Source organism: Aquarana catesbeiana, linkage group LG02 (assembly GCF_042186555.1).
Source record: "Aquarana catesbeiana isolate 2022-GZ linkage group LG02, ASM4218655v1, whole genome shotgun sequence".
Lineage (NCBI taxonomy): Eukaryota > Metazoa > Chordata > Amphibia > Anura > Ranidae > Aquarana > Aquarana catesbeiana.
The window spans coordinates 539,181,665-539,253,753 of NC_133325.1; positions in this window are offsets into that span (position 1 = coordinate 539,181,665).

Consider the following 72,089-nt stretch of genomic DNA (forward strand, 5'->3'; position numbering starts at 1 on the left):
TGATGAGTCCATGGAATATTTTATATTTTGACACAAGTTGCGGGAAAGTGACAATTTTTTTTTTTTTTTTTTTTTTTTTGCACAAAGTTGTCACAAAATGATATATTGCTCAAACATGCCATGGGCATATGTGGAATTACACCCCAAAATACATTCTGCTGCTTCTCCTGAGTACGGGGATACCACATGTGTGGGACTTTTTGGGAGCCTATCCGCGTACGGAGCCCCGAAAACCAAGCACCGCCTTCAGGATTTCTAAGGGCATACATTTTTGATTTCACTCCTCACTACCTATCACAGTTTTGAAGGCCATAAAATGCCAAGATGGCACAAAACCCCCCCAAATGACCCCATTTTGGAAAGTAGACACCCCAAGCTATTTGCTGAGAGGCATGTTGAGTCCATGGAATATTTTATTTTTTGACACAAGTTGCAGGAAAGTGACAATTTTTTTTTTTTTTGCACAAAGTTGTCACTAAATGATATATTGCTCACACAGGCCATGGGCATATGTGGAATTGCACCCCAAAATACATTCTGCTGATTCTCCTGAGTACGGGGATACCACATGTGTGGGACTTTTTGGGAGCCTAGCCGCGTACGGGGCCCCGAAAACCCAGCACCGCCTTCAGGATTTCTAAGGGCGTAAAGTTGTGATTTCACTCCTCACTACCTATCACATTTTTGAAGGCCATAAAATGCCCAGATGGCACAAAACCCCCCCAAATGACCCCATTTTGGAAAGTAGACACCCCAAGCTATTTGCTGAGAGGCATGTTGAGTCCATGGAATATTTTATATTTTGACACAAGTTGCGGGAAAGTGACAATTTTTTTTTTTTTTTTTTTTTTTTTTGCACAAAGTTGTCACAAAATGATATATTGCTCAAACATGCCATGGGCATATGTGGAATTACACCCCAAAATACATTCTGCTGCTTCTCCTGAGTACGGGGATACCACATGTGTGGGACTTTTTGGGATCCTAGCCGCGTACGGAGCCCCGAAAACCAAGCACCGCCTTCAGGATTTCTAAGGGCATAAATTTTTGATTTCACTCCTCACTACCTATCACAGTTTTGAAGGCCATAAAATGCCAAGATGGCACAAAACCCCCCCAAATGACCCCATTTTGGAAAGTAGACACCCCAAGCTATTTGCTGAGAGGCATGGTGAGTATTTTGCAGCTCTCATTTGTTTTTGAAAATGAAGAAAGACAAGAAAAACATATTTTTTTTTTTCTTTTTTCAAATTTCAAAAGTTTGTGACAAAAAGTGAGGTCTGCAAAATACTCACTATACCTCTCAGCAAATAGCTTTGGGTGTCTATTTTCCAAAATGGGGTCATTTGGGGGGGGTTTGTGCCATCTGGGCATTCCATGGCCTCCGAAACTGTGATAGGCAGTGAAGAGTGAAATCAAAAATTTACGCCCTTAGAAAGCCTGAAGGCGGTGATTGGTTTTCGGGGTCCCGTACGCCGCTAGGCTCCCAAAAAGTCTCACACATGTGGTATCCCCATACTCAGGAGAAGCAACAGAATGCATTTTGGGGTGTAATTTCACATATTCCCATGGCATGTTTGAGCAATATATCATTTAGTGACAACTTTGTACAAAAAAAAAAAAAAAAATTGTCTTTTTCCCGCAACTTGTGTCACAATATAAAATATTCCATGGACTCGACATGCAAATAGCTTGGGGTGTCTACTTTCCAAAATGGGGTCATTTGGGGGGGGTTTGAACTGTCCTGGCATTTTATGCACAACATTTAGAAGCTTATGTCACACATCACCCACTCTTCTAACCACTTGAAGACAAAGCCCTTTCTGACACTTTTTGTTTACATGAAAAAATTATTTTTTTTTGCAAGAAAATTACTTTGAACCCCCAAACATTATATATTTTTTTAAAGCAAATGCCCTACAGATTAAAATGGTGGGTGTTTCATTTTTTTTTTTCACACAGTATTTGCGCAGCGATTTTTCAAACGCATTTTTTGGGGAAAAAACACACTTTTTAAAATTTTAATGCACTAAAACACACTATATTGCCCAAATGTTTGATGAAATAAAAAAGATGATCTTAGGCCGAGTACATGGATACCAAACATGACATGCTTTAAAATTGCGCACAAACGTGCAGTGGCGACAAACTAAATACATTTTTAAAAGCCTTTAAAAGCCTTTACAGGTTACCACTTTAGATTTACAGAGGAGGTCTACTGCTAAAATTACTGCCCTCGATCTGACCTTCGCGGTGATACCTCACATGCATGGGGCAATTGCTGTTTAAATTTGACGCCAGACCGACGCTTGCGTTCGCCTTTGCGTGGGAGCAGGGGGGGACAGGGGTGCTTTTTTTTTTTTTTTTTTTTCTTTATTAATTTTTTAATTTTTTTTCTTATTTTTAAACTGTTCCTTTCATTTTTATTTTTTTTTTAATCATTTTTATTGTTATCTCAGGGAATGTAAATATCCCCTATGATAGCAATAGGTAGTGACAGGTACTCTTTTTTGAAAAAATTGGGGTCTATTAGACCCTAGATCTCTCCTCTGCCCTCAAAGCATCTGACCACACCAATATCGGTGTGATAAAATGCTTTCCCAATTTCCCAATGGCGCTGTTTACATCCGGCGAAATCTAAGTCATGAAATGCTCGTAGCTTCCGGTTTCTTAGGCCATAGAGATGATTGGAGCCATTCTGGTCTCTGATCAGCTCTATGGTCAGCTGGCCGAATCACCGGCTGCATTCTCAGGTTCCCTGTTGGGCCAGGAGAGCCAGAGAAAAACATGGAAGACGGTGGGGGGGGGGGATCCCTCCCACTGCTTGTAAAAGCAGTCTAGAGGCTAATTAGCCGCTAGGATTGCTTTTACATGAAAGCCGACCGCTGGCTGAAAAGAATGATACCAAGATGATACCTAAACCTGCAGGCATCATTCTGGTATAACCACTCAAAGTCCAGCAACATACCAGTACGTTGCTGGTCCTTGTATTGTAAACTTTTTTTTCATGCAGCCTGTGGGCTGAACGAAAAAAAGATATTGATCAGTGGGTATGCCCACCATTAGAATACCTCCCTTCATCCGCCCACTTCTAATGATGGGCATACATGCACCATTTATATATGCCGAAGCATGGGGGCATCCTCCCGCAAAAGGCAGGAGCAAATTGCTCCTCCACCCACTGCTGCCCCCACGCTTCGGCATATATGCTGAAGTATGTAACTGTGGTGGTGAAATCACCTCCGACAGCGCTGGAGTCACGGCTTTATATATCGTGGGAGCAAACGCTGTTGCTGTCAAGATAAATAAATCCGCGCTGCAACTGAATGGCGTACCTGCTAAGCAAATGATGGTTAACAAAAAAACAAAGTAACATTACAGTATAACAGTAATACTTACCATACCTGCAAAGCAAATACAAAAAAAACCATAGTAAAAAATAAAACATTTAACGCAACCTGTGCCTACCTAAAATATATATATGCCGAAGCATGGGGGCATCCTCCCACAAAAGGCAGGAGCAAATTGCTCCTCCACCCACTGCTGCCCCCACGCTTCGGCATATATGCTGAAGTATGTAACTGTGGTGGTGAAATCACCTCCGACAGCGCTGGAGTCACGGCTTTATATATCGTGGGAGCAAACGCTGTTGCTGTCAAGATAAATAAATCCGCGCTGCAACTGAATGGCGTACCTGCTAAGCAAATGATGGTTAACAAAAAAACAAAGTAACATTACAGTATAACAGTAATACTTATTATACCTGCAAAGCAAATACAAAAAAAAACCATAGTAAAAAATAAAACATTTAACGCAACCTGTGCCTACCTAAAATATATATATGCCGAAGCATGGGGGCATCCTCCCGCAAAAGGCAGGAGCAAATTGCTCCTCCACCCACTGCTGCCCCCACGCTTCGGCATATATGCTGAAGTATGTAACTGTGGTGGTGAAATCACCTCCGACAGCGCTGGAGTCACGGCTTTATATATCGTGGGAGCAAACGCTGTTGCTGTCAAGATAAATAAATCCGCTCTGCAGCTGAATGGCGTACCTGAAAACAAAAAAGTGGTTAACAATAAAAAAACAAAGTATAAAAAACATTGCAGTATAGAATGCAGAACAATAGAGAGAGAATAGAGAGAGAGAACAATAAAACGACAACTATTTTTGGTTTTTTTTATTTTATATTTTTTTTTGTATTTTTATTTTTTTATTTTTTTTTTTTTTAACACTTTTTTTAGTAACTTTAACTTTTAACTGTAACTGTACCAGGTTTGGGTCTCTCAAAATGCGATGGCATCTTGGGAGACCCTGTGTTAGTGTGCCTAGTCTGTGCCGTGCTGAACCCTACGCTAATACTCCACTAGTGTATGGTAGCGTTCAAAACATTCACCAATGCATAGACCAGGATTGTCAGGACAGGAGGGACAATAATACCGGGTGTCACGCCTAAATCCGCGCTTGCTGCAGACACGACATCTTTTTTGGGGGGCTCGTTGGGTAGGGGTACTCTGGAGGACATAAGGAAAATGCCTCCCATGCAGCCGGCTTACTGCATCTGGTTGGGGAAGGTGAGGTGGAGCACCGTCTGGATACAGAAGGGCTCTGACGATCTCTTCCTGGAATTTAAGGAAGGATCCAGTCCGTCCTGAAGCTCTGTATAGCACATGAGCATTCAGCAAAGCCAATTGAAATAAATAAACAGACACTTTTTTGTACCAGCGTCTGGCCTTACGGGCAATTAGGTACGGCGCCAACAACTGGTCGTTGAGGTCCACCCCTCCCATATTAAGGTTGTATTCGTGGACACAGAGGGGTTTCTCCACAACACCAGTCGCCGTAGTAATTTGGGTCGTCGTGTCTGCATGAAGGGAGGTAAGAACGAAAACATTCTTATTGTCCCTCCACTTCATAGCGAGCAAATTATTATACTTCAAGCAGGCTCTCTCCCCCAGCCTAAGACGGGACTCTACAAGCCGCTGGGGAAAGCCCCGGCGATTAGGTCGCACGGTGCCACATGCTCCAATCTGATGATCAAACAAGTGACTAAAAAGTGGCACGCTCGTATAATAATTGTCCACGTACAAGTGGTACCCCTTTCCGAATAAGGGTGACACCAAGTCCCACACTATCTTGCCAGCGCTTCCTATGTAGTCAGGGCAGTTGATCGGCTCTACGTGACTATCTTTGCCCTCGTAAACCATAAATCTACATGTATAGCCTGTGGCCCTGTCACAGAGCTTATACATCTTGACCCCGTATCTGGCACGCTTGCTGGGAAGGTACTGTTTGAAGGACAAGCGGCCAGAAAACTTAATCAGGGACTCATCAACGCAGACAACTTGATGGGGGGTAAACAAGTCTGCAAAACGTTGGTTGAAGTGGTTTACGAGGGGCCGAATTTTGTAGAGCCGATCGTATGCAGGGTCTCCACGAGGACGACAGAGTTCATTGTCGTTGAAGTGCATGAACCGCAAAATCTGCTCGTATCGTGCCCTGGCCATGGAGGCAGAGAACACGGGCATATGGTGAATTGGGTCAGTGGACCAATATGACCGCAACTCACTCTTTTTGGTTATGCCCATGAGGAGGGAAAGGCCCAGAAAGATCTTAAATTCGGAGACCGTAATTGGTCTCCAATCTCTGGCAAGGGAGGACTGGGGAATAGTGGCGATGTGTTGACCAGCGTACAAATTGCTTTGGTCCACAATAGATCTATAGAGATCTTCGGTGAAAAACAGCGAATAAAAATCCAGTGGCGTAAAGTCAACTGTTTCCACCTGAATTCCGGGTTGGCCAGTGAAAGGGGGAAGTACGGGTGCTGCAGAAGTGGTGGGTTCCCAATTCGGATTGGCGAATGCAGCAGGAAGGGCACTATGGGCACGACGGGCCTGTGTTCGTCTTCTTGGTGGCAGCGGGACGCTACTTGTGCTTGCCACCTCGCCAGCTTGAACTGCACTTATGGGACTCGCCACGTCACCACGTGATACTGCAGTGCTGGATGTACGACCAGGGTGTACTAGGCCGCTGGTGCTTGCCAGTTCACCAGAAGGAGTAGCGGCACTAGTACCTCTCTGCTCCATACGAGAGCCCTGCGGTTCTTGCACTTCAAGGACAGAAGAAGTTCGGGGTCTGGTACGCCTGACCCTAGCAGGGACCACAACTCCGTCGTCAGAGCTATCTGTCATGGAGCCGCTGTCCTCTACAGGTTCGTATTCTGAGCCTGAACTTGACAGATGAGTGACTTCCTCTTCACTATCTGTCATACTCAGAATCCTGTAGGCCTCTTCACTAGTGTACCTTCGATTTGCCATTTTGGCCTCTAAATTTAGGGGTACACTAGTGAGACTCACAGGCAAAAAAGCTCCTGACTGTTTAGCGACTGATTCAAAACGCTACCAAAAAACTGTTAGCGATCGCAGGGATCAGGCCTGACTCTGCGAACGCTGCAGTTATGTGTGCTTAGTGTTTTGTAAGTGACAGTTATCGATCGATACTGCACTTGGGTGGGCTGGGCTGGGCTGGGCCGAGGAGCAAAACGCAGGTGCTAGCAGGTATCTGGGCTGATCCCGCTAACACTGCATTTCAGGGAACCCTAAACTGCTGGGGAGTATAGATCTGATCGGATCAGATATCGATCCGTTCAGATACTATAGCACTAAGGGAGGTGTATGCTGCGTGCGTGGGTTTTAGCGGTACTGGCGCTAACCTGACGCTGCCTGGGGCGACGCAGACCTTATCAGATCCTAAAAACTTAACTTATATCACCGCCGGGCAATTAGGGGGTTAAACCTTTATAAGGTAATAAACGGCGGGTGCCCTAAAACTATAATAAACTATAATAAACTGTAATAAACTACAAAAAACAAACTAGCTAACCAGCGTCACCCGTAACACTTATACGGTGATCGCTGGTGAAAGGGTTAACTAGGGGGCAATCAAGGGGTTAAAACCTTTAGCAGGTAGTATATGGGGGTCCCTGTCGCTATAAAACACTGACAGCGAACCTATATACTTACCTCCCTAACTAGCGTCACCTGTGTCACTAATACAGCGATCAGAAAAACGATCGCTTAGCGACACTGGCGACGGGGGGTAATCAAGGGGTTAACTTTTATTAGGGGGGGGTTAGGGGGGTACCCTGGACCTAAAGGGGGGTACCCTAGACCTAAAGGGGGCTAACCTAACTGCCCTAACACTTGTAACTGACACAAACTGACACCAATGCAAAAAAAAAAAAAACTGCTATTGGTGACAGAGTGACAGGGGGTACAGGGGGGTGATCGGGGGGTGATCGGGGGGTGACAGGGGGGTGAAATGTGTGCCTGCGTGTTCTACTGTAAGTGTAGTGTTGGTGCACTTACTTGGATGTCTTCTCTCCTCTGCGTCGGATCAAAAAGACCGACTCGAGGAGAGATGACATCACTTCCTTTCCCTCTGTTTACATTACAGAGGGAAAGGAAGCGTTTCCATTCGCTGGGAGCGATCGGGAGGGGGTGGCCAACAATGGATGGCCTCCCCCTCACCTCTCATCGCCCGCGAACGAGAGCCGACCGCCTATGGCACCGGGGGGGGGTCCGATCGGACCCCCCACCCGCGGGAGGCAGATCACGTACAGGTACGTGATTCTGCCTGCCCGTGCCATTCTGCCGCCGTATATATGCGTTAGGCGGTCGGCAAGTGGTTAAACTCGCTTACTCCTCATTGATGGGTCTCTTGAGGAATTTTTCCTCCTTTTTATTATATGGATTGAACAAGTTTGGCAGCATCTATCTTTTTCTATTCTTCAAGAACAAACTCTTTTAGAGCCTGGATGCTGGATGGAGAGTGATGCTTAACTTGTCACTTTTGAATTCCTCATAGGGGAAGAAGTGATAGAAGGACACTGCCACCACCATGTTTCTCTGTAGGCATCATGCATTTTTCTTTGTACTCCTCACCTTTGCAATGCCATACAGTTTTGAAGCCATCAGTTCCAAAAACATTTATCTTGGTCTCATCACTCCAGTGTACAGAGTCCCAGTAGTCTTCTTCTTTTTCAGCATGGGCCCTGGCAAATACTAGGTGGGCTTTTTTGTGCATGGGCTTTAGGAGAGGCTTCCTTCATGGACAACACTCATGCATACCATTCTTCTGCAGTGTGCGCCATATTGTGTCATAGAAAACAATCACCCCAGTTTGGCTTTCTACTTCTTTGGCTAACTGCAATGAACTTGCATGGCAACTTTCTTCAACCCTTCTTATTAGAACATGCTCCTTTTGAGGTGTTAATTTCTGTGGACAGGCTCCATCACCACCCTTACCAGCTCGAACCATTAATACAAGGCAGGATGGATCCATGCTTTCAGTTGTTTATGCCAAATTCTGATCCTACCATCTGAATGTTGTAGCTGAAATTGAGACTCGTCAGACCAGGCAACATTTTTCCAATCTTCTATTGTCCAATTTTGGTGAGCCTGTGCGAATTGTAGCCTCAGTTTCCTGTTATTAGCTGACAGGAGTTGCGCCCGGTGTGTTCTTCTGCTGCTGTAGCCCATCTGCTTCAAGGTTCGCTGTGTTGAGCTTTCAGAGATGGTATTCTGCATACCATGATTGTAATGAGTGGTTATTTAAGTTACTGTTGCCTTTCTATCATCTCAAACCAAACCAGTCTGCCCATTCTCCTCTGATATCAACAAGAGATTTTTGTGCACACAACTGCCGCTCACTGGATATTTTTTTTTTCTGGACCATTCTCTGTAAACCCTAGAGATGGATGTGCATGAAAATCCCAGTAGATCAGCAGTTTTTTAAATACTCAGACCAGCCTGTCTGACACCAAGAACCATGCCACGTTCAAAGTCACCTAAATCCCCTTTCTTCCCCATTGTGATGCTTGGTTGGAGCTTCAGCAAGTCTTTGTCACAAGATCTAGATGCCTAAATGCATTGAGTTGCTGCCATGTGATTGACTGATTAGCAATTTGTGTTAGCAAGCAAATGAACAGGTGTACCTAATAAAGTTGCCGGTTAGTGTGTATAATGTATATATTTTTCCTGGACCTCCTCATGTCAGCCTACCATGGGTCAGCTCTGCCCTCTCTGACCCCTCTCGGACAACCTCCTTTTCTAACCTATAAAGAGCGGTTGTCTGCCTTAGCTTGTGTTCATTTTTCGTCCTAGCCCCAGACACCTCTACAAAATTTAAAAAAAAGAGAACTTTTTTTTTCTTTTTAGATCCTGCCTAAGTTCAGCCTCTCCTGAGTTAGAAGACCCCTCCCCCTGTTTGGGCTATAAACCTCCTGTGGTGGTAGGTTCCCTTGGTGCAGGGACAGGCTGCATTCTGGACACCATGCGATCATGGTTACAGTATAAAATACAAGTAAATATATAAATGCAGCGCTGATAGGGGATATGTGACATGAAAAACAACATAACACGTCACTAAGAGATAAAGCGAAACTGGTGACGGCTTTAAAATCAAACACAGGCAGGTATGTACAAATCAAAAAAAGACTCAAATATATGTGAGAAATCAATCTACAATATTTGTAAAGGAAAAAACAAAAATTGTGTCCATAATGAAAAAATATTCCTCAATAAGTGCAGAGAAATTCCATGGGGAAAAATGTGTATAAGTGATGCCTTTTCAACCAATGGGTACAGCAGAACAGACTTCTTCGTGTGGCATTAATCGACATATAGCTGAAATGATGAAAAAAATGGGTATGCTTACCACAAAGGGTGGACACACTCACCATATGGCGGTGTGTCAATCAGGCATTTGGATCAATCAATCCTTTGGGTGCTTGGTAGAAGGTAGTGATGGTGTAGAAGTGCACTTCAATGGCTTCATCCAGAGCAGAGTAATGGATGGATGATAATGGTTAGGGCAGTGATGGCGAACCTTGGCACCCCAGATGTTTTGGAACTACATTTCCCATGATCCTCATGCACTCTGCAGTGTAGATGAGCATCATGGGAAATGTAGTTCCAAAACATCTGGGGTGCCAAGGTTCGCCATCACTGGGTTAGGGTCTCCAACAGGCAGATGTACTTGCGCTCACATGAAGTGGTCAGCTGGATGGAATATGCAAGCTCCAAGGTGCAGCATATCAGATCATAAAAAAGAGAAAAAAAGGCCTCCACATAATGCATAAATCCAATGGAATTTTTTTTTTATTAAAAAATGCCAGGAAAATAAAAGTACAATCACCTGGCCAGGTGAGTACAAAGAGTGATCACATAAAATATATGTATCTAAATTGCGTGGTGTCAAAAAGCACAAAGGCTCAGCCACCCCACATGTTTCTGACAATAGTCCTTCAACTGGGGCAAACAGTCTAGTGTTTGGCACCATGCTATATAAGAACCCTTAAATTTACAAGAAACGCCGGTCAGCTGTGTGCGCTGACACTGGGCAGACACAACGGCCAATCATGGGTCGTCAGTATGCTCACACTCCTCGTCATTAGATCATAGGACTCTATAGACCAATGACCGCTCTAAACACTCACAGACTGCGGTCACGTGTTAGCACTGCCATAGATGACATCATCGCACACCGGTGTTTGCGCTCCAAGTCTCATTTTCATTACAGGTATCAGCCTGTATGCTTGTAAGACAGGGGGTGAGATAACCCTACTCACTCCTCAAATGTAAACCTCATTGCGCACCGGAAAGAAGCGCTCATAGCGTGATAGCAGCTCATGTCTACAAAAGTACATTTTACAGGGTCGACTTGGCAGTAGTGAATGGAGTAATGAGAGGAAGTATGTTTATAGCCATAGAACGGAGTGTGGACATAAAGAACATCCAGCACAGATATCTATATAAAGTATAAAGAATTCATATGTATCCAATCAAAAGGACAAGAATAATTATAGCAATGAAAGAATGGATGCTAAAAGGATAATTTATATAGTGCATATAATATAGAGTCCTAGTGCATTCTTCTTACTGCAAATGGAAGGAGACTGAGGGACAGACCAATGGAACTCATATCAGGATTTATTAATAAACCCATTTATGTCCCATTCAATATTTAACCCATGGGGGGAGTAGCACTTGAGCTGGTATATCCAGAAGATCTCAAGTTTGGATACCCCTCTGGTACGTGGTCCCCCCCTCCAATGTGGGATAAATTTGTCAATAATTTGGAACTTAGTGCCACTCGGGTTTTTATCATGAAATTGTAAATAGTTTCGAGGGGACGCTGTGATTGGTACGACCTAATTTAATGAAAGTAATATGTTCATTTACTCTGACTGCAAATGATCTTATAGTGCGAATGATCTTATATAATAAGCAATAGCTTATTACACGGACATGTAATAAGATAGACTATGTATCGGATGGTACATGTAGTAAAGTATTTCATATGGTAGACAGTAGAGGTGACTGTAGACTGGAACAACTCGGATTTCTTCCGTCCACAGAGGTTATGTGTACACACATTACATTTTTTGCAGGGATAGTAACCCTTAGATTCGGGAAAGAAAGTTGGTTTTATTGGAGCATCAATCACATTGTGAGAAATCTGACTACGTAAAGATGGAGCTCCCCTAAAGATAACTGCTTTGGAGGGGAGTACAGGGCCAAGTATTGGGTCATTTCTCAAAACATTCCAATGGCGATTAAGGATACTCTTAACCTGTTTATGTTCAACTGAAAACTGGGTAACCAGAGACCATTTAAACCTGTTATCAGGGGTTGGTTTAGGTCGTTCTGCAGTAAGTGTGCGTCGGGAGACCCTCATTATCTCCTCATTGATAATTGATGACTGATAACCTTTTTCCACAAAGCGTTGTTTAAGAAACTGAGCCTGTCTCACAAAATCCAAAGAATCTGTACAGTTTCTTCGAATCCACAGCAACTGGCTATGGGGTATGGAGTCAAGCCATGGACCATAATGGCAACTATCAGTGGGAATATATCCATTTCTGTCCATCGGTTTAAAAAATGTGGTAGTAACGAGGCGACGGTCAACTATGAAAATCTCCAAATCTAGAAAATGGATGGAGACGGAACTAACCTCATAGGTAAGGGCCATCCCCATCTCATTATTGTTTAAAGTGGCCATAAAGTCATCAGCGGGGTGGATTACAAGATCCTTTTGCTCACATAGAGATTTCAGACCAATTGCAACATTAGGGTGATCATAAACGCGTTTTTTGGGTAACAATTTCAAATCTTTTAACACCAAATCACAAAAAACTTTAATGGATGGTGCTGTGACATTAGGGGGATTAAAAAGAGAGGGATTTGCTAGACCAGCATGCAATACCTCTGCATTACACTCTGTGTTATTCGGTTTAGTCATAGTCTTAGGTACGGATGGGTTGACAATAAAGTGCCTTTGTATGTTCAGTCTTCTTTTATATTTCTGAACATTGATAAAAGTCTCAAATTTGTTCAATTTCTTGGAGGGGGCAAACTTGAGACCCTTATCCAGCACATAAAGCTCAGCATCAGAAAATGTCCTCTGGCTTAAGTTAAAAATCCCACTAGCCTTTACTGTCTTTTTCCTGGCCCGCCTCCCCCCCTCGGGTACCTCGCTTGCGTCTGCTCTTCGTTTTGAACCAGTGGGTTCCCAGGGAAAATCCTCATGTTGAGGAGGGTCAGGATAGGTGTGGTTATACGTGTATGGAGATCTGTCAAATTGGTTATATTCTCTTTCCACCTTCTCTCAAAGGTGAGAATCTGTTATATGTACGGATTGGGGTATGGATGATGTTGTTCTTGATAGTTATTTCCATAATGGTTGTGTTGGGGAGATCTGGTATGTATATGTGGTTCTTGATATCTCTGACTATAATTTCTCCCATGGGAAGATCCCCTACCTCTATTCATCCCACCTCTTCCTCTGTTGGAGTGATGGTAACTACCTCTAGAGGAATTTTTGGGAGTGTGATTCTTCCCATTCTGTCCTGTCTGACCTTTTTGAGTGGGGGGATGTTCAATCTTCCTCACTATCGGTAAATACCGACAGTGAACCAACAGTTCCTCCGGCACATGCCATACAAATGTATGGCATGTGCTGGAGGAACCATTGGTTCCGTCACATTTCTTATATTAGAAGGAAGGGATGTGTCCATTCTTGCTCAGTCTATAGTCTCTGCAGTGGTCCCATTCTCTTTTTTCTGCCAATTGAACACGAGATTGTTTCTGTAGTCATTGACATCACGTGTATACTTTTTCTGTTTTTTAATGCAGTGTTCCCTCTCCTCTTTCTCCAAATGGCTTTTTAGATTAGCTGAGAGGGAAATATACTCAGATGAGGATTTATGAGGAAGAAGTTGCTCTCTTAACTTATTAATCTACTTGTCTATCTTCGATAATCTGTCTCTTTTTTTATCGACAAGGAAACCTAGGAAACTGATACCAGCCTCGTTAAAATAGTGGAACCATGCTTCGATTTCTACCTCATCCTGTTAGGGATGAATGTCCCACCATAGGCCTCTGGGGACCATACGTTCCTTGGAATATTGTTCCAGGAATGTAATGTCCCATAATAGATGAATCTCTGAACCCATGAGATTTTTGAGTCGCATGAAAAAACCACCTACTTCTGTATTAGTGTTCAAAGTAACAAACACCCCTTCAGTAATAAGGGAACGGGACATATTATGGGAGATTGCGTTCCTGGAACAATATTCCAAGGAACGCATGGTCCCCAGAGGCACTGCATTTATATATTTACTTGTATTTTGCTACACAGTTCACTATACTGTTGATGCTGGCTGCTATAACATTGCTTTTTGTTCTTCTTCATTTTTAGTAGCGCAACTCTTTCTTTTGTTTTTTTGTTTGCACTGTTTTAGTCACAATTGTTGCTGCCACTATCTTCACCCATATCACAATATGGATGTTTTTGAATACCGCACTATCCGTTCCTTTATTACTGAAAGGGTGTTTGTTACTTTGAACACTAATACAGAAGTAGGTGTTTTTTTTGTGCAACTCAAAAATCTCATGGTCTCAGAGATTCATCTATTATGGAACAATATTCCAAGAAACGCATGGTCCCTAGAGGCCTAAGGTGGGACATTCATCCCCAACAGGATGAGGTAGAAATCGAAGCATGGTTCCGCTATTTTAACAAGGCTGGTATCAGTTTCCTAGGTTTCCTTGTCGATAAAAAGAGAGACAGATTATCGAAGATAGACAAGGAGATTAAGGAGTTAAAAGAGCAACTTCTTCCTCATAAATCCTCATAAATCCTCACCTGAGTATATTTTCCTCTCAGCTAATCTAAAAAGCCATTTGGAGAAAGAGGAGAGGGAACAACGCATGAAAAAACAGAAAAAGTATACACATGATGTCAATGACTACAGGAACAATCTTGTGTTCAATGGACACATCCCTTCCTTCTAATATAAGAAATGTGACGGAACCAATGGTTCCTCCGGGACATGCCATACAAATACCGACAGTGAGGAAGATTGAACATCCCCCCACTCAAAAAGGTCAGAAAGGACAGAATGGGAAGAATCACACTCCCAACCATTCCTCTGGAGGCAGTTACCATCACTCCAACAGAGGAAGAGGTGGGATGAATAGAGGTAGGGGATCTTCCCATGGGAGAAATGATAGTCAGAGATATCAAGAACCACATATACATATCAGATCTCCCCAACACAACCATTATGGAAATAACTATCAAGAACAACATCATCCATATCGGACCCCAATCCGTACATATATCAGATTCTCACCTTTGAAAGAAGAGTCTTATAGGAACCAGTCTAATACCCATACATGGAAAGAGAATATAACCAATTTGACATTTGGACATTTTCTGATGCTGAGCTTTATGTGCTGTTTAATGAGGAATTTTATATCCTCGTCGATCGAGCATTGAACAATAATATTATTTCCAACCAAATGTGGAAATTTATCTGCACTACATTTCCAGTTATTCCCACATTTTATTCCCTCCCCAAGATTCACAAGAATCCGAAGAGTCCCCCAGGCAGACCCATTGTGTCGGGCAATGGATCCATTACTGAAAACTTGTCAAAAGTAGTAGACAAACATTTTAGACCATTAGTGTCTTCCTTACCGTCCTATATAAGAGACACGATCCACCTACTCCAAATTATTAATGGAATTCGAGTATCTGACCACACTATTCTGGTCTCTATTGATGTTGAAACATTGTATAGCTCCATACCGCACAATAAGGGACTAGCGTGCATCCAAAAAATTCTATCACAAACCACCCCCTCTGAAAAACCATTTAATGAGTTTATACTACAGGCATTGGACTATATACTTCAACATAATGTCTTTAGTTTTCACGGACAATACTTCCTCCAGGTGCAGGGCATAGCCATGGGCACTTGTTCTGCCCCTGGCTACGCCAATCTGTACCTGGGGGAATGGGAGAAGACCTTATTCAATGATGGGGGTCTCTCGATGTACCTGCGCCATATCACTATGTGGCGCAGGTACATCGATGACATCCTCATCTTGTGGGAGGGACCAATTGACTTCACAATTTTTTAACCACATTAAATTGTAACGAATTCAATTTAAACTTTACAATGACCCATGACTACACATCTATAACCTTTTTGGACGTTGAGATATTTCAGGATACAGATAACGTTTTAGCTTGTAAACTCCACCGCAAACCCACCTCGGGGAATACTATTCTACACTCGGATAGTTTCCATCTGAGACCATTAATCAACTCTATTCCATTCAGCCAATTCCTCAGGATAAAACGTAACTGTTCTAATAATGACGACTTCTTGCGAGAAGCTAGAGCTCTAAAAAATCGTCTCTTGGATAGAGGCTATAGCCACAGATGTTTAAAACGAGCCTTTAACAAGGCTAACAGCCGGGATAGACAGGACTTGTTACAATCACAGAACAGACCTATTCGCAACACCAATCCTTATACCAGGATAATTACTACGTTCTCAAACGAACATACAGAAATAAGGCATATTCTTGCTAAATATTGGCATGTCTTGACTAATGACCCAGTAGTGGGTCCCTTTGTTTCCCCCAACCCCCTAGTTACTTTTAGACGCAACACCTCTGTTGGTGATCCTTTAGTTAAGAGCGAATTCAAAGGACTGACCCGTGGTGACCCCTGTAACACCCTTGGCACCTTTCCATGCGGCTCATGTGGCTACTGTAGGTATATCAATACAAATAAAAATCCACGCCTTCCTAATGGGTGAATCTTTTCCCCGAAACATTACGCCAACTGTCAGACCACACTCGTGGTGTATTTAATACAGTGCGAGTGTGGCTGCTATTATGTTGGCAAAATCATCCAGAAACTGTGTAAGCGCCTATACCGACACATAGCGGCCATGAAAACAAAGGATCCAGTTTTTCCATGGGGTTGCCACATAGCGTTAGTTCATAATGAACGCTTTCCAAAGATCTCAGTCTTGGTATTGGACCGCCTCCACCAAACTCCTAGAGGTGGAGACTTAAATAAATTGCTTCTTCAACGAGAAATGAGGTGGATTTCAAACTTGAATGCCACCTCACCTCCAGGCCTAAACAAAATATTAAGCTTTAAACCATTTCTACAAGGTTTTACGTCAGGGGGCTATGAAGGGGACCTATAACCATCTACATAGATTCTATCAATATACTGCCTAGCAATAAACTGCCTTATAGATACAATTACAGACATATTTCTCACATGTAATTCATAATGTATGATGTTGCAATTTGACCTCCCTTTAAAAATGTATGTTGTATAAACTGACAATATTATACTTATGCATTATTATGATTACCACATGAGACATATATTGTGTAAAGATGTCAACATTACTATTTTTACCTTCATAAATATGGTATACCATATGTATTATTTGTATGTGTTGCTATACACTCTAACTATTCAATTATGTGTGTCTCATGTATTCATGCATGACATATGCATAGTTGGACCTTGTTTGACATCTAGTTTTCCCCCTTTCCAACTTGCAGTATTATTTGCATGTAATGCTATACATTTTAGTTATTCAATTATGTATGTCTTATGTATGTCTCATATGTACTATTTACATGTATTTAATTACTTAATTATGTATCGCTCATGTATTCATATATGGCATATTCATGGTCGGACTTTACTTGATACGTTGGTGTCCCCCCTTCTCCAGCCTGCAGTATCAGATCGCCCACACATATGGAAAACCGTTTAATTACGGTATTTTGTTCCATCAGGGATTGATCGCCCTAGGGTGAGTCTATTCACATTAATTACTGGCACTATGTCCCCCAGCACGGGTAGGCCCCACATCTTCTGATAGTGGGGCCTTATTTAGGGCTCTTGGCAGTCCATTTGATCCGCCATTCGCACATGCGCGATACGGCTGCTCTCTGGACCGGCCTACAGTAAGCCCTCTTCTCTCTTGTCGGCGGCGCTGCTTCGTCTGACGTCATCGCGCCTTATGACGCGGTGGCGCTAGATGCTGCTGCGCCTAGGGAACAGTTCTCGGCGCACAGTATCTCCTCTGCTGACACTGATCAGCTGGGGAGCTAGTGACGCCAAACCTTATCCGCCCCCCAGTGCATTACATAACATGGTCAGCACTATACATTCCCCGCCCAGTGCAGGCGGGGCTACCCTCACTCAGCTGACATTTAAACCTCCAGGTGCAGACACACTGTTGTGCTGCACACCTAGACTGCACATCTAGGAGGAGGCTGATTTTTCTGACAAACTGAAAAATTCAAAGTAAGTACTAGGTTTTACCATACTAAGATGGCGAATATTTCCATGCAGTTTCACATTCTTATTATATGCCATGCTAACAGATTTATATATATTGGGGTCAAAATCATTGATCCACTTCTGCAAACACAACTTTTTAATTGTATTGGGTGTATCACAGAGTAAACCTGATATATGATAGCCTATTTCTTCTAGGCCAGTCCATTTGTTACTTTCCCATACCCTCCTGTTGATTACACCAATTTACATGATATAAACATGCATTTACATATGTGTGTTTGTATCACACCTGTATGATTAAATTTCAGCATGACAGAAGGGCTTAGGTGGATGCAATTATACTCACTGCACATTGGCTATTTTACCTCTTACTTTTTGATGTATTCTGTTCATCATTTTACTTTTTGATACTCATATCATATTATTAGGGATGAGCCGAACACCCCCCGTTCGGTTCGCACCAGAACATGCGAACAGGAAAAAAGTTCGTTCGAACACGCAAACACCGTTAAAGTCTATGGGACACGAACATAAATAATCAAAAGTGCTAATTTTAAAGGCTTATATGCAAGTTATTGTCATAAAAAGTGTTTGGGGACCTGGGTCCTGCCCCAGGGGACATGGATCAATGCAAAAAAAGTTTTAAAAACGGCCGTTTTTTCAGGAGCAGTGATTTTAATAATGCTTAAAGTCAAACAATAAAAGTGTAATATCCCTTTAAATTTCGTAGCTTGGTGGTGTCTATAGTATGCCTGTAAAGGGGCGCATGTTTCCCATGTTTAGAACAGTCTGACAGCAAAATGACATTTGAAAGGAAAAAAGCCATTTAAAACTACTCGCGGCTATTGCATTGCCGGTCCGACAATACACATAGAAGTTCATTGATAAAAACGGCATGGGAATTCCCCACAGGGGAACCCCGAACCAAAATAAAAAAAAAAAAATGACGTAGGGGTCCCCCTAAATTCCATACCAGGGCCTTCAGGTCTGGTATGGATTTTAAGGGGAACCCCGCGCCAAAAAAAAAACGGCGTGGGGTCCCCCCAAAAATCCATACCAGACCCTTATCCGAGCACACAACCTGGCAGGCCGCAGGAAAAGAGGGGGGGGATGAGAGAGCGCCCCCCCTCCTGAACCGTACCAGGTCACATGCCCTCAACATTGGGAGGGTGCTTTGGGGTAGCCCCCAAAACACCTTGTCCCCATGTTGATGAGGACAAGGGCCTCATCCCCACAACCCTGGCCGGTGGTTGTGGGGGTCTGCGGGCGGGGGGCTTATCGGAATCTGGAAGCCCCCTTTAACAAGGTGACCCCCAGATCCCGCCCCCCCTGTGTGAAATGGAAAGGGGGTTCAAAAGTACCCCTACCATTTCACTAAAAAACTGTCAAAAATGTTAAAAATGACAACAGACAGTTTTTGACAATTCCTTTATTTAACCACTTAACAACCGGCCCATAGCCGAATGACGGCTGCAGGGCGGTTGCTTAACTTAATTCCCCTCTTGCGCGCCCCCTGGGGCGCGCACCCGAACACATCCGTGACCGGACTCGGCGCATCACGGATCCCAGTAAATGGCCGCTGATCGCGGCCGTTTACCATGTGATCGATCCGTCAAATGACAAAATGATCACATGTAAACAAACCGGCGTCATCTGATGACGCCGGTTCCTCTCCTCCCCTCCTGTGTACCGATCGGTACACTGTGAATGGAGAGGGGGATGGATGGATGGCTGCAGCGCTGTGGGCTGGATGTGTAGTGCCCACAGCGCTGCACAGTAACATCCAGCCATCCATTCATCCATGCTCAGCCATCCCTCACTACTCTGCAATGCCCTGCTATGCCCCGCAATACTCTGCTATGCCCCGCAATACTCTGCAATGCCCCGCAATACTCTGCAATACCCCCACAATACTGTGAAATACTGTGCAATACCCGCAATACTGTGCAATACCCCGCAATACTCTGCAATACCCCGCAGTACTCTGCAATACCCCACAATACTCTGCAATACCCTGCAGTACTCTGCAATACCCCGCAATACTCTGCAATACCCCGCAGTACACTGCAATACCCCGCAATACTCTGCAATACCCCGCAGTACTCTGCAATACCCCGCAATACTCTGCAATACCCCGCAGTACACTGCAATACCCCGCAATACTCTGCAGTACCCCGCAGTACTCTGCAGTACCCCGCAATACTGTGCAATACCCCGCAGTACTCTGCAATACCCCGCAGTACTCTGCAATACCCCGCAATACTCTGCAATACCCCGCAGTACTCTGCAATACCCCGCAATACTCTGCCACACCCAGCTATACTCTGCAATACTCGGTGATACCCAGCCATACCCAGTCATACTTGGCGATACCCTGCCATACTCAGCCATACCCAGTCATGCTCAGCCATACTCTGCAATACCCCGCCATACCCTGCAATACCCTGCAATACCCAGCCATACCCAGCCGTACCCAGCCATGCTCAGCCATACTCGGCCGTACTCAGCTGTACTCGGCCTCTGTTTGTGGCCAGGCTGTGGAAGTCTAACACATGTGGTATCGCCGTACTCAGGAGGAGTAGGAGAATCTATTTTGAGGTGTCATTTTTGGTATGTACATGCTATGTGTTAGAAATATTGTATAAATGGACAACTTTGCATAAAAAAAAATGCATTTTAACCACTTCCCGCCCGCCGGCTGTCATACGACGTCCTTGACTTTGTGCGGGGATATCTGAATGATGGGTGCAGCTACAGGCATCATTCAGATATCAGCTTTTTCAGCCGGCGATTCCCTACACCATAAGAATGATCATAGTGGCTGTTCCACTGCTTGATCATTCTTACGGGAGGCGAGAGGGGATGTCCCCCCCTCCCGCCGCCCTCCGGTGCTTCTACCGACTCACTGCTACAATCGAAGCCAGGATCTTTTTTTTTTTTAATTTCAGGCTTCCCAGCCTAGAGGTGAGATGTGGGGTCTTATTGACCCCATATCTCACTGTAAAGAGGACCTGTCATGCCATATTCCTATTACAAGGGATGTTTACATTCCTTGTAATAGGAATAAAAGTGGTCAAAAACATTTTTTTTTGGAAAAAAGCATCAAACTAAAATAAAGTAAAATGAACAATAAAAAAAAACATTTTTTAAAGCGCCCCTGTCCCTGTGTGCTCGCATGCAGAAGCGAACGCATACGTAAGTCCCGCCCACATATGAAAACGGTGTTCAAACCACACATGTGAGGTATCCCTGCGATCGGTAGAGTGAGAGCAATAATTTTGGCCCTAGACCTCCTCTGTAACTCAAAACATGTAACCAGTAAAAAATGTTAAAGCATCGCCTATGGGGATTTTTGAGTAGCGAAGTTTGGCGCCATTCCACAAGCGCGTGCAATTTTGAAAGGTGACATGTTGGATATCTATTTACTCTGCGTAACTTCATCTTTCACATTATGTAAAAACATTGGGCTAACTTTACTGTTTTGGTTTTTTTAAAGCACAAAACAGTTTTTTTTCCAAAAAAAGGCGTTAAAAAAATTGCTGCGCAAATACCATGCGAGATAAAAAGTTGCAATGACCACCATTGTATTCTCTAGGGTCTTTTCTAAAAAAAATATATAATGTTTTGGGGTTCTATGTAATTTTCTAGCTAATAAATGATGATTTTTACATGTAGGAGAGAAATGTCAGAATTGGCCTGGGTGCTCCAGAATGCCTAAAGGTGCTCCGTGCATGTTGGGCCTCTGTATGTGGCCACGCTGTGTAAAAGTCTCACATATGTGGTATCGCCATACTCGGGAGTAATAGCAGAATGTGTTTTGGGGTGTAATTTGTGGTATGCATATGCGGTGTGTGAGAAATAACCTGCTAATATGACAATTTTGTGAAAAAAAAAAAGTAAAAAAAAAAACTTGATTTTGCAAAGAATTGTGGAAAAAAATGACAACTTCAAAAAACTCACCATGCATCTTTCTAAATACCTTGGAATGTCTTCTTTCCAAAAGGGGTCATTTGGGGGGTATTTGTTCTTTTCTGCCATGTTAGGGTCTCAAGAAATGAGATAGGCCGTCAGTACTTCAGGTGTGATCAATTTTCAGATATTGGCACCATAGCTTTTGGACTCTATAACTTTCACAAAGACCAAATAATATCCACCGATTTGGGTTATTTTTACCAAAGATATGTAGCGGTATAAATTTTGGCCAAAATATATGAAGAAAAATTACTAATTTGCAAAATTTTATAACAGAAATGAAGAAAAATGCATTTTTCTACAGATTTTTCGGTCTTTTTTCTTTTATAGCGCAAAACATAAAGAACCCAGCGGTGATTAAATACCACCAAAAGAAAGCTCTATTTGTGTGAAAAAAAGGACAAAAATTTCATATAGATACAGTGTTGTATGACTGAGCAATTGTCATTCAAAATGTGAGAGCACCAAAAGCTGAAAATTGGTCTGGTTATTAAGGGGGTTTAAGTGCCCAGTGGTCAAGTGGTTAAATGCTTCTTCTTTCTTCTATCTTCCTTCATCTTCTTCTTCTTCTTCTTCTGGTTCTTCTGGCTCTTCTGGTTCTTCCTCCGGCGTTCTCGTCCAGCATCTCCTCCGCGGCGTCTTCTATCTTCTTCTCCTCGGGTTGCTCCGCACCCATGGCATGGAGGGAGGCTCCTGCTCTTCTCTTCATCTTCTTCTCTTCTTCATCTTCCTTTCTTCTTCTCTTCTTCTCTTCTTCTCTTCTTCATTTTCTTCTCCGGGCCGCTCCGCACCCATGCTGGCATGGAGGGAGGCTCCCGCTGTGTAACGACGTCTCCTTGTCTGACGGTTCTTAAATAACGGGGGGCGGGGCCAGAGGATGAGGATGAAGAGAAGAGCGGGAGCTTCCCCCCATGTCATGGGTGCGGAGCGGCCCGAAGAGAAGAAGATAGAAGACGCCGCGGAGGAGATGCTGGACGAGAACGCCGGAGGAAGAACCAGAAGAACCAGAAGAACCAGAAGATGAAGGAAGAAAGAAGAAAGAAGAAGCATTTAAATAAAGGAATTGTCAAAAACTGTCTCTTGTCATTTTTAACATTTTTGACAGTTTTTTAGTGAAATGGTAGGGGTACTTGTACCCCCTTACCATTTCACACAGGGGGGGGCCGGGATCTGGGGGTCCCCTTGTTAAAGGGGGCTTCCAGATTCCGATAAGCCCCCCGTCTGCAGACCCCCACAACCACCGGCCAGGGTTGTGGGGATGAGGCCCTTGTCCTCATCAACATGGGGATAAGGTGTTTTGGGGGGCTACCCCAAAGCACCCTCCCAATGTTGAGGGCATGTGGCCTGGTACGGTTCAGGAGGGGGGGCGCTCTCTCATCCCCCCTCTTTTCCTGCGGCCTGCCAGGTTGCATGCTCGGATAAGGGTCTAGTATGGATTTTTGGGGGGACCCCACGCCATTTAAAAAAAATTTTTGGCGCGGGGTTCCCCTTAGACTTGAAGGGTCTGGTATGGAATTTAGGGGGACCCCCACGTCATTTTTTTTTAAATTTTGGCCGGGGTTCCCCTTAATATCCATACCAGACCTGAAGGGCCTGGTATGTAATTTAGGGGGACTCCCACGTCATTTTTTTTTTAAATTTTGGTTCGAGGTTCCCCTGTGGGGAATTCTCATGCCGTTTTTATCAATGAACTTCTATGTGTATTGTCGGACCGGCAATGCAATAGCCGCGAGTAGTTTTAAATGGCTTTTTTCCTTTCAAATGTCATTTTGCTGTCAGACTGTTCTAAACACGGGAAACATGCGCCCCTTTACAGGCATACTATAGACACCCCCCAGCTACGAAATTTAAAGGGATATTACACTTTTATTGTTTGACTTTAAGTATTATTAAAATCACTGCTCCTGAAAAAACGGGCGTTTTTTTAAACTTTTTTTGCATTGATCCATGTCCCCTGGGGCAGGACCCAGGTCCCCAAACACTTTTTATGACAATAACTTGCATTTAAGCCTTTAAAATTAGCACTTTTGATTTCTCCCATAGACTTTTAAAGGGTGTTCCTCAGCATTCGAAATTTGCCGTGAACACCCCAAATTGTTCGCTGTTCGGCGAACAGCCAATGTTCGAGTCGAACATGTGTTCGACTCGAACTCGAAGCTCATCCCTACATATTATATATTTATATTTAGGGACGTACATTCCCCTCTTCCTTTTTTGCTGTTCCTTGTGGACGCTGGTGATTTGTCGTGTTTGACGCATCTGCAGGGCTTTAAGATCTCCCATTTATACATACTACAGGGATTCCATACAACCCTCAATTTTTGGCTTCCAATATATAAGCCTACATATGGCTTTGCATATTCAAACTTGGTGTGTAACTGATGCTGTAATGACCGAGACTTGGAACATCATCTGATTAGCTATCAAGTTATAGTCCAGCCGGGATATGCATATAGTTCTGTGAACGAGTAAGTCCTCTCTCTTCCCTTTGATTATTTTTTGCCTTCCCAAGCTCCCATTTTCTACCATTTATACTTACAATATATGTCCATTGTATACATGTACTAATGATTGGTATGTTTTATCTATGCACCCCCCCAGATCATACAATAATCCTCACAGGAAACCCCTGAAGAAGGAATTGCATTTTTAATCCGAAACATGTTGGGTTCCTATGTACCATGTATATGTATGTTTCTTTAACCCAGAACATTCATTTATATGGTCTAGGTATTTTGTAGGAACTGTCCATTGTTTTAAAGATCCTAGTTTTGTATATTTCAAATAAAGTATATATTTTTTATTACTCTTGGGCACCTGTCATACCAATCATATTACCCATTACTCCCCCCCCCCCCTTTTTTCTTTTATTTACTCTTACTTCCCCCCTCACCTGTACAATCCCAGGGTCTCTCTTCTTTATCTCTTTAAATATGTGCTGGATAAGGGTCTCAAGTTTGCCCCCTCCAAGAAATTGAACAAATTTGAAACTTTTATCGATGTTCAGAACTATAAAAGAAGACTGAACATACAAAGGCACTTTATTGCCAACCCATCCGTACCTAAGACTACGACTAAACCGAATAACACAGAGTGTAATGCGGAGGTATTGCATTCTGGTCTAGCAAATCCCTCTCTTTTTAATCCCCCTAATGTCACAGCACCATCCATTAAAGTTTTTTGTGATTTGGTGTTAAAAGATTTGGAATTGTTACCCAAAAAACGCATTTATGATCACCCTAATGTTGCAATTGGTCTGAAATCCCTATGTGAGCAAAAGGATCTTGTAATCCGCCCCGCCGATAAAGGTGGGGGTTTGGTGATTCTTGATAAAAAAGATTATCATACAGAAGTGTGTCAGATTCTCAGTGATACCTCAGTCTACCTCGAGATCCCACCAAGGAATTTAAGAAAAATCTAGTTGATTTAATAGAAAAGGGTTTCCGCCAGGGAATTTTAGACAAAAAAGAAAGGGACTATCTGGTACCAGTAGACCCTCGTACTCCAGTTATGTATTACTTCCCTAAGATACATAAGAACACCACTAAACCACCAGGTAGACCCATCATAAGTGGGATAGATTCAATAACATCTCGAATCGGCCATTACATTGATTTTTACCTTCAACATCTAGTAGGCATGGTTCCATCATATCTCAAGGATACGGGTGATACAATTCGCCATTTGGAGCGCATTGAGTATCATGATGACCTCCTTCTTGTAACAGCAGATGTTACAGCATTGTACACTTGTATCCCACATGGACTGGGGTTAGCAGCTGTAGAACATTATTTATCTACTAGTAAACACATTCTATTGATCCAACAATGCTACATTATGGAGCTTCTCTGTTTTGCCACACAGACCAACTATTTCTGGTATAACAACCAATTTTTTTTACAGAAGAATGGGCGTAGCAATGGGGGCTAAATTTGCCCCCAGCCTCACCAATCTCTTTATGGCCCTATGGGAGGAGGATGTCGTCTATCCATTGCAGCGACCAGAGTTGTCCTTATGGGCTAAGTACATTGATGACATCCTCCTCCTGTGGAGAGGAGATGAAGAATCCCTGCATGACTTTATGGCCACTTTAAACGATAATGAGATGGGGATTACCCTTACCTATGAGGTTAGTTCTGTCTCCATCCATTTTCTAGATTTGGAGATTTCCATAGTTGACCGTCATCTCATGACTACCACATTTTTTAAACCGACGGACAGTAATGGATATATTCCCACTGGTAGTTGCCATTATGGTCCATGGCTTGACTCCATACCCCATAGCCAGTTGCTGCGAATTCGAAGAAACTGTACAGATTCTTTGGATTTTGTGAGACAGGCTCAGTTTCTTAAACAACGCTTTGTGGAAAAAGGTTATCAGTTATCGATGAGGAGATAATGAGGGTCTCCCTTATAGACCGACGCACACTTACTTCAGAATGACCTAAACCAACCCCTGATAACAGGTTTGAATGGTCTCTGGTTACCCAGTTTTCAGTTCAACATAAACAGGTCAAGAGTATCCTTAATTGCCATTGGAATGTTTTGAGAAATGACCCAATACTTGGCCCTGTACTCCCGTCCAAAGCAGGTATTATCTTTAGGGGAGCTCCATCTTTACATAGTCAGATTTCTCACAATGTGATTGATGCTCCAATAAAACCAACTTTCTTTCCCGAATCTAAGGGTTACTATGCCTGCGAAAAATGTAATGTGTGTACACATAACCTCTGTGGACGGAAGAAATCTGAGTCGTTCCAGTCTACAGTCACCTCTACTGTCTACCATATGAAATACTTTACTACATGTACCTCCCGATACATAGTCTATCTTATTACATGTCCGTGTAATAAGCAATATGTGGGACGCACTATAAGATAATTCGCAGTCAGAGTAAATGAACATATTACTTCCATTAAATTAGGTCGTACCAATCACAGCGTCCCCTGGCACTATTTACAATTTTATGATAAAAGCCAGAGTGGTACTAAGTTCCAAATTATTGACAAATTTATCCCACATTGGAGGGGGGGACCACGTACCAGAGGGGTATCCAAACTTGAGACCTTCTGGATATACCAGCTCAAGTGCTACTCCCCCCATGGGTAAATATTGAATGGGACATAAATGGGTTTATTAATAAATCCTGATATGATTTCCATTGGTCTGTCCCTCAGTCTCTTTCTATTTGCAGTATTTAATTGTTTTTTTTTGTGTACATGGCACTCATATTCTTACACTTCCACTCATCCATTTCATGCGTGTCATTTACCCATAGTTTTATGAAAGAATGCACTAGGACTGTATATTTTATGCACTATATAAATTATCCTTTTAGCATCCATTCTTTCATTGCTATAATTATTCTTGTCCTTTTGATTGGATATATATGAATTCTTGTATTTTGCACATATTTCTTAGTTTATATAGATGGATGAATTTTTGCATTTATTTTTATATATTTTGTATATATTTTTAAACTTTATATAGATATCTGTGCCGGATATTCTTAATGTCCACACTCTGCTCTATGGCTATAAACAAACTTCCTCTCATTATTCCATCCACTACTGCTAAGTCGACCCTGTAAATGTACTTCCGTAGACATGAGCTGCTATCACGCTATGAGCGCTTCTTTCCGGTGCGCGATCAGGTTTACATTTGAGGAGTGGGTGGGGTTATCTCACCCCCTGTCTTACAAGCATACAGGCTGATACCTGTAATGAAAATGAGGCTTGGAGTGCAAACACTGGTGCGCAATAATGTCATCTATGGCAGTGCTAACACGTGACCGCAGTCTGTGGGTGTTTAGAGCGGTCATTGGTCTATAGAGACATATGATCTAATGACGAGGAGTGTGAGCATACTGACGACCCATTATTGGCCGTTGTGTCTGCCCAGTGTCAGCGCACACAGCTGACCGGCGTTTCTTGTAATTCTAAGGGTTCTTATATAGCGTGTTGCCAAAAGCTAAGCTGTTTGCCCCAGTTGAAGGACTATTGTCCAAAACATGTCGGGTTGCTGAGTCTTTGTGCTTTTTGACACCCCGCGATTTAGATACATATATTTTATGTGATCAGTCTTTGCACTCACCTGGCCAGGTGATTGTACTTTTATTTTCCTGGCATTTTTTTATAAAAAAAATTTTTCCATTGGATTTATGTGGAGGCCTTTTTTTCTCTTTTTTTATGATCTGATATGCTGCATCTTGGAGTTTGTATATTCCATCCAGCTGACCACTTCATGTGAGCACAAGTACATCTGCCTGTTGGAGACCCTAACCATTATCATCCATCCATTACTGCTCTGGATGAAGCTATTGAAGTGCATTTCTACACCACCACTACTCCTAATAACTTCAGATACCATATTTCTTTGATCTCAGTTTTATTAGAACAAGCCAGGTGAAACTACAAAATACCAGAAATAGACCTCAATAAGTATAATATTGCATGCAATACAGCATACAATACAGCATACATTGCATAACGATATACAGTAAAAGATGAGATAATAAAAAACGTACTTTTTAAGTTCTCTAAGGGGTGATGACGATAGATTGAGAAAGACATGTCTTGCTTCCTGCAATGTGTTGAAAAGAATGGTGTCTGGTTCACTTCCTGTTAAGATTCTACCCAGAATTCCCTGCTTGCTGACAACTTCCTTAATTACAAATACATTAAAACAAATAAACAGAACTGCAGCAATACCAAAAAGGAATGCTAGATGGAGCCTGCACACCACATATGATTGTCTTAAGTAAATTACACATTTTGCACGTAAATTTAACAACACAGGTACAAATAAGGTACAAATAATCAGCAAGACATCTGGTGGACAGAACACTCTCCACCTGACATCAAGTGATGTCACTAACAGATTCCTCCGTAGAGAGCAACAGAATAAGTTCAGTCACTGGTCTCAAGAATACTTTAACCTCATTCTGTTGAAAGATCTTGACCTCGACCACGGACACGATTATCCTTGCTTGGCAGTACTTTGGTGATCAAACCTAAAGGGCACATATTCCTTAGTGCCTGGCAATCTTTCATGAGCACAACATCACCAGGTTTAAGATTAGGATTTTCAGTGTGCCACTTTCTCCTTACTTGCAGAGTAGATATATATTGTACCCTCCACCGGTTCCAGAAGGTATTGGCAAGGGTTTGTACTTGTCTCCATTGACGTTTGTAAAGGTCCTTCTCACAAAACTCTCTAGCTGCAGCACCGGCAAGACTAGTCTTTTTTGCGTGAGTAACATGGCAGGTGTGAGGACCACTGGATCTTCAGAGTCACTTGAAATGAATGTCAAAGGTCTGGCGTTAATGATAGCTGTAACCTCTGCCATAAATGTCACTAAACATTCATGAGTAAGCCTTGCAATTCCTACTTGTAGGAAGATAGAGTCAAGAATTCTGCGGGCTATGCCTATTATCCTCTCCCAAACACCTCCCATGTGAGAAAAGTGAGGTGGGTTGAAGATCCACGTGCAGTCTTGTTCACTCAAGTGTCTTTCTACTCTGAGAACGTCCAAATTAGAAGGAATTTGAAGTTCTTTTACTGCTCCTACAAAGTTAGACCCTCTGTCAGAGCGAATGAGTTTCACTGGGCCTCTGATTGCAATGAAACGTCTAAGGGCATTAATGAAACTTGAAGTGTCCATTTACTCAATTACTTTGATCTGGACAGCTCGGATGGACATGCAGACAAATATGACTGCCCAGCATTTACTGTTTGAGTGCCCCATTTTTGTGTACCGGGTGGTGACAGACCAGGGACCAAAAACATCAAGTCCAACATTAGTGAAAGTCGGATCCATGCTAAGTCTGTCAGATGATAGCTCTAACTAGTGACCTCCAGGTGGAGAACCTGCTGAAATGGTGGGTTTTAAACTGGTTAAGAGACGTTGTTGTGACTGCAGTAGAAACCTGAGGGTGAATTTCCTGATCCTTGTCTGCATCTATTAGATAAAAAGTGGTGAGGTCTTCAGTGTTACAATCGGTACTGCTTAGAAAGGTGGGACCTTTGAACCACAAAGTACTTTTGAGGCGGCTGGCCGCTACAGACCTGGTAGCTAGGTCTGCAGGATTATAGTCTGTAGACACAAAATGCCATTGCTCTGGGCGGGTGGATCTCCTTATCCTCAACACTCTGTTATTGACATAGACGTAGAAACGCCTAGTTTCATTATGGATGTAACCCAGAACTACTTTACTCAGCCTTTTGAATTTCTAGGTTTGTCTCTGTTGTAATTAGTTCAGCTAGCTCTGTAGCCAATACTGCAGTACAAAGTTCCAGCCTGGGTATGGTGTGTTCAGGAAGTGGTGCAAGTTTTGCTTTCCCCATTACAAACCCTATGTGGCATTGTCCTTTTAGTGTCTATGGTTTTCAGGTAAGCTACAGCAGCAATTGCTTTAACAGAAGCTTTCGAAAACACACAAAGTCTTTGCATCTGAATGTCAGCAGATGACAGAGGAGCATATGGTCGTGGAATTTTAAGGTTGGATAGAGCTGTTAGTGACTCCTTCCACTCTAGCCATAGGTTCTTCTTGTCGGTGGGGAGAGGGTGGTCTCAATCTACTAACTCACGGGTTAAGTCTCTCAGTAGTGCTTTACCCTGGATGGTGACAGGTGCTGCAAAGCCTAAGGGATCATACAGGCTGTTTATGGTAGACAGGACACCTCTACAGGTAAAGGGGTTTTCTTCTGTGTTTACTTGGAAAGTAAACGTATCAGATCTTAAGGCCCAAAGCAAACCAAGACTGCATTGCATGGGAAGTAAGTCTGTACCTAGATGTAAGTCCTTTAACTCATTAGAATGATCTTGGACAGGAAAGGCCTCTAAAACTTCTCTACTGTTGGAAGCAATCTTGTGGAGTCTTAAGTTGGAACATGCAAGCATTGCCTGAGTTCTTTTGAGGAGACTGATTGCGGCTTCATTCGTGGGTAGTGATTTCAAGCAATCGTCTACATAGAAATCCTTATCCACAAACTGTCTGACATCTGACCCATACTCTGACTCTCCCACTCTAGCAGAATGTCTGAGGCCATATATACAGTAGCAACTGCAGGGGAAGGACTGTTGCCAAATATGTGCACCCTCATGCAGTATTTTGTGATGTCTCCAGAGGGGTTGTTGTCCCTGAACCAGAGAAACCTCAGAAAGTTATGTTACTCTTCTTTAACAAAAAAGCAATCAAACATTTGCTGTATGTCTGCCATGAATGCAACTGAATCCTTGCGAAAGTGAAGAAGTACTCCTTATGCCGCGTACACACGGTCGGACTTTTCGGCTACAAAAGTCCGTCAGCCTGTCCGACAGACTTTTGACGGACTTTTGGCGGACTTGAGGCGGACTTTCTAACGAACGGACTTAACTACATATGATCACACAAAAGTTTGACGGATTCGTACATGATGACGTACGACCGGACTAAAATAAGGAAGTTGATAGCCAGTAGCCAATAGCTGCCCTAGTGTGGGTTTTTGTCCGTCGGGCTAGCATACAGACAAGCGGATTTCTGGGTCCGGAGAAGTTACGACATAAAGATTTGAAGCATCCGTCAGATTTGCGACTTGAAAAGTCCGCTGAAGGTCCAGTGAAGCCCACACACGATCGGATTGTCCGCCGGCTTTGGTCCGTCAGCGTCCGTTGGACCAGTCCGGTCGAAAAGTCCGACCGTGTGTACGCGGCATAATAGTCTGTTGTTCAGGTCAGGCCCAGAGAGAAGGACATCATTTAGAGAGACACCCTCATGTTTGGCGCTGGAATCGAACACCACTCTAATCTGCCCTGGCTTCTTAGGGTGATAAACCCCAAATATAGGTAAATACCAACATTCCTCTGAGTCTTTGAGGTTTGGGGCTATCTCAGCATGACCATTCTGGAATATTTTCTCCATGAAGGAAAAGAAATGTTCTTTCATCTCTGGTTTCCTTTGAAGATTGTGTCTTAGGGAAGTGAGATGTTTATATGCTAGTTCTCTATTGTTAGGCAAACGTCGTCTTTGTGGTCTAAAGGGAAGAGATGCAACCCAGCTATTAGTCCCGTCTTTCTCCATACTCTTTTCCATAACTTCTAAGAAGAGCCTATCCTCAATGGACATTGCTACCTGGTTATCTTGCTTTGTTCTCCTGAACACTGTGCTTCCTAAGTTGCTTTGGTCTTCGTCATAGGTATTGCTGTCACAGAGGGGACTTAGGAAAGGAAGAGGTACAGGGTTGTTGTGTGGTAGCTCCTTTATGAGGATGTGATTTTGACAGGGTTGGAAAAGAGAAGGACAACCATTCTCGAGGGTACTAGTGAGCAGGTTATTAACAGATGCAGGTTTGTGTGCACCTCCCAGGCAAACATCACCTATAATGACCCACCCGAGATCCAGTTTTTGGGCATATGGGGCATTTTTAGGACCATTGATCAGTTTTCTTACTTTGTGGACTTGCAAGATATCCCTCCCTAGGAGTAGAATTATCTGAGCCTGATCATCTAGTTCTGGTATGAGATGTGCTATGTGACTCAAGTGAGTCTGGTGAGCTGCTGCGTCTGGTGTGGGAATCTCTGATTTGTTGTCTGGCATCTGGTTGCACTCTATTGTGGTCAGTAAGGGTAGGCATGTCTTACCATCCATAGATTCAATTTGTAGGCTGTCAGCTCTTCTCCCCGCCGTTTCCACTGTACCTGCACAAGTCCTAAGGGAATAAGAACTGCTGGGGCCTTTAAGGTTTAGAATGTCAAAAAACATAGATCTAGCTAGTGATTTGTTACTCTGATTATCCAAGATGACGTAGAGCTTGACTGCTTTGTCCCTGTGTCCTTTTGGGTAAACTCTCACAAGACAGATTTTAGAGCAGGATCTGCCACCTGTACTTCCTTTGCAGACTTCAGTGCACTGTGAAGTGATTGCTATGGCGTCTGTACTAGAGTCTTTGGTCTCCTTACCTTGTTCCTTGTCCTTATGAACAGTTGGGAAAGTTCTTGGAGTAGGCCTTGGGCGTAGAGCTGTGTTGTGCTCTGTGCTGTTACATTCTGTACATTTGACACTGACCTTACAGTCCTTGGTGAAATGTGTGGACAAAGAGTAGCACTTGTAACAGATGTTGTTCTCTTTGAGGAAAGCTTTGCGATCTTGGATGGTCTTTGTCCTGAAGGCTCTGCATTCCAGAAGAAGATGTGGCATCTTATGTAGAGGGCAGAACTTAGTAGGGTCGCTGTCTTGATCCTCTGGCTGAGACTCTGCAAATCTGTGGGAAGAAATGTTAGTTTTGTGCACTGCTACTGGAGCTCTGAGTTGTTTAGGGCCCGAAGAAGTGGTATAAGACACTGGAAAAATGAAGCTGGGGTCATCTTTCATTCCTGCTTGTCTGTCTACAAAGTCCACAAACTCACTAAAGGGTGGAAAAGGCACATTGGGGGTCATTTACTAAGATGAATGCACTGCGCTTGTTCAGACCTTAATTGGTACGCTGGATAGATCCTTAATCCAGCGTGTGAACCAGCGCACACACAGGAGTACCTGCACGTGAGAATGTTTCCAGCACGATAGGATCGCACTGGTTCTCGGCGAGGTACATCTCGTGCTCGCTGCAATAGGAAAAATACATCTTCCTATTAAAGCAGCACGAGAAAAACCAGCATGGGTTCCCCTTTCAGCTGCATGCCAGGCCCTTCGGTCTGGTATGGATATTAAGGGGAACCCCCTACGCCGAAAAAACAGCGTGGGGAGTCCCCCCCAAATCCATACCAGATCCTTATCCGAGCACGCAGCCCAGCCAGTCAGGAAAGGGGGTGGGGACAAGCGAGCACCCCCCCTCCTTAACCGTGCCAGGCCGCATGCCCTCAACATGGGAGATGGGTGGGAGGGCACCCCCCTTCCCCAAAGCACCTTGTCCCAATGTTGATGAGGACAAGGGCCTCTTCCTGACAACCCTGGCCGTTGGTTGTCGGGGTCTGCGGGCGGGGGGCTTATTGGAATCCGGGAGCCCCCTTTAATAAGGGGGCCCACAGATCCTGGCCCCCCACCCTATGTGAATGAGTATGGGGTACATGGTACCCCTACCCATTCATCTAGGGAAAAAGTGTCAATAAAAAAAAAAACACTGCACAGGTTTTTAAAGTAATTTATTAGACAGCTACGGGGGGAGGGGGGTCTTCTACTGGCTTCGGGGGTCTTCTTCCGACTTCGGGGGTCTCTCCGGTTCTTCTCCACTGTCTCCGGCCTTTTCTCCGATTGTTCGACCTGTTATCCGCACTCTCCAGGTCTTCTGCCGGGCTCCTCCGCTAAAAGAAATAAAAAAAATGCAAATCGATGTAAAAACACGGTACTTGTGTTTTGGATGCAGGTCCATTGAAATCTATTACAAACAAAACGCTGCATTTTGCGGGAAAAAAGTCCCCAACCCTTTCCAAAAACACAGAGGCACAAAAATGCATTGATGTGAACATGTTCCATAGGAACCCATGTTAAAAAGTTCCCATGCATTTCTGCAAAATGCATCAAAAATGCATTAGTGTGAATAGAGCCTAAGGCCCTTTTCACACTGGGGCGGGGGGGTGTCTGCGGTAAAGCGTCACTATTTTTAGCGCCGTTTTACTGTCGTTTTAGCGGCATTATTCGGCTGCTAGCAGGGCGGTTTTAACCCACCACGGGGCGGTGTTAAACCCCTCTTCTAGCGGCCGAAAAGGGGTTAAATCCACACGCAAAACACCGCTGGATCGGCATTTTTCCGGCGGTATCACAGAGCTGCCCCATTGATTTTAATGGGAAGGAGCAGTGAGTTCACCGCTCCAAAGAAGCTGCTGGCAGGACTTTTTGTGATTCCCTGCCAGCGCACCGCTCCAGTGTGAAAGCCCTCACTGGAGTGAATGGAGCTGCTTCTTTAGGGCGTTTTTCAGGTGCTATTTTTAGTGCCATAGCGCCTAAAAATGCCCCAGTGTGAAAGGGGCCTTAAAGTCCTGCTAGCAGCATGTTTGGAGCGGTGTATAAACCGCTCCTGATGCGGTGGTGTTTTGCCGGCGGATTTAACTCCTTTTTGGCTGCTAGCGGGGGTTAAAACTGCTAGCGGCCGAATACCGCCGGTAAAGCAGCGCAAAAAATAGCGCAGTTTTAACGCTGCCGCCTGCACCGCCCCAGTGTGAAAGGGGCCTAAGGCTCCCCTCACACGGACGGACCTTTCAGGTCCGCCTCGAACCTGAACTGACACTCCATAGACCGCTATGGAGGGTTGGATGTCAGTGGTGACATGTCCGCTGACATCCGACCCACTCCAATCCTAAAAAGTGTAACGGAGGAAAAAACCTATTTTTCCATCCATCTGCGGATCGGATCGGGTGACGACGGACTCTACGGTCCATCATCATCCGATCCCCCATAGAGGAGAGCGGCACTCTGACAGGTCTGTCCCTGCACAGTGTGCAGAGACAGACCTGTCATCTGCCTGCCCAGCGCTGATCGACGGAGCGATCCCCCGCTGGGCAGAGCGGACTCCATACACGGGGTACAAAGTCCCATTGTGTGTATGAGGCTTAAACACCAGAAATTCAAGTTTTCATATCTTTAATGGTCACCATACACTGGCCAATCAGTTAGATCTTCCATAAATTAGATTCAGTGCAAGAGCCTGTTTGATTTTCTACAATTAGAAGTAATTCTTACAGTGCATCTTCCTATTACCGCTTTAGCCTAATGCTCTCTTTCCACTATTTCAACCCCAAAGTTGCGTGATTTACAATGTGCTTTTTCGGCTTGTTTTCCACTTTTGCAACTTGTCATTCCACTAGGGACTGAAAAGTTGCATCACAAGTTCTACCCCATGATTTACAATGAGTACCGTTCATATGTGTGCGACTTCAAAGTAGTCCCTGCACTACTTTGTTCCCACTTTGATGCGACTTGAGGTCCATAGACCTAAAAAATACACAGGCATTGCTTCAAGTTTTGGCAAAAAGTTGCGGGAAACTCGTGGCAAAAAACACACAACTTTGGGCTTTCAATAGTGGAAACCGAGCCTTAATGCCGTATCATGCGACTAATTCAAAACATCTGAGAAAAAGTCGCACTGAAGTTGGAACAAAGTAGTGCAAGAATTTTTTTTGGAGTTGCACCAATTAGAACAGGGGAACATTGAAATACATGTGTTTTGACTTGTCCTGCGACTTTACATGTGTCACGTCGCACAACAACTCGCAGTAGTGGAAAGAGAGCCTAAGGCCACTTGGGACTGAAAAGTTGCATCACAAGTTGTACCCCATGATTTACAATGAGTACCGTTCATATGTGTGCGACTTGCTTACGCACATGCCGTATACACAACGGGCACACATCTTTATTGCAGAAATCCATATTTGGCATGGAAATTAACCACTTGCTTACTGGGCACTTAAACCCCCCTGCTGTCCTGACCAATTTTCAGCACTGATCCATTTTGAATGACAATTGCGCGGTCATACTTAGCCAAATTTTTTTTTTTTTTTTTTAAGTTCCCACAAATAGAGCATTCTTTTGGTGGTATTTGATCACCTGTGTTTTTTTTTTCTTTTGTTCAAACAAAAGAAAAGACAGACTTTTAAAAATAATTTTGTATATTTTTGTATATTTTGATATTAAATTTTGCAAACAGGTAATTTTTCTCCTTCATTGATGTACGCTGATGAGGCGGCACTGATTGGTTACACTGATAGGCAGAAATGCTTGGGACCACTGGTGGGCATTGATAGGTGGCACTGGAAGGTGGTACTGGCGGGCACAGATGAGGCAGAATTGCCTCTTCGGGACCAATGTCCCTTGCACCTAAGCCGGTGATCAGCTTTTATTTTTATTCTCATGCTGTCAGCGTGAGTAGAAAAAATAAACAGATCGGCCCTTACTTCGATCTGTGATCACCTGAGTCTCAGTGACTCAGTGCGCGTGTAGCAGGGATCATACGGGGAGCCCGTCCTATTACAGCCTCCCAGAAATTCAGGCCCACGCTGTGGCCGTCGTTTGGCTATAGCACAGACACAAAGTGGTTAATAGAAAAACAGACGCAGATTTCTAGGACTGGCCAAAAATAATGTTTAGAGTCAAAGGCAACTGATGACTTTCTATTAAAGGTCTAAATGGGCCATTAACATGCATCACAATTGAACTTAGGAATGTGTCTTTGCAAAGTTAAACTCATTAAAATCCTTTCTTATTTTTGCTTGGGGATAGACTGCAGAGAGATTATAATTTTTGGGGATGTCTACACCCCTGATAGGGTGAAGACACCTCCCAAATTTTGCCAATTTCGCATTCAGAATTATTCAGTTCCTGTCACATAGCCAAACAGGAAGTGAGGGTAAAACCCTACCAATGTATGTCCTTGGGGACACAGGTCAATCTAAATAGTTTCCCCATTCGGGAAATTGCACTCTAGCATTTTGCCATGTACATCCCAAATTATTATATATCTTGGGGTTTATTTACTAAAAGGTAAATCCACTTTGCACTACAAGTGCACTTAGAAGTGCAGTTGCTGGAGTCCGAGGGGGACATGCAAGGAAAAGAAAAAAACAGCAATGCTACCCCTCTGATTTTCATCAACTACACTTGTATTGCAGAAAGGATTTGCCTTTAATAAACCCCAAAATACCTAATAATTTGGGGTGTACACAACAAAATGCTAGAGTGCAATTTGCATAATGGGGGCACTAGTTAGATTGACCTGTGTGTCCCCAAGGAAAAATATTAGGATTTTACTCTCACTTCCTGTTTGGCTATGTGACAGGAAGTGAAGCCAATTTTAAGAAAAGGGACACAAAGCCCAACCTTTAAAAAAAAAAAAAAATTAAAAAAAGTAAATAAAAATCTTGATTTCTCTCAAATGTCCACAATTAGAATAGGATTGTCTTTAGCTTGATTTTAGTTCAGTGCTCTAAATCAGTGCTTCTCAACCCTGTCCTCAAATATCCCCCAACAGGCCACGTTTGCAGGTTTTCCTTCATCTTGCACAGGTGCTTTTATTATTATTATTATTATAATACAGGATTTATATAGCGCCGACAGTTTACGCAGCGCTTTACAACATTAGGGCAGACAATACAAGTACAATACAATTCAATACAGGAGGAATCACATAGTTACATAGTTACATAGTTAGTCAGGTTGAAAAAAGACACAAGTCCATCCAGTTCAACCATAAAAAAAAAAACAAACAAAAAAAAAAAAATCGTACAATCCAATATACCCAATACTATACCCACAGTTGATCCAGAGGAAGGCAAAAAACCCCAGCAGAGCACGCTCCAATTTGCTACAGCAGGGGAAAAAATTCCTTCCTGATCCCCCAAGAGGCAATTGGATGTTCCCTGGATCAACTTTACCTATAGATGTTAGTACCCAGTTATATTATGTACATTTAGGAAAGTATCCAGGCCTTTCTTAAAGCAATCGACTGAGCTGGCCAGAATCACCTCTGGAGGGAGTCTATTCCACATTTTCACAGCTCTTACTGTGAAGAAACCTTTCCTTATTTGGAGATGAAATCTCTTTTCCTCCAGTCGTAAAGAGTGCCCCCTTGTCCTCTGTGTTGACCGTAAAGTGAATAACTCAACACCAAGTTCACTATATGGACCCCTTATATATTTGAACATGTTGATCATATCCCCCCTTATTCTCCTCTTCTCAAGAGTGAATAAATTCAGTTCCTCTAATCTTTCCTCATAGCTGAGCTCCCCCATGCCTCTTATCAGTTTGGTTGCCCTTCTCTGCACTTTCTCCAGTTCCCCGATATCCTTTTTGAGAACTGGTGCCCAAAACTGAACTGCATATTCCAGATGGGGTCTTACTAATGATTTGAACAGAGGCAAAATGATATCTCTCTCTCTGGAGTCCATACCTCTCTTAATACAAGAAAGGACTTTGCTCGCTTTGGAAACCGCAGCTTGGCATTGCATGCTATTATTGAGCTTATGATCTACCAAAACCCCCAGATCCTTCTCCACTACAGATTCCCCCAGTTGTACTCCCCCTAGCATGTATGATGCATGCATATTCTTAGCCCCCATGTGCATAACTTTACATTTCTCAACATTAAACCTCATCTGCCACATAGACGCCCAATTAGACAGAGCATTGAGGTCAGCTTGTAAATTGGAGACATCCTGTAAGGACGTTACTCCACTGCATAGCTTGGTGTCATCTGCAAAGACAGAAATGTTACTTTTGATCCCAGGCCCAATATCATTTATAAAGATATTAAAGAGTAAGGGTCCCAGCACTGAACCTTGGGGTACACCACTGATAACCTTAGACCATTCAGAGTAAGAATCATTAACCACTACTCTCTGAATTCTGTCTTTTAGCCAGTTTTCTATCCATTTACAAACTGATATTTCCAGGCCTGTAGACTTTACCTTACATATGAGCCGTGTGTGCGGAACTGTATCGAACGCTTTTGCAAAATCCAAGTATACCACGTCCACAGCCACCCCTCTGTCCAAGGTTTTACTTACCTCTTCATAAAAAGAAATCAGGTTTGTCTGACAACTTCTGTCTTTCATGAACCCATGCTGTCTGTTGCTTAAAATGTTTTTTTCCAGCAAGAACTCGTCTATTTGGTCTTTTATTAAATGCTCCAGTATCTTCCTGACTATAGAAGTTAAACTAACAGGTCTATAGTTACTTGGTAAAGACTTCGATCCCTTTTTAAATATAGGCACCACGTTTGCCCTGCGCCAATCCAGTGGTACTATTCCCCTCATTAATGAGTCCCTAAAAATTAGATACAATGGCTTTGAAATTACAGAGCTCAATTCTTTTAGGATCCATGGGTGAATGCCATCAGGTCCAGGTGCTTTATCCACCTTTATTCTGTCTAAATATTTCTGGACCATATCCCTTTTGAGCCATTGTGGATCATTGGGGGCTGTGTCAATACCACCCCCATTATGGACATGAGCTTCCCCATGCTCTTTTGTATACACAGAGCTGAAGAAAGTATTTAATAAATTAGCCTTCTCCTTGTCCCCAGTCACCCACTCTAGATTATTTTGTAAAGGGCCTACATGCTCAGACCTGACCTTTTTACTATTAATATATTTGAAGAATTTTTTGGGGTTTGTCCTACTATTTTTTGCGATCTGTCGTTCATTTTGAATTTTTGCACCCTTGATTTCCTTTTTACATATTCTGTTAAATTCTTTGTAGCATTGCTACAATAGCTGTGGGGGATGAGCTAATGGAGAAAATAGTGCAGTTGTTAGATGGGGGCAGGATAGGCTTCTCTGAAGAGGAAAGTTTTCAGGGATCGCCTAAAGGTGGATACATTTGGAGACAGTCTGACAGATTGGGGTAGCGAATTCCAGAGGATGGGCGAGGCTCGGGAGAAGTCCTGGAGGCGTATATGGGAGGAGGTGATGAGGGAGCTAGAGAGCAGAAGGTCTTTGGAGGAACGGAGATGGTGATTAGGTTGGTATTTTGAGACTAGGCTAGTGATGTAGCTGGGGGCAGAGTTGTGGATGGCTTTGTAACTTATTGTTAGTATTTTGAATTTATTTTTGTTGGGTGAGTGGTAGCCAGTGGAGGGATTGGCAGAGAGGGGTAGCAGACACTGAGCGGTTTGTAAGGTGGATGAGTCTGGCAGCAGCATTCATGATGGACTGAAGGGGGGATAGTCTATTTAAAGGTAAGCCAATGAGGAGGGAGTTGCAGTAGTCGAGGCAAGAGATAACCAGGGAGTGAATCAGGAGCTTTGTGGTTTCATTGGTTAGAAAGGGACGTAGTTTAGAGATGTTGCAGAGGTTGAGGCGGCAAGCTTTGGAAAGTGATTGGATGTGGGGCTGAAAGGAGAGTTCAGGATAACACCTAGCACCCTGACATGTGGGGACGTGTAGATGGTTTTGCCATTGCTCTTGACAGAGAAGTCAGGGGAAGAGGCACGCGGGGGAAGAAATATTATAAGCTCGGTTTTGGACAAGTTGAGTTTGAGGAAGTGGTGTGACATCCATACAGATATGGCGGTTAGTAAGTTAGTGATGCGTGAGGAGACTGACGGAGTGAGTTGAGGGGTGGAGAGATAGATTTGTGTGTCGTCAGCATAGAAATGATATTGAAAGCATGAGAGGCTATCAGCTGACCCAGGGAAGAGGTGTAGACTGAAAATAAAAGAGGTCCAAGAACAGAACCTTGGGGGACCCCAACAGAGAAGGGAAGAGGAGTGGAGGAAGTAGAATTGTAAGTGACACTGAATGTGCATTGGGATAGCTAGGATGAGAGCCACTGCTTTAAATCAAAGTCTATGGCTTTGTATTTTGGACAGCTATTTTAGATAAGATAACATTTCCTAAACATGTCCTGTCAGGGGGGTACTTGAGGACTGAGGCTGAAAACCACTGCTCAAAAAGAAAATTGAATACTTACCACTCTGAAGTGTTACTTTCCTGGTCACTATCCATGGACGCATATGCACAATCCATGCAAGTGCTACCATGAATGCACCAGGAAAGTAACTTAAAAAAAAAAATGAAAATAGGGATTTTTCCCAAGACATGCCAATCAGCCTAGTTAAGCTGCAGCTGGGAAATCCATTGCATGAAAAGAACACACATAAAACATACAGAATTTGAAACAATTTTATTGGCAAAAAAAAAAAAAAACACACACACACACACACACCAGTACTTGGAAAAGAAGCAAGGAAAGCAAAATACACACATGTATGTTAATTTGAGACACTAACAGAATAGGTTTGAGGTTTGACCCTTTTGCAGTGTAAATTAACAGGAGTTAAAAGGAGTGCACCCACAAATGGACATTTATTAAGGATTAAAACAACATTAGGCACAACATCTTGAGGAGAATTTTAAAAATCAGGCAACGCAGACAGTTAAATCAAAGTGAACAATGTAAAAACAACAAAAATTGCCAACATAAAAAAAGATTTCATGCCAAAAACAAAAAAAGCAAACCAAAGTAACAAATAAATTGCATAAAAACACATCTGTTTTGCAACAACATAACACACAAAATACAAATAGAAAATACATGTGTTAGAAACTCAATAAGGACACCCAAATGTACTCTCTTGCCAGCCCCACACACAATCTTGTCTCTTTTCAGGGCAAAGTAAAGATTGCTATCTGCAAGCTTTATATAACATAGGTTTGTGTGCTAATGAGGCAATTGCAAACACATGGACAGTCCATTAAACACACAAAATGCAAGTTCACCCAATGTAGAGAGAACTTCAAAGTGAGTATACCTGTTAAGGATATCCTTAAATTACTAACCCAAAAAACACACTCTGAGCATGCCCAGAAACATCCAAGTGCTGTTCACACACAAAAAGCACCACCAAATAAACCCAAAGTTCCTGAGCATGCCCAGAACAACCCACATGCAGCTAGGACAAAATAAGCCACCCCACTGTCCAAAATTAAGCACATCATCCAGCATGCACCAAAATTACAGATGGGACAAAACAACTAAAGAGCCTAACGTGCAAAAGTTATACAACAAATACCATTGCAGTCTAAGGGAACCGACTTGGCAATTTTACTAGTCCCCACTTGGCTGCCTTATCTTCTAGTTATTCGCCTTAAAATGAGTATGGCGCCCAGGTCCCACCCTAAGGGACATATATAAATGTCACCAATTGGACAACCCCAAAAACAAAACAAGGAGAAATGCCTTTAAATATGCCAAATTGCTTAAGGGCCAGTTCACACCAATGCAGTCCAGTGCATATTTTATGCATCAAAAATGCATGGAAATTTGGTTATATGGTGTGCAATGGCATAGTTCACACCAGTGCTTGCCGTTCCAGTGCGTTCCAGTTCCAGAAAAAAAAGTAGAACATGCTGCATTTTTTTCTGCACTGGACTGTACTGGAAAGCTATAAAACGCATCAAAAACGCACTGGAATGCACTTGTCCTTATTTAAGGTTAAGAAAAAAGAGGGGGGAAAAAAGCACTGGACTGCATCAAAAACGCACCAAAAACGCACTGGAACGCATCAAAAACGTGCATGCAGAAAAGCACCTGGAACGCGTCCTGACTGCCTTTCTATGGTGTGAACTGGCCCTAAGGGCCAGATCACACCATAGAAAGGCAGTCCGGATGCGTTCCAGGTGCTTTTCTGCATGAACGTTTTTTTATGCGTTCCAGTGCGTTTTTGGTGCATTTTTGATGAAGTCCAGTGCCTTCCCCCCCTCTTTTTTCTTAGCCTTAAATAAGGACAAGTGTGTTGCAGTGCATTTTTGGTGCATTTTACAGCGTTCCAGTACAGTCCAGTGCATAAAAAATGCAGCATGTTCTACTTTTTTTTGGGGGAACTGGAAACGCACTGGAACTGCAAGCACTGGTGTGAACTATGCCATTGAAAACCATATAACCTACTTTCCGTGCGTTTTTGATGCAGAAAAAAAACGCACTGGACTGCATGTGGTGTGAACTGGCCCTTAAGAAATAAAACTTATTTAAAACTACTCGCGGCTATAATGAAATGTCGGTCCGGCAATTAGGGATGAGCCGAACACCCCCCCTGTTCGGTTCGCACCAGAACTTGCGAATAGGCAAAAAATGTGTTCGAACATGCGAACACCGTTAAAGTCTATGGGACACGAACATGAATAATCAGAAGTGCTAATTTTAAAGGCTTATATGCAAATTATTGTCATAAAAAGTGTTTGGGGACCCGGGTCCTCCCCCAGGGGACATGGATCAATGCAAAAAAAGTTTTAAAAATGGCCGTTTTTTCGGGAGCAGTGATTTTAATAATGCTTAAAGTGAAACAATAAAAGTGTAATATTCCTTTAAATTACCTGGGGGGTATCTATAGTATGCCTGTAAATGGGCACGTTTCCCGTGTTTAGAACAGTCTGACAGCAAAATGACATTTCAAAGGAAAAAAAGCCATTTAAAACTACTTGCGGCTATTAATGAATTGCCGGTCCGACAATACACATAAAAGTTCATTGATAAAAATGGCATGGGAACCCCGAACCAAGATTTTAAAAAAAAATGACGTGGGGGTTCCCCCTAAATTCCATACCAGGCCCTTCAGGTATGGTATGGATATTAAGGGGAACCCCGGCCAAAAAAAAAAAAAAAAAAAAAAGGCGTAGGGTCCCCCTCAAAATCTATACCAGACCCTCCAGATCTGGCATGGATTTTAAGAGGAACCCTGTGCCAAATTTTTTTTTAAAATGGCGTGGGGTCCCCCCAAAAATCCATACCAGACCCTTATCCGAGCACGCAACCTGGCAGGCCGCAGGAAAAGAGGGGGGGCTGAGAGAGCGCCCCCCCTCCTGAACCTTACCAGGCCACATGCCCTCAACATTGGGAGAGTGCTTTGGGGTAGCTCCCCAAAACACATTGTCCCCATGTTGATGGGGACAAGGGCCTCATCCCCACAACCCTTGGCCGGTGGTTGTGGGGGACTGTGGGCGGGGGGCTTATCGGAATCTGGAAGCCCCCTTTAACAAGGGGACCCCCAGATCCCGGCCCTCCCCCCTGTGTGAAATGGTAAGGGGGTACAAAAGTACCCCTACCATTTCACAAAAAAAACTGTCAAAAATGTTAAAAATGACAAGAGACAGTTTTTGACAATTCCTTTATTTAAATGCTTCTTCTTTCTTCTATCATCTTTCTTCTATCTTCTTTCTTCTTTCTTCTATCTTCTATCTTCCTTCGGTTTCTTCCTCCATCTTCTTCTTCTTTTGGTTCTTCCTCCGGTGTTCTTGTCTGGCATCTTCCTCCGCGGCGTCGGTGTCTTCTTTCCTTCTTTCCTTCTTCTCCGGGCCGCTCCGCATCCATGATGGCATGGAGGGAGGCTCCCGCTGTGTGACGCTTCTCCTCTTGTGACGGTTCTTAAATAACAGCGGGCGGAGCCACCCGGTGACCCCGCCCCCTCTGATGCACGGGGACTTGACAGGGACTTCCCTGTGGCATTCCCCGTGATGTCAGAAGGGGGCGGGGTTACGTAACGGGTGATTATTTAAGAACCATCAGAAGAGGAGAAGCGTCACACAGCGGGAGCCTCCCTCCATGCCATCATGGATGCAGGGCGGCCCAAAAAGAAGATGAAGACAAGAAGATGAAGAGAAGAAGATGAAGATAAAAAGATGAAGAGAGAAGCATCACACAGCGGGAGCCTCCCTCCATGCCATCATGGATGCGGAGCGGCCCGAGGAGAAGAAGGGAAGAAGACACCGACGCCACGGAGGAAGATGCTGGACGAGAACACCGGAGGAAGAACCAGAAGAAGAAGAAGATGGAGGAAGAAACCGAAAGATGATAGAGGATAGAAGAAAGAAGATAGAAGAAAGAAGAAGCATTTAAATAAAGGAATTGTCAAAAACTGTCTCTTGTCATTTTTAACACTTTTTTTGTGAAATGGTAGGGGTACCCCCTTACCATTTCACACAGGGGGGAGGGCCGGGATCTGGGGGTCCCCTTGTTAAAGGGGGCTTCCAGATTACGAAATTCCGATAAGCCCCCCACCCGCAGTCCCCTACACCCCCACAAAAGGGTTGTGGGGATGAGGTCCTTGTCCTCATCAACATGGGGCCAAGGTGCTTTGGGGGGACCCCAAAGCACCCTCCCAATGTTGAGGGCATGTGGCCTGGTACGGTTCAGGAGGGGGGGTGCTCTCTCTTCCCCCCCTCTTTTCCTGCGGCCTGCCAGGTTGCGTGCTCGGATAAGGGTCTGGCATGGATTTTTAGGGGGACCCCACGCCATTTTTAAAAAAAAAATTTTGGCACGGGGTTCCCCTTAAAATCCATACCAGACCTGAAGGGCCTGGTATGGATTTTTCGGGGGACCCCACGCCATTTTTTTTTTTTTTTTGGCGCGGGGTTCCCCTTAATATCCATACCAGACCTGAACGTCCTGGTATTGTATTTCGGGGGAACCCCACGCATTTTTTTTCTGAATTTTGTTTGTTTTCTTAATGCTGTTTTTATCAATGAACTCTTATGTGTATTGCCGGACCGACATCTCATTAGAGTCGCAGTAAGTGAACCAGCGTTTAAAAAAAAAAAAAAAAGTCTAGAGGTGCGCCCGTTCAACCTATGCAAATGCTTTTACATTGCCTGACATTTACTAATATTTTGCCGGCACACTGAACTAAAGTATTTGAACAAGCGCAAATGCCATTTGAGCATGCGCAGTGTATAAATTCCCCTCCCGCAGTTTTAATGTATTTCCCGGTGCTGCCGGCTTGTTCAGAAAAAGTCACTTTCTCATTCTATTTTGGCCATATTTGTGACTTGGCCAGTTAGTACTACACTTCCCCACATCACCCCACATCACCCCCATATTATTAGCACTTCCAGCTTAAATTTGAAGTTAAAGATGTCGTACACCAGGTCTATAGTGGCGTACAGATCACCTCTTCCCGTGCGCCGGGAAGAGAATAGTAAATGGGGGATCGTGCTGTGTTACCGGCGCAAATGCTTTGTAAATCCGAAAATGTAATTTGCGCATCAGCGTGCACCGCAAGTCATGGCGCAAATGCTTCCCCCCTTGTGTTTTTATTTGTAGTTACAGCCATGAGTAATCCATCTTTCGTGTAACTCATAAGGAAGTTTTTGTGCTAAGGAGTCAATGGTGTCAATGCAGAGTCAATGGTGAGCCATAACATCTATCCAGTCTGTTCCAGATGTTTGCAAGGCCTATCTCAGGGTGGTTATGTTAATATCTCTGATCCTTTTGGCATGTTCAACAGAATCATTGCCAAGCCACTTTACGAGGAGGTCTATCTGGTCCCTGCAGGATAGCTCTAGACCTTGAATGGCACTCTGGAAAGAGGATCACCACGCCCTGTAGTGTTGGGGGAGATCCCTGAATTTGACAAGTCCTTGGGTAACTAACTGTCTTTTGGCCAGGAAGTTGGCAAAGTCTACAGTAGCCTGATGGGCATTGGGGTAGGCTGCTGATGTATTGTAGTGCGGTGTAAAGGCATACCTGGTAAAAGTCTCTTCTTTAAGCGCGCTGGGTTCAAACTTGCATAAGGTTGGCAGTTCATACCTGCTCGTTGCATACACCTTTGGAGTGAAGACTGGTGTTTTATGCTTGTATGAAGGCTGGGTACCTTGTGGAGTAGAAGGTTTGGTAGGGACTGGAAAGTCTGGAACTCTGTCAGATCTTTCTTGCTTGTAGCACTGGGATCCAAGGTCGTCTTGTTGCTGCTTTATTTGATGTGACTCACTGACGTCATGTTTAATTTCTTGTTGAGGGATGCTGCTTGGGTCCCAGTGCTGGTAGACATAATCTGATGTGCGTTGCGAAGAATCTTGTTGGTCCTCCTCTAGAGCCGGTATGCTGCTGCCTACTCTTGGCTCATCATAGACGGCTGCTTCTAAAGCTTCTTCTTCTGCAATGGTAGTGGCAGCGTCTCTGTCCACTGCCAGCTTCTCCATGTTAGCTTCTAAGATAGCTTGCTGCAATTTCAGAGATGCTTCCTGCTGGGCTAGCTCTTCCTCCAGGCGTATTCTTTCCTTCTCTCTCTCTTGTTCCATGCGTATTCTTTCTTGCTCTCTCTCTTGTTCCATGCTTACTCTTTCTTGCTCCAAGTGTACTCTTTCCTTCTCTCTCTCTTGTTCCTCTCTCACCTTTTCTGCATCAAGGTGGGCCTTTTCTTTTTTCATCTGCAACTCTTGGTCTGCGAATGCGGCCCTGGCTTTTGCTGCTTCGGCTTTTGAATAGGCGATAGCTGCTGCATTTGCGACAGATGACTTAGATGAGCTTGCTCGTGAACGTGTTTTGTAAGAAGATGTCCCACTGTGAGACATGGCTGCGGGGAAGAAGCTGTCTTGCTGTATAGAGACCGTTCTAGTGCCCATGCTGCTTGACAGAGCATGTCTCTGTGTAGCGTGTCTGTTTGCTTCGCCTGCCACAGGCCTGTATCTTTAAGGCTTCTGACTGTATGGGTACTGCATAGCCCCGGGCTGTACAGACTTCCGAAGTCAGCTTATCTTCCTTCAGAGGTCAGCTTAAAAATTTCACTGTTCTGTCTCTTGGACAGATAGCTAAACCTTCTTATCCTGATAACTTCAGATACCATATTTCTTTGATCTCAGTTTTATTAGAACAAGCCAGGTGAAACTACAAAATAACAGAAATAGACCTCAATAAGTATAATATTGCATATAATACAGCATACATTGCATAAACAACGATATACAGTACAAGATGAGATAATAAAAAACTTACTTTCTTACTTAAGTTCTCTAAGGGGTGATGACGATAGATCAAGAAAGACATATCTTGCTTCCTGCAATGTGTCGAAAACAATGGTGTCTGGTTCACTTCCTGTTAAGATTCTACCCAGAATTCCCTGCTTGCTGACAACTTCCTTAATTACACATATATTAAAACAAATAAACAGAACTGCAGCAATACCAAAAAGGAACGCTAGATGGAGCCTGCACACCACATATGATTGTCTTAAGTAAATTACAATTTTGCATGTAAATTTAACAACACAGGTACAAATAAGGTACCAATAATCAGCAAGACATCTGGTGGACAGAACACTACCTTCTATCAAGCACCCACAGGATTGATTGATCCAAATGCCTGATTGACCCACCGCCGTATGGTGAGTGTGTCCACCCTTTGTGGTAAGCGTACCCATTTCTTTCATCATTTCAGCTGTATGTCGATTAATGCCACACAAAGAAGTCTGTTCTGCTGTACCCATTGGTTGAAAATTTTTGGTTTTTCTTTTACAAATAATGTAATATATTTGATAGTCTTTTTTTGATTTGTACATACCTGCCTGTGTTTGATTTTAAAGCCGTCACCAGTTTCGCATTATCTCTTAGTGACATGTTGTTATGTTGTTTTTCATGTCACATATCACCTATCAGCGCTGCATTTATATATTTACTTGCATTTTGCTACACAGTTCACTATACTGTTGATGCTGGCTGCTATAACATTGCTTTTTGTTCTTCTTCATTTTTAGTAGCACAACTCTTTCTTTTGTTTTTTTGTTTACAGTATAAAATGACTGTACAGAAAGAAAGCAAAAGTGACCATCTCTAAATCTGTTTACCTGCATCCAAGAGTGTACAGGGGGCTCATGGACTGGCTGGCGCGTGTAGTTCCATGGTGCCAATCAGCGTACAGGCAGTGACTGGGGCGGTCAGCTGAGCAGGTGATGTGTCTCCCTGCTTCCTAGGAGCCACTGGGATGCTTAGGTCTGATTGGCAGGCCACCTCTATTCAAGGGTAATGTCTTCCCTCCAGTTTCCTTCCCTGTAGTGACCTTTCTGCTGCTGCTGCTGTTCCTATTCATGCTCAGCATCCAACCGCTCCAGCCTGCCTTCCTGCTGCTCTGCCTAGTAAGTCTTTGACTTGGCTGCGCGCTTCTGTCAGTGCATATGCCAGGACTGCTTATTCTGAGAATCGCTTTGTGCAATCTTATAGGTCTCCTCTGACTAGCATCGCCCACCATGAGCACTGAAGATTCGCAAAGGAAAGGTTTTTCTCATTTTCAATTTATTCATTTTTTGGGGGGGGTTGTGTATAAAAGAGCATTCTTCTGTATTTTTCCAGAGAGAAGAGCCCAGTGCAGGATAAACACCCGTGAACAGGGTCAAAGTCACTCCCTCCTGTTCAAAGGAGCAAAAAAGGGGCAAGGCGTGCCAAGTCGGATCGACAAAAATGCCTGCAGCGGGATAAACTTATGTCAGGGTGGCATTCCAGGTCACCTTTGCCTCTTCCTCATTGTAGTCTTTCTGAACCGGGGGATTCTCAACATCAGAAGACCTCCAAGAAGTGCAAGTTGTGGTGCAAGCACAGGCAGAGTACCTCTTCCTCATCTAGAGCCTCTCTGCCAGACCAGACAGAAGAAAAAGCCTGTGGGCCTGTTCAGCTCAGGCACTTCCAGTTAATATGCGCATCCTGCCTAAAGGATTCTTAGCAGGTAAAATCCTACATCAAAGTCGCTGTTAAGGAGTGGATGAAAAGTGCATTGAGAAAGGGCACCCCGAAGGCGTCACACGTTGTCTTCTGCCTCAGAGGATTCAGAGCCTGGAATCTCTGTACGGTTCAACTGGGATGATGAGGGAGAGTCTTATCCTTCGGAATCAGATGAGGAGCTGGTATCTCATGCCTTTGATTTCTCTTTGGTCCCATCCTTGGTGGAGGCAGTGAAGGAAGCTATGAAGTGGCAAGAGGAGGCATCGCCTCTGAAAAAGCAGCACAGATACTATCAAGATTTGAAGAAATCTGTGTTTTCTTTTCCTCTAATTTTTGATATTCAAGAAATCGTGAAAGACGAATGGGCGACACCCGATAGAAGGTTGAATATTCACAATCGAGTCTTGAAGTTATATCCATTCCACTCCAAAGATGCGAAGTTGTGGGACACTACTCCTAAGGTTGATGCCTCATTACAAAAGCTGGACTGCCCCATAACACTTCCACTGGAGGATTCGGTTTCTTTTAAGGATCCGATGGATCCCAGGATAGATACAGATTTAAAGAGAATATACACTGTCAGGAGCAGCATTTAGGCTGGCCATAGCCCTTACTTTAATTGCGGGAGCCCTCACAGTATATGTAGCAGAATTAGAGGCCAGTGCGGGAGAAGTTGGCGTAAGTGGCAGTTCACCTCCTTTGCAATCAATTAAGACAGCAGTAGATTTTCTGACAGAAGCAACTGTAGACCAAGTTGGAATGACTGCAAAATGAATGGCTTATTCTGTTACTGCCTTAAGGGCTTTATGGTTGAAGCATTAGTTGGCCAACAATTATTCCAAACATAGCCTTTGCTCAGTCCCCTTTCATGGAAAACTACTGTTCAGCAAAACTTTTTATTCAGCATCTCAACAGGTCTCTGGTGGCAAGTCAGGCCTTATTCTGCTTGAGAGGATGCGGCAACGTCAGCCCTTTCCCCCTTCCAGAATGTCCAAGGAAGGTTTCAGAGAAGCTAGAGTGTATAGACTGGGCAGGCCATTATTCAGACAATGGAAGGGAGCAGGTTCATCTTTCCCAAAAGCTGCCCAGCCCAAGGTCAGTCAGGCAACGAATGCCTCAGAGAAAGCCTTCTGAAGGTGTCTCCGCCCAGTCCTCTCAGGTAGGAGCAAGGCTAACTCTTTTCATAGAGGCCTGGGTGGACGAGGTGCAAGATGCCAGGATCCCGGATATCATTCAAAGGGGTTATTATCTGGAATTCGACAGAAGATCTCCTCAAGCCTTATTTGTAAAAACCCGGGTTCTGTAATGTCTGCCGAATCGTCAGTGTTTGCGGACATACGTAGAGGAATTATTAATCGCACAGGCCATCCTGCCGGTCCCAAGGCAGAAATGAGGAGAGGGAGTGCCTCTCAAGTTGCCGGATCCAATAGTGGTGAAGGCAGATGCCAGTCATCTAGGAATGGAGGGGCTCACTGACCTAGGACAGCACGTTCAGGGTCGGTGGAAAGCATTGTCTGCACAGAGTTCAAATCTCTTGGAGCTGGAGGCTGTTCGACATGCTCTGCTTGCCTTCATTACAAGGAAAATTAATCAAAGTTCTTTCGAACAATTTAACAACAGTGGCCTATGTGGCTTGGCAAGGTGGCATCAGGAGTTTGCCACTCCTCAGGGTGGCATGTCAAATCGTTATTGTTAATATCACAATAATACCAGGTTAGCTATGAAACCAAACACACGGTGCTGCTAGTAAAACAATATCTTATTTTATTTCCCAAGGAATTAGGAAATTATCATAACAGTACTAAAAGGGTATTACAATGTTACATAGCTTACAATCAGAACACAATACAAACAGATACTTGGCACATCCTTTTGGCTGGTCCTCAGGTCTTAAAGAGAGAGTTTCTCTGGCAAACATTTCTTTTTCACAAACATACCTCATCCAGACCCCCCCCCTTGCCTGCCCAACTTTGCCTTTGGACGAATCACAGTGTCTCTGGGGCGTACCCTCAACAGGCTACAATATGGACCGTCTTGCCATAACTGGCCTCTGGGGGGCAGTGTTTGTCCATGAATTGCCATCATCCGACCGATGTCAAATTCCACAAATACCTGGGCCCTTGATCTCCTGTATCTCACCTCATCCATCATCCCTGTCAGTTTAGCTTTCTTTGAAGCCTGCGTGCATAATAGCTAATCAGGAAATTCCCATAGACAGATCAGAGCCAGCATTGTCATGCGCAATGGAAGCTTAACAGGTTACATTCCAACCTGGGTGGCAGCATCCTGTCCTCCCGGGAGTGTGAAACCTTCATTCTTTCAAAGTCTAGCTTCTCTTGGAAGTAAAGAAATATGTGTACAACATCCAGACATATGATATTCATGTTAAATTCCAACACCGAGATCTGAAAATGTCTTAGCGGATCGCCTAAGTCGAAGATTCATAGATCATGAGTGGGGCCTCAATCCAAAGTACTTGCACAAAATCTTCGAAATCTGGGGAACGCCAGTCATAGATCTGATGATGTTGGAGAAGAATTGCCAATTTCCTTGCTACTTCTCCTGGTTCTGGCACCCACAAGTCCAGGGCCAGGATGCTCTGTCCAAGCCATGGAGTTTCCCTTCGTATATCTGTTCCCTTTTGTCAGAAGAAGCCTTCTTTCTATTCCGGCCGTGTATTTCCGCACATGTGCGGTGGAACGGCGTTCCAGTGCATGCGCATTTACGGTCCAGCGCTACGGCGCTCGCACATGCGCACAAGCGCACACCCCATGTGATTCTCTGGGCGGCCTGTAAAAGGCGCTCAGAGAATCAAACAAGTTGCTGGTTTGTCTCAGCTTCCTGTATTACCTGAACCTATCTCCTGTACCCTTGCTTGACTACCTGTTGTGACCCGGAATCCTCCCAGCAATGCAGCACCGAATGTTACCATCTTTCGTGACCTAGTATTGAATGATCTAGCTAATTTAAACATTAGATCAGTACAACCTCAACATAACATCAAGCTCGGTTTGGAGTCTCTGTGTAATAGGAAGGATATCGTCATACGCCCCGCCGACAAAGGCGGTGCGATTGTTATCCTAGATCATGATTCCTACACTAAAGAAATGTTGAGGATCCTTTCAGATACAAGTACCTACTCCCCCTTACCATCTGACCCAACCTCTAGTTTCAAACAGGAACTGAAGGTCCTGATTGATAAAGGTTATAATTTGGGGATTCTTAACAAAAAGGAAAAGGAGTACTTGGTCCCTCTAGCTCCCCGGCTACCGGTGATGTATATATTACCAAAAATCCATAAAACTTTCTTTAATCCACCAGGTAGGCCCATCATCAGTGGTATAGACTTCATAACTTCACGCGTGGGGAAATATATAGATTTATTTCTACAACCACTGGTGATGGGCACTCCTTCCTACCTCAAGGACACTAAGCATGTCCTCAATTTATTGAGTGAAATAGAGTGGAAGGCTACATATATGCTGGTGACAGCTGATGTCGCATCACTCTACACATCAATATCCCATAACCTGGGACATGAAGCGGTGCGACATTTTCTCTATCGGGACTCCAGTATCTCCACCATGCAATGTAATTTCGTGATGGAGCTACTGGACTTCTCGATGGAACACAACCATTTTTGGTATGGTGGCACACACTATTTACAAATAAAGGGAGTGGCCATGGGAGCTAAATTTGCTCCCAGTATGGCCAATCTCTTCATGGCCAAGTGGGAGGAGGATGTAGTCCTATGTGACAGTCCACCCCAGTTGGTCATGTGGAGGAGATTTATCGATGACGTCCTGTTCATCTGGGACCCTGTGATCGGAGGAGGACGTTTCACTAATGCTGTGTCCCTGGGCTGACTAAGAAGGTCTTTTTTACTACCTGTAGCTGTATGGTGGCCAGCCCGGACTCTCAGCCTCTCCCCTCTCCCCTATATGACAAACTATAGGTCTTACCTCTGGATCCAGTTTACAGGTCTTTTTTACTACCTGTAGCTGTATGGTGGCCAGCTCGGACTTTCAGCCTCTCCCCTATATGACAAACTGTAGGTCTCACCTCTGGATCCAGTTCACAGGTCCTGAGACGTTTGGACCCCAGCCTGCGCACACACGCCGCACCAAACCCTTAGGCTCGGCGTTCTTTAGCACAAATTGGGATTTCCTCTGTTACATCAGTCTTTTACAATACCATCCTGTATGGCCAGCCATTAGGCTACCTTTACATGTACACAGCCTGGGAGACCTTTGTGAAGTTGATTTTATGCCTTGGATACTCTTATAGCATTTGTACTTTGGAAACGGTAACTCTCACTTGGTGAAGCCTGATGAAGGATTCTCTGAAACGCGTCGGTTCAGTGAGACTTATTATATCCCGACCTTTGGTCTTTTCTCCATTGTTATGCTATCTGTATTCTCAACGATATGTACTCTGCTTTTGAAGTATCCCATTGTACATAGTTTCTGTATTTGATTTGTATATTTTGTTAAATTATTTACTTTGTTCGATTTTTGTAATAAACTATTTTTGTACCTATACTGTATTATTTATGGTAGTGCCTGGAAAATCCCACCATAGGGGAATTTTTTGGTCTTTTTCAGACTCATGGGATGTGGCACACACTGTTTACTGCTCTTTGTCAGAGCCTTTCTCTGTTCATCTGGGACAGCGACATCAACTCTGTTACCACTTTCCTGTCTGTTCTTAACAACAACGATAGGGGTATAGTACTCACCTATGAAGCCAGCTCCACCCAAATACATTTTTTGGATTTGGTTATCACAATTGTTAACGATGAAATTACCACCTCAACCTATTTCAAATCAACTGACAGGAATAGCTTCATTCCGCTTGACTCTTGTCACCATCGCTCTTGGTTGTCCGCTGTCCCCAAGGGACAGTTTTTGCGTCTAAGACGGAATTGTTCTGATCTCAATGAATTTCATAAGGAGGCCTTAACTTTAAAATCCAGATTTGAGAATAAAGGGTATGATGCTGCCACACTAGACTCTCTCATCATAGAGGTAGAGAATAGGGACCGTAAGGAATTATTAAGCGATAAACCTCCCCAGGCAGTAGACAGGGAGGACTTTGGATTAGCCTTCCTCACGACTTACTCGAGTCAACATTGGGCCATTAAGAGCATTATTAAAAAACATTGGCCAGTTATCAAAAATGATTGGGTTTTGGGACCCTTACTGTCTGATAAACCACGTGTTTTATTTAGGGGAACCACCAATTTCAGACACTTATTAGCACCCAATATCCCGGTTCCACCCATACGCCCCACCTTCTTTGGTGACTTAAAAGGATTCTCCCCCTGTAGGAGATGTAATGTCTGTAGGGTTAACGCATTACAAGATAGAAGACTAACGTAATTCACATCCAGTGGCCCTGGTGCCACATACTCCATTAAATCACTCATCACATGCACCACGAAATGTGTCGTATATCTTCTTAGGTGCCCATGTGGGTTGGAGTATGTTGGACGTACCATTAGGAAATTGAACGTTAGGTTGGTGGAACATATCACCAATATCAAGCAAGGTTTTGACAAGCATAGTGTCTCTAGACACTATGATCTTTTGCATAACAGGGACCTTAAGGGAACTGTTTTTATTGGTATTGAGAAATATGTCCCCCATTGGCGAGGCAGTAATGGTAGGAGAACCATTTCTAGATCCGAAACAAACTGGATCTATAGACTTGGCTCTCATGCCCCCAATGGTTTGAATATAGAGTGGGACATCAACTGTTTTATTAATAATAGTTGATGTCCCCCTCACTAATAGGTCTCAATTTACTGTATATATCATTTTCCTATTTCATTTTAATTGTGACAAACTTTTTTTTACATATTTTTATCTTTTGCTTTTTAATGCTTTTGACTGTGATGCATGACGGCTGTTGGGGTAATCTAACAGTTTTTGTGCTATATTCACTTTTTATTAATATTTTTATGTACTCTTTTGTATGGAGGATTTTTCAGCCTCAACCTTTATGGTTTTTGTGTTAACCTGCATCGTTGAGTATTTCTCATTTTTTGTCACTAGATGGCATTGTTTGTACCACATACTTCTCCCCTGTATAAACACCTGTGTTATTCCTCTCACACCAGAGGAGTATTTTGTATATTCAATATATGGGCATCTCAGACCTAGTCTATGTGGGCAGTATGCAGCAGTTCTGTGTATCCAATTAGCATTAGCCTTGTCTTTTAATCAGCCAATGATCGCGCTGCATGGCGCATCGCTTGGGTTTATAAAGCGCGTGCGCGGTTGCATACTCCTGATGACGTCAGTTGTGACGAAACGGCCGTAGGATCACAACGCCAGCACGCATCGCGCATGCGCGATTTCGTTTTAAACGGCAAAGGAGTTATATTTTGTCACTCTTGCTGTAACTGCTTTTATCCACCAGTTTTTTACTACTTTATCTAATAAAATAAACAGTCATAGTCTATCTACACTACTGGAGTCCCCCTTTCTTTTTTTGGGATTCGTGGTTTACCTGTGCCTGATCTCTTTGGGAAGAAGCATTGGAAGCACCCCTGGGAGCATTCCCTCTACACTGGTCCCTCCAAGTTTTTAAGAGTCTAGTCCTACAAGATCTAGACAAACTCCCCAAATACAGAAGGAAGACCCATATGGACCCCTTAGTTAAAGCAGGACTTAAAGAACTCTGCGATAGGAAGGATCTTGTTATAAGACCCTCTGATAAGGGTGGGGGTATTGTAGTTCTTAATAAAGAAGATTACATTGGAGAAATGCTTAGGATTCTCCAGGATAGAGATACCTACACCCCCATCAATTTTAATCCCACCCATCAATTCAAACGCACCTTGGTCGAATTAGTCAACGAAGGGTACTCTTTGGGGATCCTTAATAAAAAAGAGAAAAACTACTTAGTACCTCTTGTTCCACGGATCCCAGCGATCTATTACCTCCCCAAAGTCCACAAGGACCCAGTCAATCCCCCTGGCAGACCCATTGTCAGTGGGATTGACTCGGTCACCTCCAGGATAGGGAGATATGTGGATTTTTTTCTCCAACCATTGGTTCGGATGACTCCATCATATCTCAAAGATACTAGAGATGTTATTCAACGTCTCGAACGAGTAAGGCTTAAAGAGGGTACTTTATTAGTCACAGCCGATGTAGCTGCCCTGTATACATGTATACCACATCATCTAGGGTTTAATGCAGTTGAAAAACATTTGTCCAGGAATAATACTCTACCAATATTGCAACGCAATTTCATCATGCAGCTCCTACGTTTTGCCACGGGCCATAATTATTTCTGGTTTCAGAACCAGTTTTATGTACAACAAAAGGGTGTGGCCATGGGGGCCAAATTTGCCCCCAGTTTGGCCAACCTTTTTATGGCCCAATGGGAGGAGGATGTCGTCTATGCCTACCAGAGACCAGAATTAGTTCTTTGGGCCAGGTATATTGACGACATCCTCCTCCTATGGCAGGGAAATCGTGAGACCTTAGATGAATTCATGGGAACTCTGAACGCTAACGACCGTGGGATTTCCCTCAGTTATGAGGCTAGTTTGAGCTCCATCCACTTTTTAGACCTGGAAATTATGGTTGTGGATCAACATCTGGAGTTCAAGACCTACTTTAAGCCCACAGATTGAAACGGGTATATCCCGTCTGACAGTTGCCATCATGTTCAGTGGTTGCAATCAGTTCCGCGCAGCCAGTTTTTACGACTGCGTCGTAATTGTTCAAAAATATCTGACTATTACGCTCAATCCCGGGTATTAAAAGATAGATTTGTAGCTAAAGGCTATAACGCAGGAGATCTGGATTTAGAGATTAATAGAGTTTCACAAATTGATAGGAATTCTACCCTTGTAGAACGTCCCACCAACATTTCAGACTCCAGAGCTAAATGGTCCTTTTTTACCACATACTCTACCCAGTTTAGGGAAATAAAGGCCATTTTTAGAAAACACTGGAAAGTGCTCAAGAGTGACCGACTTCTGGGCCCTGAACTACCTGAAAATGCGGGAGTTATTTTTAGAGGGGCTCGTTCCATACAAGGACAAATTGCCCCCAACATTATAGACCCTCCAAAGAAAATCTCTTTTTTTCAGCAGTGCCAAGGTTTTTATCAGTGCCGTAGATGTAATGTATGCGTACACAATACCTTAATGGGACGTAAAATTGACACCTTTAGTTCTACCATTACTTCACGGATCTACCGCATGAAAGAGTTTGCCACCTGTGCCACTCAATACGTAGTATACTTGATTACTTGCCCTTGCAAGAAACAATATGTGGGTAGGACCATTAGAACGTTCACCACACGTGTTAATGAGCATATTGCAGGCATTAAAGGTGGCAAAGATAAACATACAGTACCCCGACACTATTTACTCCATCATAATAGGGACCCTAGGGGAAGTATATTTCAGGTGATTGATAAGTTTGTCCCCCATTGGCGGGGGGAATCGCACTTACGGGGGGTATCCAAGTTGGAAACTTACTGGATACATGAGCTTAGAACATATTTTCCCTTCGGGCTCAATGTAGAGTGGGATTTGAACTCATTTATTAATCTTTCATAATATCACAAGTTTTTTTTTTTTTTTTTTCTTTCACATTATTTCATTTGACACATCCCATGTTTGTCACCCTAGTCATTTATTATAGCACATCATCCATTTTAGCCCATTATATATTTATCACACATGTTTTTATTTATCCTCGTCTGGTTATGTTCATAACACATCAGGCTGTAATCTTTTCCTTATGCACTCACTTCACACTATGCATTTCAATATTCCATTATTAGCACAATTTAGTATCTGACCGTTATCATCATGTGCCTATATGTATTCCCCTTTTTGTTGTTCTTTACCCGTTTTCCAGTGGGTACATCATTTTTTATTTTATTTTTTGTTTTCCCTAGCACCCAGATGTGCTATTGTACACTTATGGTTAGGTCTCACATTCACAGAGAGTCAGGTGATTGCGGTGCGGACATGTCTACTTTGTGTGGACCTCTCCGACACTGCGTCAGCGTTGCCTGGAGACCTGTGCGTACTGCCCAATTGTGAATGATGGTATATGTCATAAGGGACGGGCACTGCGATCACGTGACGGCCGCGCGAACACGTGGTTTGTGTTCGCGGGCTTTCCCGACGTAGCGTGTAGGGTTGCTAGGCAACCTCCACGTGCGTCCGTATACCCCCAGGTCGCGGTATCACGTGACGGCCGCGTGAACACGCTGTTCTGTGTTCGCGGGCTTTCTTGACACAACGTGTATGGTTGCTAGGCAACCTCCACGTGCGCCCTGTACACTTTCCGGTTTTGGCATTGCATGCGGAAGTCCCGCCCAGCTCCCGGGCTCCCAGCATGCAAATGCCTAGTGATAATTCCACCAATTAGAATAGATTTAGGTGGGAAGTGCCTGTTGCCAGTTGCTGAATGCTAGATGTTTATTTTGTTATAGACATAGCGATTGGCCAGGAGGAGAAGGTGGGCCCTATATTATCAGATGACCTCCTTCTCTGCCCAATAGGATTAACCATTGTTTAAACGTTGATAGCTGATTGGTCTTGTATTATGTTTGATTACATACACTATTTTATAAATATTGGCAGTGTTATGGGGGTCTCATATGCCCCTGTTGAAGATCTTTAGATCGAAACGCGTAGGGCGTTTTTATACCCCATACACTGCTTTTTATTTCGTGATCACGCTTTGTTTTATGTATTGTGGTTTTTTAACAATAAAACTACCTGAGTCACACTATGTGGAAGCATCCCTCTTTTATCCACATGCCCTGGTGAATCACTCTCTTTTGGGAACTGTTTGGATCCTGCTCCGGTGGACCGAGAGGGACGTCCAGGTCGGGCAGAGGCTCTACCCTTGCCTCCATCACTTCACATCTTCGCCCTTGGTGGCACAAAGCCTCATTGATTCTATGCTTATGGCAGTAGAATCCAACTTATTCGGTAAGCGTATTCCATCTATTCGTTTATCTTGTTGATACCTGAGCTGACCGTTGAGAAGCTGAAGGAACTGCCACACGGATCAGACATATTCTCTGTGGACTGTTTTTGTTGTTTTAACAACACGTCACCATTGGGACATTATGTTCATGTGCACAGAGACTATTTATATATGAGTTCATTAGCGCTACAATTTTCGTTTTTAATTCTAGCTTACATTTTTGTCATATGTTTGTAGCAGCTCACTTTTATTATATTTTTTTGGGTAGTGCATTAACCATCCCCCTTTTTCTGCCCCTGCTACTGTTGATCAGCTACCTAAGAAGGAGACCGGCAGGACAACCCATGGAATCTATTGTGAGACATCCCTAGGAGTCCATTCTCCACAACTAAGCCTGTTTTGACCCCCCTGAGTAAGGGCGGTCGCAGGCTCTCTGGTAAGCCCCCAATTCTTTACCATCTGGGCTGTACTAGCGCTGGACCACGTAACTTCGAACTCTGCATCGGCTTATCTGTGGACTTGATTGATTTTTTCACTCATCACATTTATGAATTTTATTTTAATTATCTGCATTTGTGTTTTACCATTTATACACCCTATATGGTTTGGTCTCTCACTAGCTAATATCACTTGTTGTTTTTTCATTATTGCAGTTTAACTTTAATGGTTTAACAAATTTTGGTCATAACATAACATTTTACACGTGTTTAATCAAACATTTATCCACATTGTTATTAATCCAGCGCTGCACTGCTCTTTTTGATAATTTTTCCATGTGCCCTTGTATTGGGGTTATAGTGTTCAGCTGCAGGACTCCCTTCATGGCTTTTTGACTCACTATTATTATTTTTTTTAGCACCTAGCGCAATTTCTTCTTCTTTTACTGTGACCCGGATTTGCCATTGGATTTCTCTGCTTCTCTCCTGGACCTGACCTTGGCTTGTTTATCGGATTTCCACCAGTCTGCTGTGTTTGACCCTCGGCCTGTTACTTGGACTGTCTCCTATCTCCTAGCCTGACTCCCTGCCTGCATTTGGACTACCCATGTCTCTAAATACCAGTCTGCAAACCCTGCAGCTCAATACCACTGTTTACTGTGTTTGACCCTCAGCCTGGTTCTGGACTTTCTACCTGTTGTTCCAGTTTACACCTCTGCCTACCAGTACCTGCACAGCGGCTCTACTCCACCAAGACCACTCAAGCAAGTCACCCTCAGTCCATTGGGGTAGCCTGTGCCTCCTCCAGGGGGCGGACTGCACTTAGTCGCAAGGGTGAAACGCTCTCGGCATCTCGGCCTCGGTGAGTACTAATAGTGACAGTACAAACCAGCCATGTCAGAGGCCGATAGAGCGCGTTCCCCATTGGAAATCCTGTGTCAGCAGGTCTCGGCTCTCACTGAGGCAAAAGTTGCAAGATGGCTACGCCCAAATTGACGACCACCTTCAACAACTCTCCGGGCCATCCCCAGCCCCCGCTGCAGCCTCTGTATCTCCCAGTGGAGTCTCCTCTCCTCAGATATCAACTAATCCTACAAGAGGGGTAGAGAAGGAAGCGCCACCTGAGTGTAGTATTAACAAATGATGTTTAATGACACCAGGTAAAAACACACTTACAGGATAAAAACATATAAAAGGCTCATCTGTATAGGTATGTGGTCCTCGGTGTTCCCTCTGATCCTGTGGTGGTGACGCTGCAGGGATGCTGGGCTGCAGAAGGTGGATTACCAGCCGGGAGCTCCTTCTGTGGCCATCAGGAAGAGACTAGCGGCCGGCGTGGAGCGCACGTGGAGCATGCATGACGTCACAGGTCGTCCGTCTGCTTCCGGGTTCGGTATCCAGGGGAGGGATCGTCCAGGGAGGAGGGCTAGCAGGGAGGTTGAGACCATTACATTACCGGTTACCACTTAACTCTTGAACTTCCAGCCTGTCCCCTATGGACTAAGTTGCTCAGCCCTTTATATCTCCTGTTATATATGGACTTGTGTGTTTGCGCTTACAGTTACCAATACCCTATCAACTAATCCTACAGTGGTCGTGGCCTCTCCGGAACCCAGGGTTCCCACACCAGAGCAATTCTCCGCCAATCGTAAAAAGTTCAGAGCTTTTAAAAATGCTTGCTCTCTGTATTTAGCTTTGCAACCCAGGACTTTTTCTTCCGAGGTGGTAAAGGTCAGCTTCATCACGTCTCTCCTGGCCGATGAACCTCAAGCTTGGGCTCATAGCTTAATGGAACAGAGGAATCCCATGCTGAATTCAGTAGATACCTTCTTCGAAGGTATGGCACAATTATATGACGATCCCCAGCGTACGGCCACAGCCGAGGCTTTATTGCATAATTTATGCCAAGGACGAAGGCCAGTAGAGGACTATATCGTTGAGTTCCGGAAGTGCTCAGCTGATACCGGCTGGAATGAACCTGCCCTCAAGTACCATTTCCGTCAGGGGTTGTCTGGAGCATTGAAGGATAAGCTGGCCAGGATTGAGACACCTGATTCCCTGGAAGACCTCATCCAAATAACAACCAAACTGGATGGTCGCATGCGTGAGCGACGTTCAGAGCGCTTCCAGGCTCCTCGCCCTACCTGGATGATGCCTAAACCGACTCCCATCCATCCATCCTACTCGGCTCCACCAGTCTCTACCACTCCTGAAGCTGAGCCGATGCAACTTGGCCTAGTTCGTGCTGGAAAGATTACGTAGGCACCAGAGCAATCTGTGCCTTTACTGTGGGGGTTCTGGACATTTCCTCCGTTCCTGCCCCGTGAGACCTAGTAAGTCCTACCCTCAACCTGCCATTAACCATCAAGTCTCCGGGTTTTCTCAGACTTATGTTACTCTCTTTGTCTCCTTATAGCTACCGGAAAAGGAAGCTCACCTACCCGCTATAGTTGATTCCGGAGCATGTAGTTGCTTTTTGGATGCCTCGCTAGCTGCAAGCCTGCACATTCCTCTAACCACTAAAAGCCAAAGCCTACAGGTACACCTAGCCGATGGGTCTCTTCCCCATTCTGGACTTATTACTCAGGAAACCAGACCCAACCTTACTACCATGGATACCAGCCACCAGGAATATCTGCGCTTTAATATTATCTCTTCTCCTATGTTCCCCATTATCCTGGGACTCCCATGGCTACAAGCCCATGAACCACAAATTGATTGGAACAAGAAAGAAGTCTTTTTCTCATCCCAATACTGTTCCCAACATTGTCTCCTTCCGGCTCCAGCCTCTTGTTCAACTATTGTAACCATGTCCGATAATCTTCAACATGTACCTGCAGTTTACTTGGAATTCAAAGATGTGTTTGATAAACAACAGGCCGACCATCTACCACCCCATCGCCCTTATGACTGCCCTATAGACTTTTTGCCGGGCTCTGAAATTCCTTTTGGCCGCATTTTTCCCTCGTCTTAAACAGAACTGAAGGCCCTCAAATCATACATTGATGAAAATCTTGAGAAAGGGTTCATTCGTTCTTCTTCATCACCGGCTGGAGCCGGTATTTTTTTTGTAGAGAAAAAAGATGGATCCCTCTGGCCCTGCATTGATTATAGGAAATTAAATAAAATCACCATTAAAAATCGGTACCCGCTTCCTCTCATCCCGGAACTATTCCAACGTTTCAGATCCGCCCGCAACTTTTCCAAACTGGACCTTTGTGGTGCCTACAATCTTATCTGAATTTGAGCGGGCGATGAGTGGAAGACCGCCTTCAGATCCAGGTTTGGACATTATGAGTATCTGGTAATGCCATTTGGACTTTGCAACGCTCCGGCCAGCTTCCAACACCTAGTGAACGACATTTTTCGTGAATACCTTGACGACTTTCTAGTAGTTTACCTAGATGACATTCTCATTTTCTCAGCCACCCTGGAACTTCATCGGTTACATGTCAAACTGGTTCTTTCGATCCTCAGAAAACACAAATTATACCTTAAGGCAGAGAAATGCGAATTCGAAAAAACAACAGTACAATTCTTAGGAATCATTATCTCAATTGACGGTGTCGCAATGGACCCCCAGAAGGTCAAAGCAATCCAAGAATGGCCGGCTCCTGTAGATAGAAAGGGGGTAGAACGATTCTTAGGATTCTCAAACTTTTACAGAAGATTTATCATAGGTTTTTCAGCTATCGTAGCTCCCATCACTCAACTTACACGCCAGCATAATCGGTTTCAATGGTCCTCAGAAGCCCAGGAAGCTTTCTTAAAGTTTAAAGCACTATTCTCGTCTGCACCAGTCTTACGACATCCAGATCCAGCCCTGCCTTTCATTCTGGCAGTTGATGCTTCAGAGATCGCTACTGGTGCCATCCTCTCACAAAGACAGGGACCCAAGACCCTTCTGCATCCTGTAGCTTTTGCATCCCGGAAATTAAGCGTACCTGAGAGGAATTAGGATGTAGGCGATAGGGAGTTATTGGCCATCAAGTTTGCCTTGGAGGAGTGGAGGTATCTGCTTGAAGGGGCATCCCATCCTGTCATGATATTCACTGATCACAAAAACCTGGAATATCTTCAAACCGCTAAACGTCTAAAACCCAGGCAAGCTCGATGGGCCCTCTTCTTTTCCCGATTTAATTTTCATATTTCTTATAGACCTGGTTCTAAAAATAGGAAAGCGGATGCACTCTCAAGGATGTTCCATGAAACATCTCAGGTAGCTGAACCAAGTACCATCCTTTTGGTCACCCAAGTGGACCTGATATCCGCAATCAAATCAGCATGCAGTCAATGTTCTGAACCCGACATATCTTCTATGGAGAAACGTAATGATTTATTCTGGTTCCACGGAAAAATCTTTGTCCCGCTGGAATCTAGGCTCCTAACTTTACAGACTTTTCATGACCACAAGTTGGCAGGCCATTTTGGGTCACAAAGAACCATGGAATTGATCTCACATTCCTTTGGTGGCCAGGCTGGAGACAAGACTGCAAGAACTATGTTTCATCCTGAATACCTTGCCAGCGCAGCAAGGGTCCAAATACAAAATCGTGGGGCCTACTTAAACCTTTGTCCATCCCTGAACGCCCATGGGCAGAAATCTCCATGGACTTTATCGTGGACTTACCTCCGTCAGGGGGGATTCACGACTATTCTCGTCATAATTGACCAACTTTCCAAAATGGCACATTTCCTGCCCATGGTGGGTACTCCCTCTGCCTCTGCTACAGCTAATGTGTTCTTCAAGGAAATCATCAGGCTTCATGGTACCCCTGCGAGCATCACTTCAGACAGAGGTGTCCAATTCACTTCCAAGTTTTGGAGAGAATTATGTAAGTCCTTGGAAATAAAGATCTGTCTTTCCTCCGCTTATCATCCCCAAAGCAACGGCCAGACGGAGAGGATGAACCAGACCCTGGAACAATACCTCCGATGCTTCTGTTCCAATTCCCAAGATGAGTGGTCCTCTCTCCTGCCATATGCTGAGTTCGCATATAATAACTCCATCCATTCCGCCACCAACCAAACACCTTTTTGGTCTAATTTTGGATTTCACCCTTCTTTCCTCCCAGTTTCCATCCCGGAATTATCTGTTCCTGCCGTACAGGATCGAGTAGCCTCCATCCAGTTGAATTTCTGGAAGATCAAAGTAGCTATGCAAAAAGCCCAGGAGGACTATCAAAGATACTATAATAAGGGAAGGAAGGAGAATCCAACCTTTAAAGTAGGCGAAGAAGTGTGGCTATCAGCTATCAATCTCAGACTGCCAATTCCCTCCCGGAAACTAGGGCCAAAATTTATAGGTCCTTTCAAAATCAAAAGGGTAATCAATCTAGTGGCCTTTGAATTAGCCCTACTTGATTCTTACAAAGTGCATCCAGTCTTTCATGTATCTCTCTTGAAACCTGTTATTCCCAGTCCTTTTTCGGACAGAGAGAAACCTGCACCTCCACCGGTCATGATTGACGGAGAAAACTAATTTGAGGTGGAAAAAATTCTAAATTGCAGGAAGAAGGGTAGACAGCTTCAGTACCTAATCAAAGGAAGGGGTATCCTTCTGAAGATAACTCCTGGGAACCATCCAGAAATCTACATGCCCCGCGTCTACTCCAGGCATTTCACCGAGAGCATCCGGAATTGATGTCTACTTTGGGTGTCCAGAGGCCACCTCTCGGGGGGGCACTGTCAGAAGAAGCCTTCTTTCTATTTCGGCCGTGTATTTTCGCGCATGCGCGGCGGAACGGCGCATGCGCATTCGCGGTCCGGCGCTACGGTGCTCGCACATGCGCACTAGCGCACACCCCATGTGATTATCTGGGCGGCCTATAAAAGGCGCTCAGAGAATCAAACAAGTTGCTGGTTTGTCTCAGCTTCCTGTATTACCTGAACCTGTCTCCTGTAGCCTTGCTTGACTACCTGTTGTGACCCAGATTTGCCATTGGATTTCTCTGCTTCTCTCCTGGACCTGATCTCGGCTTGTTTATCGGATTTCCACCAGTTTCCTGTGTTTGACCCTCGGCCTGTTACTTGGACTGTCTCCTATCTCCTAGCCTGACTCCCTGCCTGCATTTGGACTACCCGTGTCTCTAAATACCAGCCTGCAAACCCTGCAGCTCAATACCACTGTTTACTGTGTTTGACCCTCAGCCTGGTTCTGGACTTTCTACCTGTTGTTCCAGTTTGCACCTCTGCCTACCAGTACCTGCACAGCAGCCCTTCTCTACCAAGACCCCTCAAGCAAGTCACCCTCAGTCCATTGGGGTAGCCTGTGCCTCTTTGTGCCGTTCCCTCCCTGTACCACCTCCAGGGGGCGGACTGCGCTTAGTCGCAAGGGTGAACCACTCTCGGCATCTCAGCCTCGGTGAGTACTATTAGTGACACCTTTTCTCCCTTTGGTTCTCAGGGAGCTGTTGAAAATTTGTTGCGAGAAAGTGGCCGCAATAGTAATATTACCCTTCTGGCCAAGAAGGTCGTGGTTCCTGTTGTCGCTACCTCCTGGTCACAGTCTCCTACTGCGGAACAGGATATGTCACTCAAACCCAGAGAGACTGAAATTAATGGCGTGTAGATTGAGAGGAGATCTTTCAGATATTTAGACCTGTCAGATGGGGTTGTCGGCACCTTATTACAGGCTCGAAAGAAGACAACTAATGCAACTTATCATAAAGTGTGGAAAGCCTTTTGCCGCATCTCATTAGAAAGAAATTGGGATCCCTTGTCCCCTTCGATTTCCAATATCTTATGCCATGTACACATTGTCAGATTTTCTGATAGGAAGTGTTGAATGTGAGCTTGTTGGCTGAAAGTCCAACCATGTGTATGCTCCATTAAACATTTGCTGTCGGACTTTCCACCAACAAATGTTGGCTAGCAGGTTCTCAAATTTTCCGCCAACAAAACGTCCGATCATGTGTACACAAGTCCGCGCTCAAGTACGAGCCGGAAGCGCTTGGTCTTGTAAAACTAGCGCTCGTAATGGAGATATCACATTTGTGACGTGGCAAATTATGAAATCTCTCAATGCAGCGCATTCTCTTCTTCTTTATAATGAAGTTGCTTTGCTGCTGATATTCGCAGAGTTCTGACAAATGTATTTTTTATTATTTTTATTTTTATTATTTCTCCTGAATAATATTTGTTTTTGTTGTTTTTTTTTTTTTTTCTAGTGATCTCCAGAATAATTTTTTTTTTTTTTTCTAGTGATCTCCATAATTTTTTTCTGTACCCAGGGCAGACATCAATTATTTGACTGTCAAAATTGGTAATCATGAGGAGTCTATTTAATAGGGTGCACAATACGGTCCAGGACGAGAGATCAGGAGCAGCAGCAGATGACATATATGTCCGAGGCTGTGGTCTTACAACAGCCTACGTTTTTTGCTAGACCACACCAAACCCAGGCCATCACTCTCAACACTTCCTTCCATGCTTCCTTCCATGCTGCTGTGGTGGTTGGGTGGCTGTGGTGTTGCTGGAGGTGGTGGAGGAGTATGGTCCAAATCACACTGGTGGGTTTGAGTTGTTAGTTCACCCCTCGTCCCTTTATTTAGGGCCTTCAGAATTATTTCATCACAGATTGTGCGATGGCCCTCCTCCATGTGTTCTAGTTTGCTTGCTGTGATACATCCAAATGCCTCGTGGCCACCAGAGGTCCTGGTAAGTGCCACAGTAGCCTGTTTGAGGAAAGCAGCAGCAGACTCCTCAAGATTCCTTGCCTTCCTGGTCCTTTTGATTGGAGGGCGGAGGGGAGGAACCTGGGATTCTGTCAGGCTGCTTGCCATGCCACCTCCTGGCTGAGACTTTCCTGTGTATGAAAATGGTACATAGTTTTAGTTTTTTGTTCATCAATCACACTCAATGTTGAGCTCATGACTGTTGCAAATGAATGTTACCAAATAGAAAAGACTATCATTCTGACCCCAGCATTTTCCATTTTTGTCCCAATCATTTTTGGCTACTACTGTCTATTGATATGTAAATCACTTTGTTAAATCAGAAATTAGCAATCAATAACATCTAGTTAAAGTGGATGTAAACCCAATGTCAACCTTTCTAAACTACTGCCATAGGGGTTATCTATAAGGTTATACATGCCTCCTGCATGTATCTTTACCTGTCAAATGTCTCCCCTCTGTCTGTTATTAGACCCGAAAAACTGCATATTCTGTGGGTGGGTCTGTTGTCTAGAGCTCGGTGGGTGGAGTCGTGATGTCAGTAGACTCCCCGCACACCTCTACACTCCCCTTGTCAACATGCATTTTTCTCCTGTGTATTTCTAACACTGAACTTCTGCTATGATCTCTAACAACCAGTGAAAAGACAGGAACCACATGACTTCAACATGCCAAATCATGCTGAGGTGTGGAACAGCCAATCCTTGCAGAGCTGCTGAAGAAAGGAGTGGGGGTAGGAATTAAAAATACTGCATGTGTCTTAGGCTGGTGCATGAGATATGTAAATCACCTGTCACTCACAGCAAGGGGGAGTATTTGACAAAGTTTTTCTCAGTTTGTCAAGATTTATCTCACTGAACAATAAAAGAGGATTGCTCAGAGCTGGATTAACTCTGTGTGGCAAGACTGGGCTCAAATGATAGGAAATCTTATACTCTACAGTATGATATATATATAAAAAAAAAAAAAAAAATTCGGGTTTACATCCACTTTAACATAATTCAATTTTTGACAAGAATATGTTCAACAATGCTATACCTGGGTTAAGCTGGGCTCCTCCACATCTTCTTCCTGGGTGGAAGGCCCAGGTTGGACTTCAGGAGCCTCAGCCGATGGCCTGGGTTCCATCTGGTCTGACAAAAAACGCAGTCTGTTGTAGTACCACCAGCTTCACCAATTCCAACAGTTTATCTAGCGCTGCCTTCCTCTTTTGCTTGTTTGAGTAGACCCTGCATTGGACTTGCCAGAGACATGGCAGCTCCCTGTACATGTTTATGAAGTTGGGCAGGAAGTCAGGGTCTGTGAATTTGTCCACCATTTTAGCTTCAAGATACAACACAAGACAAACCCTAATGTCAGGCTAAACTCTCCTAATCTTGTCCCAATACAGGCCTCAATCTATAAGTAGTATAGGCCACTAACCACTGATGCCCCAAGTTACAATTGTACCTTCGTTTGCGCGATCGGCGCTCCTCCTCCGTCCTCCACTCACAGATTGTACGTACGACGCCCGCGTGTTATGCTTTATATGCAATGCGCATGCGTGAAACTCCGCCCCGTCCTTCTTTCTCGTGTATGCTCTGCCTCTTCTCTTTCCGGCCAGTGGGAGAGCACATGGGGGAGACACAGCAGGTGTGTGCTGTTATTATCAGCAACGACGATGAAAGCCCGGAGCAAGGCAGTTCCCGATCCAAAAGGAGATATAAGGTCTCAAATATTTCCTTTGAAGAGATGGTGGAGATGGTGGACAGACTATGATGCTAAGCATGGACCGTACAGAAACCTTAATGTGAGAAAGGCCAATATCATGGCTAAAGAAGTCTGCACAGGACTTTTGGGGTATGACGATCCAAGGAGCAATTGAGGAGATGCTGGTCAGACCTGAAATTGAGGGAGCATGATCAGTATAGAAAGATCAGGAAAGTGCTGCAAAAAAGTAAATATTTGTCCTGTGTTCCTATTATTATTATTACTTTAGTGCTGGTTCATGTGCTTTTCTTTACTGTTGTACAGTTTAAAATGCCAAGTTTGGGGTTCGTGGGCACAGGAATCGTTTGTGGTAAACATCGTTCATTCGACCACTAGTACAACGTTTTTGGCAGATGCAGGTTAACTACATTTGTTCATGCCTATTTGGATTACATTTAGTTTAGTTGCCTAGATGTGTTTGGAACTATAATGAAATGACAATTTGATTTAGTGTAAGGAGAGGACACTCAGCAGCTGTTTACACATCTGGACGCAGGAGCACTAGTGTGGGACACCATAACAACCTTGTTATGGTGTTCCACGCAGGTGCTCCAGTGGACACTAGGGATCTCTCCATGTGTGAGTCTTGCACAAAACAGGTAAGTATTCCAGCTTTTGAAAGCGAAAAAATTATGACTTCAACTTGGAACTCTGCCAAAACAAACAATTGGATGACACTTCCAAGCAATCTTTCATATTACTATTTCTAGCTTAAAATATCGGTCTGCTAAGTGTTGTAATATGTTGTAATGTTCACCGATTTATGTGGGACATTATTATATGTATATACACATACAGTCAATATTAACCAGGCCAGAATTGAGTTGACGATGGTCTATTTGTCCAAACCAACTCAATTTTAATATAACAGCTGAAAACCCTTTGATGTGTAAGTCTCATGCAAGTCTACTTAGGGGTGTGAGGTATGGGCTGTTAACCTAATTGAACATTTCAAAGGGTACATTGTTTAAAAGACCGTAGAAGAAATATTTATTGATGGTAATTAGACTTGAGGGGGTAACAATGGGATCAAGGAGTGTTTTGGGTTGGCCTAGCGGAGGCTCCCTCCTGTGGGGCTAATTTATCAGGGGGGCTTGTTGATATGCAGGAATGTAGGTATTCCAAGGGCTCAAAAGGGTGCTCAGGTGGTATACACATATCTAAAGGGGACTTGTTGATGTTGATATGCGGGAGTGCAAATTGGGGTGGTTCACGGCTGGGGGTTGTTGTCTGTTTGAAAGACTAAAGCTAATCAAAGTCCTAAATTGAAACGGCCAATCAAATTGCTCAGCCATTCAATATTTAGTGAATATAACACGGCATTCAGTCTATAGGTAGTGAGTGAGGCTTGTCTGTGTATGAGGGAGGCTTGTCTGTGTATGGCTGGGAAGACACAGACCTAGGAGATGGGTTTCTGAATTATATCTACTCTGTCGGATCTTTTTGTCATTTGTGGAGTTTGGACTTTGTTCTGTGTTGGAAGTCAATAAAGTGCATCTCTCTGGAAGAATTGGGTTGCTGCGGAAGAGTACTTACATCATCATTATAATAATACCTAAATATTAATTATCATACCCACTCTACATCATATCACCCAATATACATTAATATACTCGATCACTACACTGGTGCCGTGACCCGTTCTTTGAACTTATACTCGATCACTACACTGGTGCCGTTCAAGCGACCAGAAGAGCATTTTCGGACTTAGTAACAGAAGTCGGTGGTGACAACAATCCTGTGAGGTGGACAGAAGTCTGATGAAGAACCAAGAGCTGTGCTGTGACTCTAATGTCTGGTTGTGACATAAGAGAGTCTGGTCTACAAATTTAAACAAGTTGGGAACCCCAGAATTATTCTCTGGAGACTGGAAACAACAACAAAAAAAAAAGGACTGTGTCGTGTACCAGAAGACCTGAACTGGAAGCTGAAGGAGTAACTAATGCGGTGAGTAAAATATTCTTTTTTTAAAAAATTATTAGTAATATAGTCAAAATGCTTACTCAGTGTGAAGCCAGTGTCAGTTCTGATAAAGTTAACAGATGGGTATTAAAATGTATTAAGCGCCATGGCGGTCCTTATGAAATTCCAGAAAAATGTAAGCAGACGTGGACGATGATGAAGGAATTTTTAGAGAAAAATGTTTTTGATAGCAAAATTTCAGAAAGTAAAAGAAAAGGTTGTATTATACAGGGCTTATTATCTTGCTGTTTAACAATGGAAAGTTCTTTAAAGGGTAAGGTTGAGGAAATTACCCAGTTACAGAAGGCAGTTGATAATAGCAACAATGTTTGTGAGAGGTTACAAAACCAATCAGACACTGAGACAGTAAATTTAAAGTTGCATGCGGTTACCATTGGTGAAGCCTTAATTGAGAAATCTAAACGTTGTGATGAATTATTAGAGGAAAATGAGAGATTAAAATTAAGAATTATGGAATTAGAGAAGAGATCTCAGGAATGCAGATATGCATCAAATCTTGTATTCAACAATCTGCAGCAAACAGAACCTCATATTAAATCTGATAATTCATTACCAGCTGCCCCCACTGTGACTACCACAGTTTATAACAATAATAATAATACAGGTGAAGTTCAGCTTGTAATGAAGCCTCTGAAATCAAAATTATTAGACGCAATTCTTAAAGAAATAGGAATGGTTCCATACCATGATTTAAACAGATTTTTAAAATGGTTTT